The sequence below is a fragment of the Protomyctophum parallelum genome, assembly GCF_964188405.1.
Source record: "Protomyctophum parallelum genome assembly, chromosome: 21".
Lineage (NCBI taxonomy): Eukaryota > Metazoa > Chordata > Actinopteri > Myctophiformes > Myctophidae > Protomyctophum > Protomyctophum parallelum.
Window position 1 is genome coordinate 8,357,234 of NC_139713.1, and position 72,089 is coordinate 8,429,322.

Below are 72,089 nucleotides of genomic sequence, written 5' to 3' on the forward strand. Positions count from 1 at the left end.
CTTAACATACAAAATAATAGGAAAGCAATATAGCCTTTAATGTCCTACAACTGGACAGGGCGAGGCAGTGACAGTCAGAAAGCCAGTCTGAGAAGACTGGAGAAGACCTGGCAAGCATTACTAGTATGACACAAGAAGTCTCATTCCACTCACATCTCTACAAAGCAATGTGTCTGTGCATCATGGCAGTTTTAACTACTTAATATACTTTGTCATAATGGACAAATTAGCGGAAATAGCTGATCTACAAGCTCCCAAAGCATTCGCAGAAAATAATTAGAAAATGTTTGCGAGGTTGACGAAAATAGGGACACCAGAGTTAATGTGGTTATCTGTCTACAAAAGTAGGCTACCACCAAAAGAACGTGTGTGACTATACTTCTGTAGGCCTACCTTTTCCATATTGATAAAAAAGTGGCCTATTCAATTATCAATCAATATTACTGAACTCTATAATATGGAGTTGTTGTTTTGTTTTAACAATAAACTTTGTGTTTTTAACCAAACATATATCACCTCAGTTACATCACCTTTTATAACGAGGTCACTTAGCATCATCATCATCAGTTCATCACCATTCACCACCTAAAAGTAAAAACAGATGCGTCTCAGTGGGGACCCCCAGGGGACCTTGGGGGTGTTCCAAAGGGGGCCTCACACTCACAGTTACAGGTCTATTAACTCTGAGAGTTATGGCGAGCGTCCTTGAAATGAAACCGTTTGACTGTCTGTGACACTGACACTGTGCCTGTCACAACAACACTACCTCAAACCACGGTCCACCACACACACATCTGCATTTCTGCAACAACCGGAAATGGAAGAAAAACGTCCAAGCCCCCGACGATGATGATGACGCCTGCACTTTGACTCCACCTCATGATGATGCTATTTAGCAACAGATGAACAGCTTTACACTTCCAGGCAGGCAGGCAGCACCACGTTCATTTTTCACTCACTCACTCAGAACGTTTATATGACCAAACCAACCAACACTACCGACCCTCTCTCTCGCTCTCTCTTCTTACATGTGGTGTATGTATGTAATGTAAACAGCTCCAAACATCGAGGAGAGAGAGCACTTTTACTTTTCAACTTGTAATGTTCATCGGGGGACCACCGAGCAGCTATAATCGCCTCGCATGTGACAGTTAGTAGTGGCCAACGACCGCCACGAACACCACCACCCACCCAGCAGCAGCCAGCCAGCCAGGCAGCAGCAGCCAAGCGGCGGCGGGGTCTGCTTGCGCCACTCTCCCGTCAAACGGTGCGTGTTCCTGGCTACTAGGGGGGCTCGTGTTTTGGTGGACGGGGCTGCCTGGTGGACCGTACACCCGCTGGCTGGCTGCGATCGCCGCCGCTAAAAGGCAAAGCAAAGCAAGCATGGATGCGATGTGGATCACTCCCCTGCTGGTCGTTCCGCTGCTGATGTTTAGCAGCAGCACGTTCGTCTTCTACTTCAAGAAGTGCTTTTACGTGGCGTACATGATGTGCCTGGCCCTGGTGGCCATTCCCCTGTGCGTGCTGAAGAGCGGCGGCAGAGACGTTGAAAACATGAGGTAAGAGTTGCTGTTGTTATTATTATATGTATATTTTGTTGCTATAATACACAGGCGTGAGGAAGGAAGGAAGGAAGGAGGAGCTCAGTGTACTGTTACCGTAGCGTTGGGATTCAATTCGTTTTGACCAGTTGTGTGTGCGTATCCGGGCCTGGGGAGAATCGGACGGATACGGAAACTGTATTTTTTTTTTTTTTTTGCATGAAATTATGAATGTGCGTGGACGGGATACACAATTAAATTCAAAGGAGCTTTATTGGCAAGTGTCAAAATATAATAAAAATAGTTGAACATGGAAAGTATACAACTTAGTATATTATACAGTCAGGAGTTGGGAATCTGGGATACACCAACAATGATTCCCAAAGTTGGGTTCCATCCAGGGGGAAGAGAGTTGAGAGTTCCAGGGGGTCCCCAGCTAAATTATAGTTTGGATTCGGAACCAAATGTCTGCAATGGTCTAACTCTGAGACTGTACAAATGGAACCAAATGGACCAGTTCCATTTGTACAGTCTCAGAGTTAAATTAAAATTGATTTGACTATTTAAATGGGGGTACCTGAGATAGAAATGCCATCCAATGGGGGTCCGTATAGACAAATGCATGTCAAACAGGGGGTCCTTGAAATTAAACAATCTCTGCTAGAGCCGTCCCCCCCGTCCCCCCATCTTCTCTTATGGGGGTTCCCTGTCCTGGCATATCTTTTCAAATGGGGGTCCGCGGGGCTAATTAGTGTCATTTTGGGGGTCCTTGACATGAAAAAGTTTGGGAACCCCTGGTCTACCGTTGGGATACACACTGTAGACTAGAGTAGGCGGGTTCTAGCCTCTCTAGCCCGGATGCCACCGGTTGCAACGGGAATGGGAACCAGGCTTTTTTCCCCACACAGTCCTGCCCTATGGTCCTGCCTGGTTAATTAAAGCACAGCCTGTTAGCCACTCGGCTAGCCCGCGAGCCGCGTTATAAAACATTAAACTAATGCACACAACATAACATGCTTCCACTTTTATGCAACGTTGTATAACTTTAAAAAACGTTTACGTGGTGGGTGTAAATGGTACTAGTGTTGGTTGTGGTGGAGCTTTTACAACCAAAGTGCTAAAAAAAACCTTTCCCTTTTGGAATGTAAATGAGCAATGGACGTGCACAGATTGAGTGATGTTTTGTTAAAACTATGATGACAGGAGGTATGCAGAGGCAACACGTTAGAGCTAAAAACCTAACATTTTATTTACCTCGACATCCATGTTGTAATGCTAATGTTAGCAGGCTAACATTCATGACAACATCACTATTGTTTGTATCCAAGGACCAAGTGGCAGTGCCAGGGCTGACTTGTTGTCAGGAGAGGGGCAAAGGGCAAAGTTGCTGCCCAACAAATCTTGTAAATTATAAGATAAGAAAAATAACCCTCAATTAATAGTATGCCACCTGTTTCGAATAATATGCCTACTTGTTTTTCGTGTTAGTTAATTATTTCCAAAAACTCATCTATTTGCAACACTAGATTAAAAAAATAATGGGTTGAATCTAGAGTTGCAACAAAAACCATTGACAGCCCATTCATGATGGGCTGATTGTATTAAACCATGTTAAACTCACCAACATTGCAGCTGTACGGAAAGCTTGAATTATCCTCTGTCTGCAAAGTGTTTGTTTCATAAAGATCCACCTAGACATGTTATGAGCTACTTTCTGCTGAGAAATTCCGTGCAGGCGATAAAGTGTTGGAGTTTGGAAGAGCTCGTTGGAAGACACTCAGTGGTCCTGCGTGCCACCTGTTTCGAATTTGCACATAATGCAGGAAGAAGCAGCACGTTGCTGCCAAACTCCCAACACTCACAATGCACAGAATTTCTTGATGTCTATGTCATGTCTTTAAATTCCTTCTAAACCACCCTACATGGCTTTAGTTGTTTCCCCTGGTGGTTGTAATCTGAGTAAATCTATTAGCTAATAGCTACATAACTTGTCACTTGTTAATGTTATCAATGTAAGCAGCATTATGGTTGGTGATAAAGGCTAATTATACTATTAATGTGTAACGTGTTACCTATCCTTTAAAGGTATATTCAGTGATTTCACTTAATTCAAATATCACTTATTTTTTTGTTTTGTTGTGATAATCCTCCCTACTATAGAGTGTGCTGACCATATAAGGAGTTCCTCCCTGTCCCCAGTTAACCCCTGGGGGTCAAAAAACCTTAGGTTTCGTTTTTGACTCTCTGTTCTGATTGGACGAAAGGCTGGGTCCCACAGCCAAAAACGAAACCTAAGGTTTTTTGAGTGAAATCACTGAATATACCTTTAACCCTCAAATGTGTGAGGCCAACAATATTGCCTCCTGTTGGGATGAAGTAGACCTTTTAAGCAGTTACCATTACTCATAAGAGTGTGCACCCTAGCTGTGCTCAAGCAAGGTCACAGAGTGACAGAAAGATTCCTATATAGTGTCTGAAAAAGTAGAGACACGTCAGAATTCTCCAGGACAGACGACCCCTCTGGCCCTGCGCTTCAATTGTGGCGCCCCCCGACCAACGGACTGATATGATCGAATCTAATTTGTGATGTAACAGGTCGTATTTGCTTTCATCTATGTCAGGGATTTTCAACTGATTATGAACCAGGGACCACCACCCTGACTGAGAATCAACCTGGGGACCACTGTTGTGTTGCCCTTTAACAGCCATTATGTATTATATTGGTTATATGGGCACATTGCCTAATAATGGTGACTCAGTGTATGGGTGGTACACTTTCCCGTACAACTGTGGAAGTTATTGACATCCAACTTTCCAGTAAATGATAACATTGACCTGTCAATATTGTGCAAATAAAGGCACCTTTTCCGTGTAACGTTGACGTGTCATCATACATCACCAGGTCATTTAGTTCACTCTGTTTCGCAACTTTGCATGGTCAGGGACCACATACAATACCGTCACGGACCACCAGTGGTCCACGGACCACCTGTTGAAAACCTCTGATCTATGTCTTTGCTGTTCATATGCATATCACATGACCATTCATTTTGGGATAAGTATCCCGGGCAATAAAATATCCCAGATCTTATGATTCCGTACAGCCTGCTTATTGGACCATCGGATAACTCTCTCACGGTATTAATGCATCACTCCTTAAAAAAACACTTAAACCCGCCTACTTAGTTGACTAGGGTCCGCCAGGGGTCTAAACTAGGGCCCCTCCTTGTACACCACATCTCTTTGCCAAAAATAGCAGGTCTGTGAGCTTGTAGATCGACTGTTTTCACAGGTACCAGGGTCCATGCGTTGGTTATGCACTAGCTTATGTTCTTAATGTTTAAAGGAAGTTTGTTATGTCAAACCTGACCCACTACCTTACTGGGTCAACTGCCCAGGCCAGGATATAGAGATGTTACGACTTCAGTCTCAGTATCCACTTCCACTTTGCGTCAGAGGAACTCTGTGTTGTGGCTTTTCAGACTGTTGGACATGGAGTAACTGCATTTAATTGGGTCGAAGAGGTCAGATCATGTGTTCCTTTTTTTCTTTAATAATTTTTATCCCACGATTTTGTAACCCATTTTTCACCCCTGTGTCAATTATCTAATGTGATCCTGGGCACTATACACCCTCCGCCAACCTAGTCCCCATATATGGGGGACATGGGGAGAGCAACGGACTTGAACTCATGCTTCCTTCATGCCTGAGTGTCCAAGTTGCTCCTTTACACCTGACAGGGGGGAGTTTCCCTGGTTGGACGTAGCACGTGGAAAGAACACGTTATTCCAACCAGTTCCTTTCCCCTCCATCAGGCTGGCCAGGGGGAGGATCATGTGTTCCTCTGTTGTTTTTACATTTTTGGTGTAGATGTTGGAGGCTTGGAGCCCACCCCAGTACAACCCTAGTAATCAATGCCCAGTTCTCCTGGACATTGTTGGCTCTGTCAGTAACAACAGCGGCCTGGTTGGCTGCCCCCCAGTGCCCTTAGAATAACTGTTTCACAGTCATGTTGGCCGGTGTGGCGGTGTCATGTTGCACCCAACGCACCGTTCTGTTAGTTCAAAGGTTATCTGGAACCCATTCACTGTGACTAATGAAGGACAGGGAGAGAATGGAGTTGTAGACACAAGCATGCGGTCGGTTCATTTCCAACTTTATTCCAGACACTCCAGGCATAGGGTGCAAAAGACAGAAAGTCTTCACACTTCACAGATTCATTAAGGACACAGCAGCCTGTCGCAGACATAATTGCCTTCTTATGGGGAACAGAAAGCCTTCATTCCAGGTTTCTGCCTACTTTTTTGGGAACCTAGACCAAGCGGGGAAGTAAGACTGGTGGTCAGTTTAAACGAGGGAAAAAGCGTTGCGCACACACTGGCTGCATAGTAACGTTTAATGGTTTCGAACCACTTACAGACCTTCCTCAAAACCAGCAAAACGGTTATGGTGGTGGTTAGGTAACATTGGCCAGATCAGTCCATTACACCACATGTAACATTAGTTATTTTACATGATAAATCGATCTTGCAACATATTGAAAAGTAGACACTTGTTGTTGGTGTCGCACAGTACCAAAGTATCTCAGTCTCTGGTTTCGTCCAATGTGATAGATTGCTAATCATAACTAAAGATTGAAAAATCACTCTCAGTGGATTCACATCACAACTGCATGACAACAGACCTGACCTGACCTGACCGTTATGCTAGTGTGTCGGTGATAAAGAGTTGTGATCATTTGACAACTTAAGTCCTAGTTTGTTGTGCGCTGAATTGTGTACTATGCCTCCTTTTGTGTCCATATCATCCATAACATCCTATAATTGTGATTATCTGAAATAATTGCGATTAGGCGGTTATGTAATAATTGTGACAGGCCTAATGGGGTGTTCACAAAAGCCTGGATAGATGATAAATGGACCCTTTTTTAAGTGAAATATCCCTTTAAGCCAATTTGAATGTGTAACGTTTGAACAGCAAGGTTATCTTGTGATCCTAAAATAGATCAAAGGGAGTGTGTTAAATGGATTTGACATAACGGTGCACAGTTAATATGGCCACTTCATTCCTCTTTACAAATCTTAACGATAAATTGCTTCAGCCCTGCTAGAGCCATTGTAGTTGCATCACTAAAGAGGCCTTTCGTACAACACTAAGCCTAGATGTTTTATCACACTTTCTTGACGGATAATGGGTGAAGTTTGCAGCCTGGCTTGAAATGTCTTGTGAATGAATTGTTCTTTATGTCAATGAGGTGTAAATTGCAGGCTATTGTCCATGTGTTTGTGTGTCACAGTGCCATATTGTCCATGTGTTCATGTGCCACAGTAATGGCAGTAATGTGTGAGGATAAAGCTGAATTGGAGTCATGAGACAGGGAGACAATCCGAAACAGGCTAAGTGGAAAAAGTCTCACATGTCTGTCATTAGTTTAAAACACTGAAAGCTTTAAGTTACAGTTACATCTGCCTTGAAAAAAAAAAAAAAACGGCCATCTAACTGCATCTACTTACATTTAGTTTGACTCCCGACGTTATACACACCGATACATATTGTGAAAAAAGCGTTGTGAGCTTGTAGATCGGCTATTTTCACATTGTTTGCCTCTTTCTTAGATGATGTTTATAGTATATGATTACTTTTGATGCAGTAATGGTCTCTTTTCATTTCATTATTTATTTATAAAAGTAATTTGCTGTCATCTGTGGGGACCACCCTGGGGGTCCAGACCCACAGGTTGAGAACCACTGATCTAGGTTTACCATTTTCCAAGCATGATTTAAATGTAGTCCTGAAGCGTGACGAGAGAGTACATAAAAAAAAAACATTTAAATATTTTAGTCATTTGGAATACCGGACGGAAGACGTTTTCCAGCAGCCAGGGATCCGAACGCTCCAAGCTGAACACCACTTATCGGATATGGCTGGATGCAGGAAACTGATGGCTGCATACATTTATGAAAATATTTCCGAAAGTTTGTAGCCTAATAATGTGACTCTCTGCTGTATACCATATTGTGAGAAACTAAACTAGCAGCAGCTTTTCTTCCCCCTTCGGGCTTAACCCATTTTGTGCGGGAACCCCTTTTGGTGTTTTAAGCATTATGTTATAATTTAGCTATTGAAAAATAGCAGATCTACAAGCTCCTTGACATGTTATACAGTATCACATCTCAACAATCATAAAAAAAAAAAGATAGCTCATATCAATCACTGTTTTAAGTGTTTTTTTTACTTTAGCCCCTCTTAACGTTTTTGGAATTACGTCATGTGTCTATGAACTTTGTTTTAGAGCACTTTTTGCCTGGTAAACAAAACAATAAACATTTATAACCAGGCAAAAAGTGCTCTAAAACAAAATTTAATTTGTTTAGAGCACTAAACAAATGAATAAATAGGGGATTTAGGATGGATGGATAGGTGGATAGAAGATAGATATACTACAGTTAATATATGTGTGTCTCACACACACACACACACACACACACACACACATTGTTGTTTCTTTTTGCATTCCCTGGGTTCGGTGATAGCCACTTTCAATGTAACAGGATTCCCATTGTCATGAAATTCCTGGAAATATTTTCAATTTTAGAAAGAATATAGCCTATATCATTTTCTAGTCCTGGAAAAGGTTTGGAATTTGTCAAGGGTTGTGGAAAAATAGTTATGCATTGTTTTGGCTATTGATATTTGGAAATTCATTGGTAAAAATGTGTGTGACACGAGTGAGACATTTACTGTGGGAAACCGTGTAAATTAGGTGTAAGGTGTTGTGATACCATGGGCTGCCAGGAAGGATTCATTGTGCCTTGGCATACTGCAGTGTAGTAAGATAGATAGATAGATAGATACCGGTAGGTAGACAGATAGATAGAAGTCTCTGGAACTCCATTCTGAGTTAACCCATTTAGGTTTAGGCCTGACGTTGAAATTTAAAAAGAATGTATTTTTCAAATGTATTTTTTTCTGAAAGACCTCATGTTTTTATATCAGTGGTTCTCAATATTTCATAAGGACCCCAATAGTTATATGTAATATGCCACCGACCCCCATCTGAAAATATGTTGTTCCATGGACCCCCTCAGAAGCAAAGATTTGAGTTAAAAACATTGGCTCTGAAAGAATATATTCAAAGCTTTGCACTTTTCACGATTTTTTCAAAAAAATTGCAGATCTACTATGAACTTGTAGATCTGCTATTTTTCAGTAGCTAAAGCATAACAACACCAAAAAGGGTTCCCGCCCAAAATGGGTTAACTAAACGTTGCTCTTTTGACGATGGTGGTGGAGAAAGCACTGTGTATGACATGTTGGCCCTAAGGAGGGATGGGACAATATGAAAATTACATGTCACGATTATTGTGACAAAAATAAATTGTGGTTAATGATATTATCGCAATAATCTAAATGCTTAACAACTTTTGTTAACCACTTGAACCACCAGCATTCATATTCTGTTGGGAACGTTCACCTAAAATAGCAGATCTACAAACTTGTAGATGGGATATCTTTGGTAAATACATCTGTGTAGAGAGAAAATAAGCAAGACCTGTATGGAGGGTTTAAGTGGTACTGAATTTGCAGCTCAACAAAACCGATGACAATCTAACGATAAATAAAAATGTCTGAGATAAGCTTATTGTGATCTTTTTTATACCACGATAAACTGTTATCGTCCCATCCCATCCCTACATTTGACCATAACACTTTTTTTCTCTGTTGACCAGTGCCTATGATTTAATCAGAACAAGTGTGTGTCCAGTGGAAACCTCGTATGAATCTGATCTCAGGTCAGAATGGGTTAAGTGCATTCGTCTTTGTAATGAAGGGTTTTTGCACGGCAGGCAACCCTACTATAACGTCCCTCTCTGTAGTTGTCAACGGCCTGTTCTTGCTGACACAGACTAATAATAATAATTATTATTATGTCCTGCATTGTCACTCTGTCACCTGGGGAAGATTTACTCTTCTGTTTTGCCTTGTTGCATTATGCATACAGCGCTAAAGCTGGAGCATCACATTTGACATTACCGTCATCAAAGGCTTTTGAGTCAATTTATTTTCCAAGTCTATTCATCTGATGTCTTTCCCATTTCCCATTTAGTCGATGTTCCTACTGAAACACCAGTGTGACTGTGACTGAAACTCCGGTCATTTGTGGCACAATGTGACACGCTGCGAGTTTGTTTATCTGCCATTTTTGAGAGCCACTGTTTCTAATCTAAATCTTAATGAGTTTTCTGAAAAAAGTATGTTGCTATGTGCAGTCTAAAATGACACACCGATGCCTTCCCAGATCGTGCGTGCGTGCGTGTGTGTGTGTGTGTGCGCGTGCGTGCGTTCTTTCGTGCGTGCGTGTGTAAGTAAAAATATTGTTTTTCATTATGGCATGAAGCAAGCAGCCAGTGCAGCCAAAGCGTGTACCAAATACCAGTGTGCGAGAGAATGCAGGCCAGAGCAAGTTGATGTCGTTGAAAGCAAGCCAAGAACTATGTCCTGTGATGGATTGCACACTGTGACTCTAGCCCACGCTAGAGTAAGTAGAGTAGCTTGCGAAACGGTCATTGGAAATACCTAAATAAATACCGTAGTAAAGTAATGTGTTAAACAGAAGTGTTTAGAAGTGTGTTTTTTGTTTTACTCCGTCTAACGGCCAATGAAGTAAAGTCAATGCTCTGTCTGCAGTTCTTCCTCTGTCCTAATTCCGTGGTGAAAGGTACATAAACATTAGATACATGTTAGAGCCGGTCATAGGGGCTTGTTTGAATCAATCCAGTTATTTTACATGACAAAAACTGAATTACATTGCAATGTTGTTGTTGATTTTTGCATTTCCTGGGTTCGGTGATAGCCACTTTCAATGGAACAGGATTCCCATTGTCATGAAATTCCTGGAAATATTTTCAATTTAGAAAGAATGTAGCCCATATCACTGTCTAGTCTAGTCCTTGAAAAGGTTTGGAATTTCTTCAAGGGTTGTGGAAAAATAGTTATGCATTGTTTTGGCTATTGATATTTGGAAATTCATTGGTAAAAATGTGTGCATGTTTTATAAGTAAGTAAGCCCTAAGGGGGGTGGGTACCTGGGAACTTCTTCTGACTATACCAGGCAGCCTCTCAACCATTCAGCTGTGATGCTTGTCAGAGGCTAGCAGCAACAATATTACACTTGACTTTTACCTCCATGAGGGACGGATTTTCTTTCATTTTTAAGTCAAATCTTTGCTTTTGGAACAAAATATTTGTAGAATCGGCCTCTGGTTTTAACGGGTTAAACTAAAGCCTAACTAACTAACATACGTTCCCGAATGAATTCCTGCATTCCAATCAGGACATTTTGGGAGAGATGCCAGCTGCTGAGCTCATGTAAGCAGATTCAGCGCAGAGCACAGACCCAGCAGCGTGTGGACTGAATTCATTAAACCTTAAACAATGCCCTACACATTCTTGTGCTGATCATGCTAGTTAGGACATTAGCATTCCGTTTTCTGTGCATTAGCCCAGTGTCTGGGAATCCAAGCAATTAAACTGACTATAAGAACGGTGAGTTGTTTTTGCCCTGGAGCCACCTGCCAAGCTGGCACAACAACCCAGTCTAATCAATGATGTTATTTTTAGGTGTACTGCTGTTTTCCATTATGCACAAAATGCACTGGGATTAAATCAATTTGAATAACTAGAATTAGTAGGGCTTAACTAGAAAGGGCTATAACAATAATTTGTCAATAATTCATGTCCTCTTCAGTGAATGAATAAACTCCTCAGGTATATGTCACGTATATATTTGCACAAATTTGTCCTTTGTCCTTCAAAAAGAAAAACAATACAGCCCCTCATGCATTAGGGGCCGTATTGTTTTTCTCCTCATGCATTAGATTTGAAGGACCCTCTAATGAGGGTCCTTCTATTCTAATGCATGAGGAGTCTGCGTTTTTTCTTTCACTTTTTTCATTATTTTTTATATATATATTATTTTTAAGACCTTTTTGAAAGCGGCAGCTCGCGCGTCTTGTAGATCGGCTGTTTTCAAATAGCCGTAGCCTAGTAGTTTTTTTGGGGGGGCTTGTTTTCATACACCTGTTTGCTTATTTCTCTCGCAAAATCTGGTAACACTGGTTCATTGTCATCGACAATAATAATATATATTTCCTGTCATCTTGTCCCACTCCGCCGACCCTAGTCTTCAACGAATGACAGATTGCTTGTGACTTCTGTCAATAGTTGTCAGTATCATGATACTTTTTCGAAAGGAAAAGCACGCACAACTCCAGCTATCTCAGTCTCTTGGAACATTTTACCGGGTGCACGGTCAGGAAACACTTTAGAAGAAGGAGAATACCAGCACTCACAGAGTAGTCCTTTAAGGCACTTTATTGTCTCATCTTTACATGGGAAGGTATGCTGCAAGCAGCAACACAACGGACGCGTTTCGGCCAGGGGCCTTCGTCAGTGTTGTAAATGCTGTAAACAAAGCAGCGCGTCCGTTGTGTTGCTGCTTGCACCATACCTTCCCATGTAAAGATGAGACAATAAAGTGCCTTAAAGGACTACTCTGTGAGTGCTGGTATTCTCCTTCTTCTAAACCATTGTTATGGTACCATGTTAGTGGTCTCCGAACTTTGGTTGAAAACCACTTTTATACAGCTTAATTAAGATTGTCAACCAAAGTGTTTTTTCCCCCTCCTCCAACTGAAAAGAGTTAAAAAAAAAAAAGAAGTAAACTGTGCGACCTGATACGTAACATTTGTGAACACGCATCACAGAATAGGCGCTTATTGCCTCGTCACGCTGCTGGTGTTTACAGCATAGCATAAATACGCGGCGCTCCCTTTGAAAACAATTAAAAACATAAGCTGCACTCTTAAATAAAAAAAAACGAATAAAAGTCGACAAAGCCCCTTATCCTATCCTTATCCTCACTTTCTGGCAGAAAGCTTATCTCCATATTTATCTCCAACTGGTCCAGAACGCTGCTGCTGCCCGTATCATCACCAGAACCCCTGTCATCAGTCACATCACCCCTGTTTTACACCAACTCCACTGGCTAGAAGAAGAAGAAGAAATGCGTTCTGGTAAATCAAGTTAACCAAGGGTAACTGGACTAAGCATCAGATACTTGTTTACAGCCAGGCCCACATGGAGCATTTCATGGTAGTGGTTCAATGCCTTGTCCAAGGGCACTTCAACGGTGGTAATTTTAACGTGTCGGACCGTGTCGAACTGGCGACCTTCCGATATCTAGCCCGCTCCGCAATCCACTCGGCCACCGCTGCCACAAACACCGCATTGACTATAAGATCCTCCTTCATACATCCAAGGCCTTTCATAACCTCGCCCCCGCATACCTGTCTGACCTTGTTCACATTCCCACCCGGTCTCTTAGGTCTGCCTCCTCCATCAATCTGAATGTCCTTCCAGCCCGTCTGTCCACCCATGGGGTCAAGAGCTTTCAGCCGCTCGTCTGCCCCTCCCCTCTGGAACTCCCTCCCCCCTGATATTAGAAACATGGACTCGGTCACCATTATTCAAAACCCACCTGTTTATCTGCTGCTAACCTCGGAAACACAGACATTTTTATTTCTGCTGCAAGCCGTAGTAGCTGTACTATTATTTTAGCTTTTTAACTGTTTTTTATTAACCGTTTTTAACTTGTTGTACGTCGCCGTACTTGAGTGCCCTGAAAGGCGCCTTATAAATAAAATGTATTGTTATTAATACTACTTTTGATTCATGATTATCTGGCTAATGCAAGGTTTTATTTTTACAGTCTAGCTTTGTATTTTAATGAAAGCAAGCATCAATGCCCTATCTTCTAGTTCTGACCCTGTGAATTTAATGCAGTGTTGGTGCAGTGTAGATGATGAAAGGATAAATCTGTAGTGAGGGAACCGTTCCGAAATGATATAATCATTGTGTGCACTGCACGCCCCCTCCTACAATCTGTGTTGGATCAAGTTCAGAATGACATTTTGCACAGTATAATTAGTTTGTGCAAAAATATTTACACAGAGCAGGTCAAACTCGCATGTTTGTGTACTTCTGGCATCCCTCTCGGGTCATGTATTGATTTGGCAAATTGGGATGTCGAGACGGCTTAATGAGTTGACTGAATCTTGGGGTTTTGCTGTAGCCTATGTTTGTAGGCCTGTCTGTCACAATTATCAGTACATAATTGCCTAATCGCAATTAGTTGAGATAATCGCAATTATTTCTCCATAATCGTCAATCGTTTCCATGTTGAGAAATGTCCATAAATTTTTTATTTTTTTTATTAGCAGAAATAATTTATCTACAAGCTTACAACAGCTTACAACACATGCTTACAACACGTGTTGTGTGTAAGCCTGTAGATCAACTATTTCCGCTATTTTGTATAATAAATATTAAATGTGTCAGGGGTTTCTTTGTATATTTAAGTTCTTTGTCAATTTGTGATTTATGTAGCCTAAAAGGCAAACGGAAATACAAATTGTAACGTTCCAATGTTCAATGCAAAAGAAACCCACAATTAAATCAGTAATCACATTAATTTGACAATTAATCGTCCACTTAAATTTGCAATTGTGACAGCCCTATATGTATGCAGTGTGTCAGAATCAGCCTGCTTATTATAGAGTCAGACAGATGGAGTCATATAGATGTCAGACAGATGGTAACACTCGGTTTGATAGGACGCATTGAAGCGTTTTGCTTCAATGCGTGCGTCTAGCCTAGATTTAGCGCTCTGGTTTTTTCTTGTGCTCAGAATTTGTATCTGTGTCCCATTTTGAAATATATTTGAATATTTCTTTAGTTATGACCTTGGTTCATTCACTGGATGTTCCGGCATTGCAGCACGGGTTGTAGTGTACTGTTGTATTGCACGGAAAACCAGGGTTGGACAACTTTGACGATGGAGAGGGCCACTATTGTTCCACACTCACTAGTATAGAGGGCCACATTGTATATTACTGTTGTAGCAAATATAGCCAATCTACAAGCTCTTTTGCTATTTGAATTGAAATCCTGAATTTCTTTTTGCTATTTTTGAATCCTAAAAAGTATATACCGGTATATATATTTTTTTCAAATGCCTTTAATTATAGTTATGTAAACTAAATAGTAAATACAAATACATTGGACATAAAAAAAAAAGACTAACATTTACCCCTGTGTCAATTATCTAATGTGATCCTGGGCTCTACACACCCTCCGCCAACCTGGGGAGAGCAACGGACTTAACTCATGCTTCCTTCATGCTTGAGTGTCCAAGTTTCTCCTTTACACCTGACAGGGGGGAGTTTCCCTGGTTGGACGTAGCGTGGAAGGAACACGTTATTCCAACCAGTTCCATCAGGGGTGCCTGATGGAGGGGGATTTTAATACTGATGCATTTTAATACTATTCCTTAAACTACTACTTTAGACTGACGTAATTTAAGCAGGTCATGTTTGCATGTTTGGAATTGTAACGGCTGAAATCAATAATACAGCGGTATTCTGATGATGAACCTGAGGGCCACATTAAGCTTAAGGTGGGGGCCACATGTGGCCCCCGGGGCCTCCAGTGGCCCATACATGCATGTATTGCGCGATAGAACCATACGTTAATCTGTACGTCGTTAATTAATGAGCCTTCTCCTCCCTCAGGATAATCCGCGGCCTGGTTCGTCACGTGAAGTACTTCCTGGGTCTTCGCTTTGATGTCAGTGGATGGGAGCACCTGCAGACGGAAGGACCCTACGTCATCGTCTCCAACCACCAGAGCTCCCTGGATGTTCTAGGTGGGTAGTATTTTAGACAGACTTATAGCTCGTTACGTAGACGGCACTAGAATTGCATTTTATGTAGTCATAGCACTTTATAGTACACATGTATATTGTATAATATATAATATAGTATAGTATGTATAGTTGACACATAGATACTCTACTGTTACGTTCTTAGTTTATACATGATTCATGATAACTACTTTTTATATATGTGATGTATGACATGCTTTTGTTTTAGCTTAAATGTAAGTTGCTCTGGATCAAGAGCGTCTGCTAAATGCCTAAATTGTAATTGTTGGGTTTCATTGATCCGTCATTGTAACAACACTACTAGTAAAAAAATGTGTCATTTTTGTCACAGTATTAAGAAATGAATAAATAATACTGTATTGTGCCGAATATAAGATGACTCTGATTAGAAGACGACCCCCATTTTTTCAAGACTCATTTGTAGAAAAAGAACATTGAATGTCAAATAGTCTAGTCCCCGATTATAATATGACCCGTGTTTTTAGGATATTTCCATTGGAAAATAGGGTAATAGATTAAACTTCTAGTGCGCTTTTCTGTTGCTATATCAGTGGTTCTCAAACTTCTTTCACGTCAAGGACCACCCAAAATGACACTTTATTTGGCCGGCAACACCCACCTTAAACAGATTTCAGTTAAAAACGTCCGATTGACGTCCGGGCAACTAGGCTACAATTCCGATCGAGTCTCGATCCTGACGGCCTTTGCTGTGTATCGCTCCCCATCTCTCTCTCTCCCCATTTTCCTGTCTGCATAACACCATAAAGCGTGTGTGGCATGGCAGTCACTACTGAGTGATGTGGTCTGGCCGAAGCCCAGAGGAGAGCGACACAGAGGGAGAGACACTTCATGTAATTACTGGGCCTGGAGGAAACTCAGCGGTAGGCTGATCTGGGTTACCATACCAACTCCTGCACAGTGGCACACACAGCCAATTATATCGGCTGATCTTAGCACACACAGCCAATTATATCGGCTGATCTTAACCCATTTTGGGCGGGAACCCCTTTTGGTGTTTTAAAAGCATTATGTTAATCTTTAGCTATTGAAAAATCGTGAAAATGTGCCTCAAATCTTTGAATATATATTATGACAGAGTGAACATTTTAACTCAAATCTTTGCTTCTGGGGAACAACATATTTTCAGATGGGGGGGGGGGGGGGGAGGCATATTACATATAATTTTTGACATGAAATATTGAGCACCACTGATAGAGAAACATAAGGTTTTTCAGAAAACTGTCAGGATTTTGAAGAACTTTTTTAAATTTCGACGTCAGGCCTAAATAGATGGCCTGTTTGGAACAAATGGTACGCGATAATGATGATCATGGAGGGTGTTTATCTCCGTGCGCTTCACAGCATGGCTTTGTGTCCTTGAGAAAGACACTAACTAACGAACTAACTAACGACTGCTGCCGATGAACAGCTCGGTGCCTTGTGTGCTTGTCTCCGCCATCCGTGTGCGTAAATGATGGGTTAATTGTGTCCACCTGCAGGCCGAAGGCATGTGGAGAGAGTATGTTGGTCTCCACCAGGCCGAAGGCATGGGGAGAGAGTATGTTTGTCTCCACCAGGCCGAAGGCATGGGCAGAGAGTATGTTTGTCTCCACCAGGCCGAAGGCATGGGCAGAGTGTATGTTTGTCTCCACCAGGCCGAAGGCATGGGGAGAGACTATGTTGGTCTCCTCTCCACCAGGCCGAAGGCATGTGGAGAGAGTATGTTGGTCTCCACCAGGCCGAAGGCATGGGGAGAGAGTATGTTTGTCTCCACCAGGCCGAAGGCATGTGGAGAGAGTATGTTTGTCTCCACCAGGCCGAAGGCATGGGGAGAGAGTATGTTTGTCTCCACCAGGCCGAAGGCATGTGGAGAGAGTATGTTGGTCTCCACCAGGCCGAAGGCATGGGGAGAGAGTATGTTTGTCTCCATCAGGCCGAAGGCATGGGGAGAGAGTATGTTTGTCTCCACCAGGCCGAAGGCATGGGGAGAGAGTATGTTTGTCTCCATCAGGCCGAAGGCATGGGGAGAGAGTATGTTTGTCTCCACCAGGCCGAAGGCATGGGGAGAGAGTATGTTGGTCTCCATCAGGCCGAAGGCATGGGGAGAGAGTATGTTTGTCTCCACCTGGCCGAAGGCATGGGGAGAGTGTATGTTGGTCTCCACCAGGCCGAAGGCATGGGGAGAGTGTATGTTGGTCTCCACCAGGCCGAAGGCATGGGGAGAGACTATGTTTGTCTCCACCAGGCCGAAGGCATGGGGAGAGAGTATGTTGGTCTCACTCTCCACCAGGCCGAAGGCATGGGGAGAGAGTATGTTTGTCTCCATCAGGCCGAAGGCATGTGGAGAGAGTATGTTGGTCTCCACCAGGCCGAAGGCATGTGGAGAGAGTATGTTGGTCTCCACCAGGCCGAAGGCATGGGGATAGAGTATGTTGGTCTCCACCAGGCCGAAGGCATGGGGATAGAGTATGTTGGTCTCCACCAGGCCGAAGGCATGGGGAGAGAGTATGTTTGTCTCCATCAGGCCGAAGGCATGTGGAGAGAGTATGTTGGTCTCCACCAGGCCGAAGGCATGTGGAGAGAGTATGTTGGTCTCCACCAGGCCGAAGGCATGGGGATAGAGTATGTTGGTCTCCACCAGGCCGAAGGCATGGGGATAGAGTATGTTGGTCTCCACCAGGCCGAAGGCATGGGGAGAGAGTATGTTTGTCTCCACCAGGCCGAAGGCATGGGGAGAGAGTATGTTGGTCTCCACCAGGCCGAAGGCATGGGCAGAGAGTATGTTGGTCTCCATCAGGCCGAAGGCATGGGGAGAGAGTCTGTTTGTCTCCACCAGGCCGAAGGCATGGGGAGAGAGTATGTTTGTCTCCACCAGGCCGAAGGCATGGGGAGAGAGTATGTTTGTCTCCACCAGGCCGACGGCATGGGGAGAGAGTATGTTGGTCTCCACCAGGCCAAAGGCATGGGGAGAGAGTATGTTGGTCTCCACCAGGCCGAAGGCATGGGGAGAGAGTGTTTGTCTCCACCAGGCCGAAGGCATGGGGAGAGAGTAGGGCTGGGTGCAATAACCGCAATACCGCCATACCGCCGGTATGTAACGCATACCGCGGTATCGGGTTCATTACCGCGGTTAAAAAAAAAAATGAAATGAAAAGTGTATCATAATAAACAGTGACGCTCAGTCAGTCTAATCATGCCAGCAACACAACAACACCAGAGGGAGTTCAAAAAACCATGTGCAACCCAGATTCGGCACAAACAAGGATTGATTGATTGATTGATTGATTGATTAAAATATTTATTAACAGTTTGCAGAATTACACTACATTTCAAGCACAACTCAATACAAAGACTGTTAACTGTGAGTGGACACTTGTTTACAAGAGGGTCCACCTAAATTCATTTCACTCCTATGCCACAAAAATGTGGAACGCCCTACCAACTGTCATTAAGATGTAAATTCCTTGACTCCACCCACCCCTTTCCCCCCTCACACACAAGAGTATGTTTGTCTCCACCAGGTCGAAGGCATGGGGAGAAAGTATGTTTTGCACTCCGTCCGTGTGTGCGTCCATCCGTCCATCCATCCATCTGTGTACAGCTAATCTCCGGCACTGTTAACCCGGTCGATTTTGCACACACACTCCCTGGATGCCAACGATGAACCTCTGCCACAAACTTTCCAGAACGGCCTGTTATCGCGCCACCAGGAGACCGTTTTTTTAAATATTACTCCTCCAGATTCTGTCCAAAAATCCCGCAAATCGTTACACACTCTCTATAGTCATGTGTTCAAGACGGATCTGTCCGATATTTCATATTCCATTCTAATTGGCTAACATTTGGCTTTCAAAGTTTGCAGGATTGGCCCGTTTGGAACAAAAAGCCTCAAATCATGAACGGAGCGTGCCATTTACGTGAAATCTTTCACAGACTTTCCTACTAGGCTGAGGAATATATCCCACCCTTTTCACATTGGCCTGTTATAGTGCCACCAACAGGTGGAACACATTTTTGGAACAAAATGCCTCAAATCATCTAATTGCCATCCAAGGCGTAAGAAGCAATGCCCTTTTCACATTGGCCTATTATAGCGCCACCAGGAGGCCACAACCTGACCTGGCCTGGTGGAGACCTGTGCCCCGAGGGGCACTTTTTCTAGTTAATGTTAGGTTTGAGAAAATGTTAACAGTTTGTCATTTGCCCTACTGTTTTTTTTATATAAGCGTCACGATCATATCCATGTTGAAAACATTCAAACATGTAAAACAATTGTGAAAATGGCAGATCTACAAGCTCAAAACGTGTCACGGTGCGACAGGTTTAGATTAGTTATTTCCACTAATGTTTATAAAGTTATTAAATGTGTCAGTTAGTTTGTCATTTCAGCCCTGCGCAACTTTTGTTTACTAAGCCCGGAAACGGAACAGATTCTTCTGCTGCCAGGTGCATCGACTGTAAAAATGCACAACAGGACACGAGAGACAGATGTCTGTGTCTCATCTGTTATTTCCGATGACACACACACACACACACACACACACACACACACAGTGAGGTGTGGGTGGCACATCCTGTCAGTCTGCAGTCTTTCTGAGGCCCTGATACTGCTGTGTGTGAGAACCTATGTTTCTATGTCAGTGGTACTTGACTCAATCACTCAACGACCCCCAGAGTTATCTGTAATTGGCCGCGGACCCCATCTGAAAATATGTTGTTCCAGGGACCCCCCAGATTTGAGTTAAAAACTTTTGCAGTGAAAGAACATATATTCAAAGATTTGTGCCACATTTTCACGATTTGTCCGACACTGTAACATAATGCTTAAAACACCAAAAGGGGTTCCGTGCTGAATGATCTTGTATTTCATATTGTGACCTTACATATTATATGTATATGTACATACATACACCTGCATACCATATCATAAATAAATAAAAACTAAACTGTTTTTTTTTTCTATTAGTTTTTTTCCTGTATTCCTACAGAGACTTATTGCTTTGTTTTTGTTTGTCATATATATTATTTGTAGTTGGTGAGGGTAGGCAAAATAAGCTAATTAGCTTCAGCCTACACCTTTTTTGGTCATAGAAATGTATCTTTATATATATACTGTTTCATTATGTACATGAACTGAAGACCAAAATAAAACGGTGAAAGTGAACGGGTTGCAGCACTATGTAGTTTGGGGTATCCGTAGCCGCTTTGGACACAAATAACTTGGCAGCCAACGTCTTTGTCAACGTCAAGGGTCATTTAAAAGTTGACATGACATTGTGACAAGTTAAAGTACACCTTTTGATTCTAACCTCGGAATACAATACAGCTTGTAAAAAACAAAACAAAAAAAAGAGGTGAAGCCGTTTTTTTTTCTTTTTTAAAGACATTTTTTTGCGGCTTACGCCTTTTATTGATTTTTGAAGGGACAGACAGTAGGCTGACAGGAAACGGGAGAGAGATGGGGGGATGACATGCAGTAAAGGCCGTGTCGGGTCCGGGAGTCGAACCCGCGGCACACCGCGACTGGATCACCAGTCCGGTGCCCAGACCGTTACGCTACGGCCTGGGCCAGGTGAAGCCGTTTTAACATAACAATTCAGCACTACAGTACTGTATGTTTCAAGTTTAATTTCAATTGTCTAATGTGGGGTTCTTCAACGTTTTTCAGGCCAAAAAGGACCCCCTAGCTGAGGGAGAGATGAAGCCGGAACCCCCACTACATGTATAAAAATGTGTTGCAGATTAAACTTTTTCATAGATTAATAGAGCGCTTCATAGACTTGTTTGCGTTGTGTTGGATTCATCTTGACGTGTGGCCTTTCGGAGAGTTATCTAGTAAGAGAGTGGCGACACTAGCGTTGACTCCCATTGTAACAATGGAATGCGGAAGTGCTCATTCTATCCCAATGGGATAGTTCCAATACATAAAAAAAATAGGAATAAAAAAAAAATTAAACAAGCAGTGGACAAAGTACTCACATTTCCATTTCTTTATTCGCACACACCAAAAAGGAACGCTTACGTGTTTCGGCTATGCAGCCTTCATCAAAGCAAGATTAAACACTGATGAAGGCTGCATAGCCGAAACACGTAAGCGTTCCTTTTTGGTGTGTGCGAATAAAGAAATGGAAATGTGAGTATTTTGTCCACCGCTTGTTTAATTTTTTTGAATTTTTCTAATTCCTATTTTTTTTTATGTATACTGGATTTGGGTTTGGCACTTGCTGATGCGCAACCTCTTTTTCTCATTTGGGATAGTTCCAATGTTTGGAACTATAGCCCATATGCGGCGAGACCAAAGAATATAGTTTCTTCTCTGTGTCAACATCAGCCAGCTGCACATCACCAGACCTCCCGAGTCCCGATGACATTGATAAGACTGTGTGGAGATAAGAGTGGCATGGCCAAAGTTCATCTGGGAGGGTCGGCTGGTACATTACACTATAGCTACATTCAGTCATTCATTCATGTGTTCATTCATGTGTTCATGAACGTGCTGGTAATGTTTTGTTTTTAAGGATTGCACCATGCCACTTTATTTATTTATAGTTGTGCGTGGTGTTGGTAACTTTTAACTTGTCCATATGAATTGCACGTCATCATACATACTGGGGCTCTTTTTAAATGTTTGTCCATGTTTGGTTTTAGTTTTTAGCTTGTGTTTTTAAATAGGCTCTATGTTTTATGTTGCACTGCCAATAACTGAGGGGAAACGATATTTCATGTTCTTTTGTATGCAAGTACATAGGAAAATGACAAATAAAATGATTCTGATTCTGATGTGTGACACTGGCAAACCATTGGGAAATGTTTAACCTCTTTCCTACTTGCATTGTTTCTGTGTCCACTAGGGAATATATTCAAAAGCAATGTTATTATATTGAGACGGGGAAAAAGGTTTTATAGAATCACTGCTTGATGGATGATGTGTTGTGTTTGGTCAGGCTTGATGGAGATGCTTCCGGACCGCTGTACCATGATCGCCAAGAAGGAGCTGATCTACGCTGGCACCGTGGGCATCATCTGCTGGCTGGGAGGCATCGTCTTCATCAACCGCAAGAAGACCAACGACGCCAAGACTGTCATGGCCGGAGCCGCCAAAACCATGCTGGACGACCAGGTAAACCTGCCATGAATCATGATGATCGGGCAGAACGTTTTTGTATATTCTTTGTAAATCAATGCCCTATACTTGATCTCTGTGACTACAGCGTCAAACACAAAGTATCAAAAGTAGCAGATCTGGAAGCTCGATATGCGGCGAAACAAAACGTTAATGTCAAACTTTGAAACGAGCTGAAGTGGTTAATGTCTAACGTCAATCTATTTCCTCTTTTGGCCGTTTCAGGACATACTGTATGTAGATTCGCATCTTGATTCATGATTCATGATTTTAATCTGTTTGTATTCACATAGATTTTATGATTAATCAATCGGACCGATTCATTAATCGGTTCGATTGTCTTTACAGATAAACAAGCTTGAACAGATCTACAAGCTAAGGTATTAAAGTTAAATCTGACTTGCCTAAGCCTGCAGTGCAGACACCCTGTTACGTGTATTTTTTCAGAATGGACAATGTTTTATTTATTTTTTAACACAGAATGAGATCATATCGACATTGTTAATATCGGTAATCGGCCATAACGGCATTTAATTTTATTGGATATCGATATCGGACAAAATGTCTCATCGGCACTTCCCTAATCAAGAGTAGTCAAACTACTGGTATACTATATAAACTGGTGAAACATTGGCCAAATTGCAAATAATAAAATAAATAACTGATCTACAAAAAAAAGGCTAATCTACCAGAGACGTTGATCGGCTCTTTCCACAATAGTTAATCTGTGGAACCGAATGCCTCAGCACAAATAATGATTATTTTGGGGTGTAGCAGCTTGAAAAGGTTGAGACCCACTGGTGCACAGAACCCCCTGAAAAATGACATGCTGGCCTGGGCCGTCGGTGTGGTGGTGGTCCGGGTGGTCCGGCCACCTGGGCTGCGAATCCCGAACCCGACCACCTTTGATGCATGTCACTCCCTCTCCCTTTCCTGCCTGTCTAAATTTGGACCAAATTGTGCTCCACAGATCCGGCTCTGGGTCTTTCCAGAGGGAACCCGCAACCAGAGAGGAGACCTGCTGCCGTTCAAGAAGGGGGCGTTCCACCTGGCGGTGCAGGCACAAGTTGGTTAACTCGGCTTTAATCCCTCTTTATTGCACCCTGTGTTTGTGTGCGCACGCGCCTGCGTGTGCATGTTTTATTTGTGGCCGCAAGTAGTTCTCTCCTCCTTGGCATTTAGTTTTTTAATCCACCAAAGGAACGGTCTGAGAACAAAGAGGTGAATTCTCTTATTGGGCATGCCAGTGAGACATGTCGTCTATTAACACATTATACACATGCCACAAAAGGTCGCTGACCCTGTGGGTTTGTTCAAGGGCCCTTATGCTTTTCTTTGTGGTTTGAAAACTGCACAACACAGGCCAAAATGACCACTCTAGTAGAGTGGTCAATTTTCCCTGTGTTGTGCAGTTTTTAGACACACGAGGGAGCTAGCAACAATACACCTAAAAGACTAAGCAGTTTATGAAGTAACAATATGTTCTCCACTGATGCTAAAGTCTATAGAGGTCTGGGTTGAATTGATAGCATCGGTACGGTGAGACCATTAATGGAAAGATGAGGCCATTATTCCCCGCTCCCGCTGCACATGACCCTCTGGAGTTGTTCTCTTCTTTGACCCTGAGGGAGCCAACATCACATACAACTGATTTCATGACGGGTTATCTTTGCAGGCTCTGCCATTATAATCAGGAAAGGCAGGGTTTTTGTGGCATAAAAGAGAGCCTTTTTTTTAACCACATGAACTCTATCGACTGTATTCTTGGAATGTCATGCTAGTGGGGAAAAAAACCCACAAAAGTAGGTATTTGCATGACCCTTTTTTTTTAGAGAGAGAGAGAGAGATTTGGTGTGGGGGTATAATTGTATGGGGGGCTAAGTGTAGAGCCATGTGGAGCTCCAGTTAACAATATTATATATAGGGTTTAAGACAGGAGTTTATGGAAAAACTACAGGTACTGGATCATAGTCTTTTCATATTAAAAGTGTTTTGACTTGTTTATGTATATTTGGGTGGTCTTCTTTAATAGTTTAACTTGTAGCATCCATTTAAGATCATGCAAGTGGTATGAATTAAAGGAATGGAGTAAAAAAAAAAGTCATTCTTCAATCAAACCGTGGCTCTAAAACACAAGGAGGTCTCCCCTAGGCAGAAGCAGTGGTTATTTGTTTGGCATCAGCGAGGAACCACAAAAATGAAGTACCTGCTGCTCCCTATTAGCACAAATCCTAGAGTTCTATTAGAACTGTGGTATATACTGACATAAGACACTTAACTTGAATTATATTCTCCGTTTTGGTGTTTTCCTATTTTCGAGGCTACATTATTTCAGCCTCATAACTTGTCCCAACATGTCCCTGTGGCCAGCATAGCCCTGCCTGTCCGTTGTGTATTGAGTGGAAACGGGACAGCCCCCAGTGGGCGCCACGTTTGGCTCCACCGGTCCCGATGAAGGGCCACTCGGGGCCCCTGTCTCTCTATTAGGAACATTACGGGTCCTTATTCTGCTGTGTCCTCACTTGAACCGGAAGTGTTAGTCGCCGGCCCGCCGTTTTCCCATACGCACATTTTTAGTTTTTTTCAGGCGCAAGTTTGTTCTCGACTGTTTTGTGCACATTTTGTGCTCGCAGAAAGCAGCTGATCAGCAGCCTGTACCAACAGAATGTCATAAGGGGAAAGTAAAATGTTGACCCATTATTTTCCATTCTATCATAGTTGGTAGGTGGACTATAACTGTTTTTGGAACACCGAGCTCCACCTTTGGACATTCGGTGATTATTCGAATGAGCACGAATACGCGGCGATGTGATGCTGATATTGTGCCTATACAATATATTTCTATTCTATTCACGTGCACGAGCGAAGTGTCCATCCATGACCTTTGAGAACAGCTACATTCAGAACGACCGCCGGGATCATTTGTTTATTTTTTGGAAAACAGTCGCGATATGACAATGGTTTATGGGAATTCAGAATGAAGAAAAAAAACGGGTAGGATTTGTAAATTACGTCAGACTTCGTTGCTCTAATTAACCCATTTTGACCTGAGATCAGATTCTAAAAATGTCTTCAACATCCTGACAGTTTTCTGAAAAAGCTATGTTTCTATGTCAGTCGTTCTTCGATTTTTCAAAAACAGCAGACCTACAAGCTCGTAGCGCGCCACTCGGTGGCGCGCTATGAGCTTGTAGATCTGCTGTTTTTCAATAGCTAAAGCATAACGTAATGCTAACACCAAAAGGGGCTCCCGCCCCAAAATGGGTTAATATCACGTTTCATGTTTGATTTCATAATTCCTGTAAATTCACTCTATTTCAGTTTTTTCTTATTTTTGTGTTAACCGTTTCTTTCCATGTGCTTCCGCCTCCCAGGTACCCATCATACCTATCGTGTTCTCGTCGTACAGCAGCTTCTACCTACGGAAAGAAAAGCAGTTTAAATCAGGTACTTGGAATCAGCTCTCATCATTTATAAGCTATTCCTAAATCAGTATAGGTATTCTAAAGTGGATAGTTATTGCTTGATTCTTAAAAATACATACTCTTCTAGATTAAACAAAACCTAGGACTGCATGTGTCGATATCACTCCGCCAACATCAAGTTTACTATAGTTTTGAAATTAGTTTTGCACGAAAAACACTAAATTCAATGGACTGTTTTAGTTTTTCGTGCAAAACTATAATGCTTGCAATGGATTCAGAATCATGAACCCGCTAGTGTGATCCGTCACATGCTACTTAAAGCGTACCCTAACTTTCAGCAGCTGTCACAAGGTTTCCCAAAGGGTGATAGTAGTCACCTTTATGAACACATGTGTGAAGAAAGCTAGTGGTAAGCATTGTTTTTTGCAGAGTTGACAACTAATTAAGACAAGCGCTCATGTTTCCCTGCGTGTGTGCAAGTTTTTTCTGTTCGGTACCTTCCAAGCATTTGCACATTTCTTGTCGAAATGATTCTGTGAAGTTGTTCTTAAAAAAATAAAAACAACAAAAAACTATTGATTAACTACCAGTATAGGCTAAGTGATATTATTTTAGCAATAAGACAAGAGACCGTGGTTTACCTGGTTTTTAGAACGGCCAAGAGGGTCGGAAGCACTCGGTGGCGCGCTATGAGCTTGCACCAAAAGGGCTTCCCACCCAAAATGGGTTAATGTGCAAACTGATTTTGTTTCCCCCTCAACAGGAACCATCGGGGTGAGGGTTCTTCCAAAGATCGACACGAAGGGTATGACGTCGGAGGACGTGGCGTCCCTCTCCGACAAAGCCTTCGAGGTGATGCGCGCCAACTTCCTGGAGGTCTCCAACCTCTCCGTGCCCAACAACGCCGTGCCCCAGAGCAACGGCCCCACCACGTGCCATTGAACAATAACCACCGACCTCGCTCCCATGTTCTCCTCAACCCCATCCCACCCCCTCACACGTCACACACACACACACACACACTCTCTCTCTCTCCCCGCCCCCGTTTGTTCCGATCAACCTGGCCAGGAAACAACATGACACCCACAAGGTTCTTATCATGTCATGCTATTCTCAACTTTGGTGGTTCTAATTTGAGAGCCCTGGTTCCCCCAAATCTGCCTCTATACAGCGTGGGTCCGTTTTGTCTCCGGGACGCGTCCCGATCCGCACCGTGTCCCGAAGCGGGATCCTCCTCCTCCTCGGCTTCGAACGACACGGCAGTGAGCGGAGTGACGGACGGCCCGATTCCGACAGTACGGACGCGCGTTCATCAATGCATGCCTTTTGGGGGGAGGGGGGGGGGGGGGTAGTTCTGCGTCTTCCGTTGTCTTGGTTGGTTCGTTTGATGTCTGGCTTTAATCCGCTTTAAGCCCCTATTTGAAAAATAACGGAAGTAGCCGATCTACAATACACATCAAGAGCTTGTAGATCTGCTATTTGTGCTATTTTGTTTTCGAATTTTTTTGTTGAGAAAACTTAAATACAAAATAGGGACACCAGATTGAAAGTTGGTCAAAGGCCGTCTTTATATTTGTCTTACTTGGACACTCATCATGTATATTCGTTTTGCCTTAAGTTTTCCTTTCCTTTTTTTATTGTCCTTTTTTATGTTTGTGAACCGTGGGTGTTTTTTTCCCCTTCTGTTCTGCTTCTAATGAATCGTGAATCTTTGGTTATTTCCTGTGTTCCTCTGATGTTATCCTCGTATCTGGAGATCCGACGGTAATTCCGAAGGAGCATTACTAGTCCAACATGCGGGAACAGCGGTCGGACTAGCACTCGGAACATGCGCTGCTCCCGTGCTTGCGGTTTATGGTCAGGTTAGGGTTTGAGGTATAGGTTGTCGATCTAATGACTGTCGATCTAAAGCCTGTATACCCCCTTATCTCATGTATTCCAAATAAGAATGCCCCTCCTTTCCTTTCTCTCTCTTTCTGCAATCCAGTCTCTTGCCTAGTTATTTTGTGAAAGACAAGAGGAGCTGGCTCTCCAGGAGAAGTGTGAAGGCTTGGAGTTGAGAGGTTGACCAGGTGACCAGGTTGAGAGGTTGACCAGGTGACCAGGTTGAGAGGTTGACCAGGTGACCAGGTTGAGAGGTTGACCAGGTGAACCAGGGATGACTTTACATGTATGTCTCCGTGAAGTCAGCTGTATCCATATTTTGGGCTTTTCAACTCACTGACCAATAACTCAATGACATTTACAGTATGTGACGCCAAAATACGCAAAAGGATTTAAGGTAACCTCAACAACGCAGATCTTTACTGAATTAGTTTGACTGATGAATATTCAACGTGCATTGTTGTCGTTGTACATACATTCTTTCATTTGCTTTGTCTTATATACTTTCTAAACGGAAGAGAAATAATCTTGCATGGTAAATTGAAAAAGTGTCTTCTTGCTGTGTTCTCTATATTTGTTTTTTCTTTGTGCGCTATATTTATTTCTTCATCCAACGGACTTGATTTGATGTTTAAAAAAAAAGAACTACGTGGTTTGGTTACACATTTCGCACCTCAGAAGCAGCTCCATGTGAAACTTCTCAAGACGTGTCAAAGGTGATTTCATAAAGTGCAATGTCCACCGTTCCGTGTTCCAAAGTGCGAGCTACAGTACCTGTTGTGCCATGTCATGTCAAAGTGTTATTTTTTGCCTCTTTTTTATTTTTTTTGGGGGGGGGGGGATCTTCATATAAGCCACTATTACGTACCGTATGCCGCGATGGGTCAGTTATGTCCGGTTTACACATGGTTGCGCGCCGTGTATCATCGTTGTGGACTCGTTGCAGATCGGCTGTTTTACGGTTCAAGACGTAAAAGATTTATAAATCGCCTTTTAGGTTTACAGTTTTCATTGATAAACATGCGAGTTTTTTTTTTTTGCGCTTTGAAGACGTGGGTGGTAGCAAGACGAGCAATTATGTGTATTAAGCCCAAACCACACCGCTGCAACTTCTTGCAACAAAACAAACCACACCAATGCAACTCCTTGCAACATGCCATTGGGAATAATGGTTGCAAGTAGTCGCAAGGAGTTTCATGTTTAAAGGCGTTTCATGGAGACCCTCTGGTCGAGTCTGCATGGTGTGTTCAGGGCTTTAGATCGCAAACAATCCGGCTGGTTTGTTTTCTTCCGTTTACGATGAACCTGAAAAGTATCTGATTACTAATTCAGTACAGTAGCTTATCAGAGGCATCGTAAATACTCAAATGTTATTTTGTTAAATTGCGTTAAATGAGAAGGGAATTATATTACAGAACAGCTTTACTTTAGAACAAATACATTTAAATGTAAATGTAAATTTATTTCCAGTCGTGGCATTTGCTATATTCTTATTTTAACATTATTTTAGGTTAATAACTGACTCATTCTGGAGGCTGTGTCCCTATATTTGAGTTGGGTTTTCATGTCACTTTGGACTGTTAGTCTATTACACTTATGAGAGGATTTATATTTTGTAATATGTATCGACAATGACATTTAACCTGGTATGAGTGAAAATGTATTCGTGAAAAATGCAGCATCTGTTTAATTTGCCTCTGGGATGTTTTATTTCGCTCGCTGCCTTTATATTTAAGTTTGCAAAGATGCATTGGTTTGCAGCCCCCCCCCCCCCCCCCCAGCACCATCTTAAGAATGTATTTCAACATTCAGGATATTTGTGTACTAATGGGATAAAAACTATTTTATTGTATTCCTGTGGGATGTTGTCTTGCATACAGCTGATATCAAGTATAGGAAATGTATTTATATTCAAAACATTTAGATGTAAAAATTCACCCCTAGATTGATGTGCACAGAAACAGAGGCCTGTATACTGCTCTTCATAGAGTGTTTTTATTTATCGCTGCTGTGCTCCTCGGGGCGTCAGTGAAGGTTGGGACCCATTTGTGGGTCGCAAGTAAATATCCCTTTATTTTGTTTGTTTTCCTACATTTATTTTTAATATATTATTTCAAAAGATTTGCAAGACCCCACCCCACCCACCCCCAAATCTAACTTTTAACCCCATTCTGACCTGAGATCAGATTTAAAAAAAATATCTTCTACATCCTGACAGTTTTCTGAAAAAGCTATGTTTCGATGTCGGTGGTTCTTCGATTTTTGAAAAATAGCAGACCTACAAGCTCGTAGCGCGCCGCTCTATGAGCTTGTAGATCTGCTATTTTTCAATAGCTAAAGCATAGCATAATGCTAACACCAAAAGGGGTTTTCCCGCCCAAAATGGGTGTTAAGAAGTAGTGAAAATGGCTGATCTTCAAGCTCACAAGTTTGTTCATCCGGGTATGTCCCGGGGAGACATAACATTTATTTATCCGTTGTGTCCCGGGGAGATATAACATTTATTTTTATTTTGGGTCTCTCTCGAGCTAAAACGTTCGGATACCACACTGCTCCTACCGGGTTTATTTTTTGTTCCAAGCCAGCACACCAACCGTGTATTGGAGGGATATGCCTCAGTTAATAGCAAATAATCAACTTCTGTGATGTTTCTCTTTTCTTTAACATATTTATATGTATATTCTACATAAACTGCTTTTTCTTTTTTTATTGTTCCACGAGATTTGAATGTTCACCATTGTTGCTACCAAGTTGGTTTCTTCCAAAATGTAAACCGTCAACATTTCTTTGCAGTTGTTGTACCCGCTTTTCTTTTATCTCTCTATCTCTCTCTCTCTCTCTCTCGTTTTCTTTTTACATTTTTAAGTTATTTTGTAAAATACAATTTCCTGGTTTGTAAGCTTTGTCTCATGAACAGAAAATGACTGATGGCTAACGGGCTCGGCAACAACCTTGCTGGTTGATCTGACCGTTGACTAAATTATATTTAAAAGATATTGGAGAGGGGAGAAAAAAAAAAAGATTCAAAAGTGTTCACATTCTAAATAAAGCACTTTTCATGTTGAGTTTAGATGGTGTATTTGTATAAAAAAAAATGTGATTTTCACCAAAGCTATTAAAACACCTTAAACCCAATATGTCGTTGACCGGAGGAGTTCCACAGGGTTCTATCCTTTTTTATTTTCCCTGTATAGTATTTTTGCTTGTTTAATAATGGCTACTAATAGAGTCACATCTACACAGGTTTTACATGCATTACACACACACACACACACGATACAATATCGATTAGCACATTTTATTCGAAAATTTTACAAAAACACAAAAGTACAAAGGCTATTGGACAAAGTGAGAAGTACATAAAAAGTAATCATAACTTAAATAGATAAATACGGATGTTCATGTCTGCCCTGCCCCTGGACATGTGGGGGGGGGCAGACAACAGCTGCACTGATCTCAAACATTCATGGAAACAGGATAGAGAAACAAACATGTCCAGTTCCACTCTAAGGCCTGTTTTACATACACATCATCATCGTACAAATGAAGCATGGACCAAATCTTGTGATGAGAAGTTATGGACTGTAGTCTCTCGAGGCAAGACTGTTGACTCACGAAAGATGGTGCTGTTTTTTCCTTTGTTTTTTTGCCAATGGGTTCCCTAGCTATAGCGTCCCTATTCTCAGAGGAACATTAGTGGAAAATGGCAGATCTACAAGCTCACAACGATGGCTATATTCAATATAGAAGGGGGGGGGGGGGGGGAGAGCAAACCACTTACAGAGGCAAAAGTCAAGTTCACATTTAGTTTAGTTTACTATTGAGGGTTTAAGTGGTTAATGTCTGAAATAAAGCAAATTACTTTTCTGCTTTAAAAGGTACTGGGTGGCCAAAGTGGCAAGAGTGAGTTTTATCTCTTCATATTGTATCTTTACATCATAATGAGACAAACGTTTTTGCTATCCAGCCTTGTCAGTGTGTGTAATTCACACAGACTGACGGAGGCTGGATAGCGGAAACGTTTGTCTATGAAATCGATGAAAATATACATATTTGTATACAATGTAGTGGGGGGGGGGGGTCCCTGGGGGTGGGGGGGGGGTCCCTGCTTTATCTCTCTCAGCTAACGGGTCCTTGGCCTGAAAAACATCGAAGACCCCTGCTTGGGTGGTTTGATTCATATTATGTGTGCTGGGGAGGATACCCCTACTGTACCGAGGATACTGTTACAAAATGGCTGCCACGTACGCCACGTGGCCGAACGTGGTCAATTCTCCCAAAAAGCTAAACCGGTCAAACATCCCATGAAGAGCAAACAATCTACTAGTCATGACGTCATGGAGTTGTGTGAAGAGCCCTCAAGTTTCAGCCGTGTCCAGGTTTCTAATTTTCATGACAGCCACCTACAGTAGAAAGAGGAGAAGATAATGTATTTATTATTATTATTATTATTATTATGTAGTAAGTATACAAACATACATAGGGGAGACTGGGGTCAAAAGTAACCTTTTAACATACAGTAACTACAGCTTTTTCTGTGAGTGCTTTTCCTAGGATAGACAAACCGCTTTAATAGGGAGACAAAATAATTGAAGTGTATCTAGGGGGGCGGCGGTGGCTCAGGGGTAGAGTGGCTGGAGGTTGCCAGTTCGAACCCGGGCTCCCCCAGAGTTACTGTCAAAGTGTCCTTGAGCAAGACACTGAACCCCTAATTGCTCCCGATGTGCTAGTTGGTGCCTTGCATGGTTTCAGCTGCCATCGGTGTATGAATGTGTGTGTGAATGGGTGAATGTAATGCACAATCTCTGTAAAGCGCCTTGGATAAAGGCGCTATATAAATGCACCATTTACCATTTATCTACTGTATATCTATCAACATTAATGTATAGAGAAAGCAATGGGAAGAAAGGGAGCGGCATGGCTACATATCTACTGACTGTAAAGCAAGAACATACAGTAGAATGAAATGAGCGTAAAATGAAACCAAATGTACCCTAGAATAATAATACGCTTTCATTTACCAAAAATAATAGACCAGAATATAAAGTTAGAATACAAGAGGTTTTGGGTCCACTAATATGACTTATCTTGTCTTTTAGATGTTGAAGACCTGGATGACTGGATGTCAAAAGAGCAACATTTTGTGCGTGTGTCTGACGGTGCGCGGAGACCTTTTCTTTGTTTTTCAAAGATACCCTTTTTATAATTTAATCAGACCAGTGTGTACTGTCCAGTGGAAACCTCGTATGAATCTGATCTCAGGTCAGAATGGGGATAAGAGGCGCCTAAACTACTAAACTCACAGGTGCCGAGGCGCTCCTCCAGGAAGCCGATCTGCTCGCTGAGCGAGTCGATGCGGTCCAGCTGCTGGAAGGAGTGGGACAGGAAGGTGGTCTTCTCGGACAGACCCTCGTCCAGCGACAGTGAGAACAGGCTGTTGAAGGGCGCCAGCACCAGCTGCAGCTTCTGTGGGCAGAGATACAGTATGAGATACAGTATGAACCAACGGCACTCTTATGTCTATACTCCACTGTCTACATATCAGAGGCAAATATTACTACTTTTACTTCATTACAATTATTTGACAACTTTATAGTCACCAGTTTTACTATGTAGATTTTTGAGCGGTGGGCACACCGTCTCCAACATGTAGCTTTGTGTGTCCCTATGTCTGTTTAGGGTACCAACAGGTGAGAAAGTGGCGCTGTTGAGCTTCACACAAGTGCACGATGGGAAGCTGAGTTTTTACACCAGTCCTTTTCAGCACAAGTGTATGTCTGTACAGGAGTTCAGTACAGTATAACAATTACAGTATAGTTCCACCGCTCACTTCACACAGGTGTGATTTTACTATTAGTAGGACAAAACACACTAACCAACAGTTCGACCCTATATAACATTTCGGCCATTTGAAAATCGCATATCTACATGCTCACAAGGCTTGTGAGCATGTAGATATGCTATTATTAGCATATCTACATGCTCACAAGCCTTGTGGGCATGTTTAGATCGGCTACTTTCAAAAGATTTATTTTCTTTTTTACTTGTGAAAACTTGTGAAATGGGACATTCATTCTACATAACGAGTACTTTTACTTTTGATGCCAGATATACCTTTGTACTTTTACTCAAGTCAATTTAGAATTTCCGTTACTACTTGAAACATAGTATTTTTATTTTTTTTACGGTAAGTACTTTTTCCACCACTGTAAATGAAATGAAACCCCTTCATCCAATCCCTCACTGCTGTATTTACTTTTCCTTCCCACTGGGTCCAAGAGCAAAGAGGAATGATTCTAAAGAAAGACACTAAGTATTTCTTTTAAGGGCTACTGCGTGGGAACAAAGTATTGGTCCTCCTTTTCTCTTTTTTTTGCCCCCCAAATTGTTTATATTTGGAGGCCCCCTGAAGAGAAGATTTGTTCAACAATTATTCAAAATCTTCTTTTCGAGAATAAAATTAATAATAATAAAGCACATGTACAAGCTTGCCAGCGTGGCACGAGCTTGTAGATCTGCTCTGTATGAATATCCAATAAAATGTTTAACCCATTTAGGACTGAGGCCGATTCAAAAAAAAAAAAAGTATCTACTGACATAGAAACATATATACGTTTTCACTCAGAAAACCGTCATGAATTTAGAAGGAATTTGTAGAATCCTGTGCCAGGTATCAAGGGCTCAATGGGTATTAACCGCGTAGATTCATTTCATTCCACTGTGCACGTACAGTACTGTATGCATGCATGTACAGTACTACTATGCATGCGTGTGAAGAACATAATAAGCAGGTATTATTATACCTGCTCCAGCAGCTCCACTCTGTTGCGTAGGCTCTGGACCTCTTCTGTCACGTTCTCCACCAGGCCAAGTGTCCCATCTGCACACAACATATGGAGATGGAAGCATATAGATATTAACATACACTATTATGTTCATTGATTTTAGAACTTCTTCAGCCAGTGGTCCGGGGACCTATACCAGTGCTATAGCTACTACTAGCGTCCCTCAACAAAAAGAAAAAACACAAAACATCAGAATATGGAGATAAGAGTTTCCTGCCGACATCAACAATGTGCATATTATTATTATTAAACCACAGTCCATCATTTTGTATGAGTTTCTATTGCCCAGGAACCCAATCCGCACTGTGAAGTCATCAGTTTTCGTTTAACTCTGAGAGTGTACAAATGGAATGTACATTCTCCCGAGTTCCAGACCCGTGTAGTCGTAGCGGTCCATTTCAGGTTCCCAACTATCAATCGTTTAGCCGGGGACCCCCTGGACACCGCCTCAAGGACCCCCTCTGGGGCTCCCCGGACGGACGGACCTGATTTAGAAGAGTGCATGCAGGGGGAAAGGTGGTGATGGGACCGTAGATCAAATGATGTGGTTTAATCCCCTTCATTCGGAGCCAAAGTTCATACGTTTAAAAGCATCCTGATTCCTGCCACATCATCAATCCTTCCACGATGATTCATGGCCACACTTGAGGTGCACCGAAGTACAACCCGAGCAGAGACACACGGACCAGAACCCGACCAGACACACGGACCAGAACCCGAGCAGAGACACACGGACCAGAACCCGACCAGAGACACACGGACCAGAACCCCAGCAGAGACACACAGACCAGAATCCGACCAGAGACACACGGACCAGAACCCGACCAGAGACACACGGACCAGAACCCCAGCAGAGACACACGGACCAGAACCCGAGCAGAGACACACGGACCAGAACCCGACCAGAGACACACGGACCAGAACCCGACCAGAGACACACGGACCAGAACCCCAGCAGAGACACACAGACCAGAACCCGAGCAGAGACACACAGACCAGAACCCGAGCAGAGACACACAGACCAGAACCCGAGCAGAGACACACAGACCAGAACCCGAGCAGAGACACACAGACCAGAACCCGAGCAGACACACGGACCAGAACCCGACCAGACACACGGACCAGAACCCGAGCAGAGACACGGACCAGAACCCGAGCAGAGACACACGGACCAGAACCCCAGCAGAGACACACGGACCAGAACCCGAGCAGAGACAAACGGACCAGAACCCGACCAGACACACGGACCAGAACCCGACCAGAGACACACGGACCAGAACCCGACCAGACACACGGACCAGAACCCGAGCAGAGACACGGACCAGAACCCGAGCAGAGACACACGGACCAGAACCCGAGCAGAGACACACGGACCAGAACCCGAGCAGAGACACACGGACCAGAACCCGAGCAGAGACACACGGACCAGAACCCGACCAGAGACACACGGACCAGAACCCGAGCAGAGACACGGACCAGAACCCAGCAGAGACACACGGACCAGAACCCGAGCACAGACAAACGGACCAGAACCCGAGCAGAGACACACGGACCAGAACCCGAGCAGAGACACACGGACCAGAACCCGAGCAGAGACACACAGACCAGAACCCGAGCAGAGACACACGGACCAGAACCCGAGCAGAGACACACAGACCAGAACCCGAGCAGAGACACACGGACCAGAACCCGAGCAGAGACACACGGACCAGAACCCGAGCAGAGACACACAGACCAGAACCCGAGCAGAGACACACAGACCAGAACCCGAGCAGAGACACACGGACCAGAACCCAGCACAGACACACGGACCAGAACCCGAGCAGAGACACACAGACCAGAACCCCAGCAGAGACACACGGACCAGAACCCGACCAGAGACACACGGACCAGAACCCGAGCAGAGACACACGGACCAGAACCCGACCAGAGACACACGGACCAGAACCCGAGCAGAGACACACGGACCAGAGGGTGGCGATGACAAGACGCGCGCACGCACGCACGCACGCACGCACGCACGCACGCACGCACGCACGCACGCACGCACGCTAAATAGAGAAACAGCTCCATCATCCTTTCTCACCCTGTATCACTTTCCAGGGGACAGAGGTGGGACATGTGGGGTCCGTGATCCCGACATGTCACCGACAAGTGTCTGCTTCCACCCCGAAGGGAGGGGGGGGGGGGGGGGGGGCAGCGGTCAGATCAGAATTGGAATAAGGAGACCCTCCCCAGGTCCTCGGCCCGCCGGCCCCCCCGAGTTGAGTCGGACCGAGAGAAACGGCTGAATCTCTCCCAGATGTGGGCCATTACTGAGACAAGAGTGAGTTGAATAACAGGGTGAGGTGGAGGGGAGGGGAGGGGGGGTGACCCCCAGCAGACAAGGTTGATGGAGCTGGAATGAGAACTCGAGTCGTGGCCAAGAGCTGAAGAGAGAGAGAGAGAGAGAGAGAGAGAGAGAGAGAGAGAGAGAGAGAGAGAGAGAGCGAGAGAGAGAGCGCGCACAGAAGAGAGAAGAAACTAAATTCTCTTTATACTTTGTTGCATGACATTATCGCGTGGCTGGAAAAGAGACGATCTACAAGCTCAAAGCGTGTCGTGAGCTTGCAGATCGGCTCTTTTTTGGCACGCAAAGCCATTCAAATCAGGCTTAAAGGTGAGTCAGTTACTACTAGGGAATTTAGATTCTGTCAAAATCCCATCCTTCAGAACGGCTTCAGTGCTGAGCGAGTCTTTGTCTTTGTAATCACTAGCAACACCCCACATGCATATAAACAATTAAAGCTGCTATAAGCAATAATATGTCACATTTTAATTTAATGGGTAAAACGCTCCCCCGCAAAACATTGTAGTCTGATGTGAAAGCTCTGTTGCTGTCTCCTTGCATTCCTGCATGTGAGAAGCTGCTCACTGATAACTCAGGCCAAAACAAAACTCTAGAGTTCACTTTAGCCACGTTGAGTTTTGTAATATAGCGTTGCTGTGTCGGGGCAGAAAACTCTTATCTCTGTATTTTAACTTTTTGTGGGTTTTTTCGTAAAAAAAAACCTTGATCATACTAGTGTCAGTGTGTCACACAAAAGCAATCAAAAGTAGCATCAAAACATGGCGTGACGGCGGTACGTTTTGAGCTTGTAGATCAGCTACTTTGGGACATATGAGGTTTGCACACCCGACAGAGACGAAATGTTCCTTCTCTCTCTCTCTCTGTGTGTGTGTGTGTGTGTGTGTGTGTGTGTGTGTGTGTGTGTGTGTGTGTGTGTCTCTCTGTGCTGATTAAGCAATAGTTCTACACACAGCGATGTGCCTCATCAATCCATTTCCAGTGCACTCTGCAGGGGGTCGAACAACCTCAGTCTGGCTATAAACAGATTCATCTGTAAATCTGGTATTTAAAACCTTTTCCTTTTGAGCTGAAAGGAACGGATACCGAGTGTCGAGGAACCATAAGTGGAGACAGGGGACAAGAAATGCATGTACACGTACAGTATGGGCCAATATCGCCTTTTTATATTGAACATCCTTACTAGTAATTCTTTCATCTCATTCCACACATAATAGGAACGCCATCGCCCCCCAAGCGTCTTCCGCCAGGAGCGTTGTAAAGCTTCATTTGCCTGTAATCCTCCGAGGTGCACATACAGTATATATACTGTATATATAGGGCTGACATTATGCGGTGGGAATGAAAGAGATTTTCCCTGGGTTTTAACTACAACGTAGTTTGCTTGTTGCTAGGACACAGTAAACACTCGTAGTGCGGGAATGAGATAAATGCTTTGGGAAAGGAGAGAGTGTGGGAGTGGGAGAGAGAGGAGTATCCTGGGTCGCTATGGTCAATAAAAGGAGGCTCTGCACTAAACAGTGCTTCATTTGATCTGTTTTTAACTTTGAGAGGGAGAATCTTCTTACATGTGTAGCCTATGCACTCTCAGAATGAACGTGGGATACGTGTTAAATAGCTCAATATCCAAATGACAATGACTGCTAATAGAGCAGTGGTTCTCAAACTTCTTTGTGCCAATTAAGGACCCCCAAATGTACGATATGTTTGGCCATATTGGGGGTCCAATAAGGCCAAACATATAATAGTACATTTGGGGGTCCTTGAAAAGGTTTTGTGCCAGCAGGAACCCCAAGAAGAGAAGATTTGTGTTTAAAAAAAACACAATTATTCAAGAGTTTCCAAAAATGTATAAATGGATAAAGTGAGTAAAATGATTGTGATGCTGTATTAACAGCTGGGGGACCCCCTGAAGCCCCTGAAGGACCCCTGGGGGTCCCCAGACCCAACCTTGTGAACCAGTGCTATAGAGTGTTCCATAACAGCGGTTATCTCTCCTAATGGTACCACAGAGCATGGGATTGTGGACAAAATCTTATCCAACCATAACAAAATATTCAAAAGAGGATACATTTCATCAAATGGTGGTCCGTACAGTACAGTACAGTACAGTACAGTACAGTACAGTACAGTACGTGGCTCAAATGCAGAATAAATAATGGGCCTTGAAATGAAAAGGGTTGAAAACCACTGTGTGCTACATAAATAAAGTTTGATTTGATTTGATTAGATCAGTATCGAGAACTGAAGTGAAGTGATGAAACACACTTGAAACTGTAAAACTGTACAATTGAAGCTGCTACGTAATACATGTGGCGTTTGTTCTCTCTCATATTCATTCCGGATATTAATATCCAGAAACTGTATTCTATTTTCCGTTTTTTTAAATTAAAGAGCTTGGGAGAAACAGGGACAGATCGCGACCCCTGTTATACCGAACAAACACTCTTTAGCAATGATTGCTGTCAGAATATAGAAGCTTTGACTGGAGAAAAAAAAAGAAAAAGGGGTTAGTTAAACACCCAGGAGTTTTCCAGCGTGGTACAGTACAGTACAGTACAGTCAGTCGGTGGGATGTTTGCTTTGCTCACAACTGTATATTTACATTGCATCAGCCTCTGTTAGCTCAGACGTTATCAGAGGGTTCCATGGGACCTGCATGGGATATGCATGCATGTACAGTAAGGCCTCAACTAACTGCTGTTTGTCTGGAGTCTGGACCACGTCACACACTCTGCATGTACAGTAGGAGCCAGGTCCTACTGTACTGTACATGCAGAGCTGTGATGTGGTCCAGACTCCAGACAACAGCAGAGGTTGAGGTCCTGTTGTCTGGACCAGTGGTTCTCAAAGTGGGGTCCACGGAGTTCCAGGGGGTCCCCCTGCTAAATGATAGTTTGGAACCAAATGGACCCATATGGGTCTTTAACTCTGAGCATGTACAAATGGAACCAAATGGACCCATATGGGTCTTTAACTCTGAGCATGTACAAATGGAACCAAATGGACCCTAACGGGTCATTTGTACACTCTCAGAGTTAAATTACCATAGGTTTTAATAATTTGGGGGCTCAGAGATAGAAATGCCGTTAAATGGGGGTCCGTAGACGAATGCATGTCAAACTGGGGGGTCGTTGAACTTAAAATGGTTGAGAATCACTGCTAGAGCCGTAAAAATGGCTTCTCTAATGGGGGTCCGTGGGCTAATTAGTGTCAATGTGGGGGTCCTTGACATGAAGGAGTGGTCTGGAGTCTGGCCCACATCACAGCGGCCCACAGTCAGCACCTTTACTCCAGTCCTGTACTTACTGTAAGTACCGTGGCGGAAATTAGCTGCTAGCTTTATTGCGCTTTTATCCGTTTGCCAATAAAGAAGTAACATGGCACGGTACTTTTCCCTGCCACTTCCTTTATACTTCTAGGCTCTGCCACGTCTCAGAGGCAAATGTTGTACTTTTTTGTTGCAATTGGATTTAGATGATTAATAATAATAATGAATCAAATTATGAATAGAAAATGTTCGAAAAGAGCTGATCTACGAGCTCACAACGCGTCGCAATGTGAAGCGGTGTGAGCTTGTAGATCGACTGTTTTTCGAATAGCCGAATATGCAGTGGGACAAATTAAGGACTGAAATGGGACATTGTGCATCGTGAGTACTTTGACTTTTACAACTTTAAAGGAGGACTTCGCCCCTTTTTCAACCATCTTCATATAATTATATGAAGGGAGGTTTAAAATGGGTGAAGACGTCCTTTAAGTAGTTTGATGCTATAATACGTTTGCACTTTGACAACAGGCAAAATGTTTGAACGCAGGACTTTTAATTGTAACAAACTTGATCTACAAGCTCGCTATGAGCTTGTACATCTGCTATTTCTTTTTTTTAAATGTGGCATATGATGTGGCACAAATCTTTGAATATATATTCTTTCACAGTTAACGTTTTTAAACTCAAATATTTGCTTCTGGGGAGGTCCCCGCCGGAACAACATATTTTCAGATGAAGGGTCCACAGCCAAATACAGATAATTCTGTGGGGGACCTTGACATGAAAATGTTTGAGCACGACCACTGATAACGTTTTTCAGAAAACGGTCAGTATTTGGAAGACATTTTGTAGGATCAGGTCCTCAGTTCTAAATGGGTTAATACAGTAGGTAAAATGTCCGAGTACTTAATTCCTCCTGTTGTCTGGACCATGTCACATGGAGTCTGCAGTCGGCACCAGTCGCAGTGCATTATTACTCACGGTACGAGTTGAGAGTGGCATAGCGCGTACCAAAAGTAATAATGGACCGCGAAGCTGGCTATGTTCCCATCTTCTGAAAGGCCGGGCTGCAATAATACACACACACACACACACACACACACACACACACACACACACACACACACACACACACACACACACACACACACACACTACACACTGTATGCACCAGGATTCAATTTGTAAAAGAAAACAGAGGGAGGTGGGGGCATTTTCTTAACCACTTATAAGTTATAAGGCCCTATGTATACTTTCGTCGTGCAACAAAGTACCGTACATTTGAAATATTAAAAAAGAAAAAGAAAATACTAATTTGCCACAAGCCCAAGATAAGGAGGCCAGAAGGGTTAATGTGGTTAAGATACATTTTTAATTAAATTGATGAACTGTGATCCAACATAAATATCAAACACATCATTCATCCCAGGAAGTTAATGCATGTATTTAATTCAGTCTGACCGGGACAGGGATAAAAAGTTATCCCCATGGCAGCCAAAAAAAAGAAGATGAAATGAGTAGGGGGGGGGGGAGGGGGTCCCCGCCCCGGCACAAAACCTTTTCAAAAGATGGGGTGGGGGGGGTGGGGGTCCGTGGCCAAATACACATTCATCTGGGGGTCCTTGACATGAAAAAGGTTCGAAAAAACCTACTGTATTAGGTTATTTTTGAGGGGCGCGAGCCCCTCCCATATCCAGCTTTTTGTGTATGTTCACCAACTTTGTCCTATACACAAACATTGACAATGAATGGAGAATTTGACGTCATATAGTGTCTGAGCAAATAGACATAGTGTCTATTTTACGTCATGAGAAGAGTCCCCCCTCACTTCCACACAGGTGTGAAGTGAAGTGAAGTTTTACCTGAACCACTGGGGTGGGGTCTGAGTTCGTGGATGGTTATCTGGCTGTTCTGGGTGGTGGTGGTGGTGGTGGGGGTGGGGGGAGGATGATGATGATGATGATGACGAGGGGGCGCGGCGGGGACGTTGGGGTGCAGTCTGTGACAGGAGCGTCCGTCCTCTGCCAGCGTGAAGCCCTCCGTACACACACACCTGGAGCAGGGAGGATTTGGACTTTAGTTTTAGCCATTGTCTTTTTGACCCATTCTGACCTGAGATCAGATTCTGAAAATGTCTTCTACATCCTGACAGTTTTCTGAAAAAGCTATGTTTCTGTGTCAGTGGTTCTTCGGTTTTTTTCAAAAATAGCAGACCTATCAATAGCTAAAGCATAACATAATGCTAACACCAAAAGGGGTTCCCGGTTCCCGCCCCAAAATGGGTTAAGTCACCTGAGATGTGTTAGTGTTAGTCTGGTGAAGTCAACTAAATCTCATGCGATTTTAATCCGACTAAATCTACAGTTGATTTTGTCGAGACCAAAGAAGCATTTTGCCGGGGCCTTGATGGCGTCGTAATGCCTGATTGTACACTTGATCGCATGCTGAAAAGAATAGCCGATCTACAAGCACACAATGCTCAACGTTGTGAGCTTGTAGATGTGCTATTTTCAGAACGCCCAAGCAAACACCCGAAACCAAAAATAAAATGATCTCTTCTCTTCTCCACTATAGTCCCTCCCTAACATTTTAGTCAAATTGTCAGTATATTTATCATGGCACATTTTGTACTTTGTTTTCGTCAGTGAAAAAGGGTTTTATATGAGTGGCCTCAGTCAGCACTGACCTGTAGCTGCCTGCCGTGTTGACACAGCGCTGGGGACAGGGCTGCTGCTCACTGCACTCATCCATGTCTGGAACAAACACCACAGCGAGCGTTAAGACACATTGTTAAGGCTGCAACCACAGTAGTCCATAATAAAGAACAATTGATTAAAGTATACGATTTATTCGATCATGAAAAATCTATAGGATTTTTTTCATGTTGATTCAGTGATGTACAGTATATAGTATATACTAAAAAAGAAATACGGCACAAACGATTCGATTAATCGATAAAACAATTGAATCGCTCAGTTCTAATGAACATCACAGGAGGACATACAATACAATCTAGTGGTCCTGTGATTGATCTGGATTAGTTTCACAAACCGACACAGCTGCAGTAAATACAGATTGAGCAGGGGGGAAAAGGGACATTTCACTTGAAACATGTTCAACTAGGGAATGAAAGTGAAATATCCCTTTAAGGTGCTAAACTAACAGTACTCAGGAAGCCCTCTAACTCTGAACATGTACAGATTAAATGTAAGTTACCCAAATGTGTTCACTAACACTAACACTGACTGACAATTTTACTGTGCTGCTCAAACATGTCTGTGCGTCTGTGCGTGTGTGTGTGTGTGTGTGTGTGTGTGTGTGCGTGCGTGCATGTCTCAGTCACAGCCTTTGCATGTCTAGGTGTTGTATTTCTGTTATATTCCTGTTGTTTTGGTTCTATGTCCTTGTCTTAATCCCCAGCTGTATCCCATGTGTAATCAGCCCTCATGTGTATATTAGTCTTGTAACCCCAGTCAGTCTTGTAACCCCAGTCAAAATTCTGACTGGCTGTCCTGCATATTTGGGTTCTCACCACGTGCGTGCGTGCGTGCGTGCGTGCGTGCGTGTGTACCTGTTTGGCAGTGCTGTCCTGTCCAGCCCAGTGGACATGCACAGTGGTTGGGTCGTAAACAGGTTCCTCCATTGGCACAGGACTGGCCACACACTGCTGTGAGAGAGTGAGTGTTTCAAGTTTAACACCTCCACATCAACACAGAAATAATTATGTTAAAGAGGATATTGCTTCTCAAACTTTTTCATTTCAAGGGTCCCCGTAGGTCTGAGAGTCTATGTCCATTTGGTTTCATTTGTACACTCTCAGAGTTTCTGTTCTGTTCTTTGGCTATATAGAAGTGTCTATTTGTACGTCTTTTGATGACTTGAACAAGGTGGAACCTCTTGTAAAAAAATTGCTTTATTGGGTCGTCCACTCACAGTTAACAGTCTTTGTATTGAGTTGTGCTTGAAATATACTGTAATTCTGCAAACTGTTAATAAATATTTCAATCAATCAATCAAAAAACAGCCCTGTAATGGTCCATTTGGTTTAATTTGTACACTCAGAGTTACAGCCCTGTAACGGTCCATTTAGAACCCCGTCAATTTGAACTCTCAAGAGTTAAAGATCTGGTCCATTTGGTTACCAACTCAACATCATTTAAGCTGGGGACCACCTGAAACCCCTTCTTCAAGGACCACTGGTTGAAAACCACTGCTCTGATCTGACACTATACATTGCAAATCCATAACACATTTGAATGAATAAAACTTTATTTTAGAGTACGTCGTCAACCACATGAGCCCATCCCTGTTCTGGGCATGTCATGAAACTATAGCCTAACATTTGGTGAAAATAGCTGATGCTGCAAGCTCACACCGTGATACTTTGTGAGCTTGTAGATCGTCTATTTTCAGTAAAATGGCAAAAAAAAAACTAAGCATAAGGCGGGGAACAGGTACAACCCCCTCGCGATACCCTGGACAACAAAATATAGGGTTTCACTTGTTAACTTGTTAACCCATTTTGACCTGAGATCAGATTCTAAAAATGTCTAATACATCCTGACAGTTTTCTGAAAAAGCTATGTCAGTCGTTCGATTTTTTCCAAAAATAGCAGACCTACAGATCTGCTATTTTTCAATAGCTAAAGCATAACATAATGCTAACACCAAATGGGGTTCCCGCCCAGAAATGGGTTTAATACAATATAACTAGTGGTTGGACTTTGAAGATGGTCTCCCTACTTGGGTAGGACACCTAGTGGTTGACAAGTAGTACTGCGTATAGTGGGTGATTGCCTCTTGGATGACCGCTAGACATTTGATATCACGTGTGAGACGTAGAGACAAATCCCGCGGCCGGCGGGCAAGACATAAAAATGACGGATTGCGAGTTTTAAGTTTTATCTACGTGATCCAACCCTGAACCGAAACCCGGTCATACATACTGTACCGGAACCAGGAAACATACTGTAACCCTGAACCGAAACCCGGTCATACATACTTCTAACAACATAGTCCTTCAGACTTACCTTGATTACAGTTGTGGGAGTGAAACCGACGCCACCCCGGGCAGCACTCTGGGTGGGAGTGGGAGTTCGGCACTGCCTTGCTCACCTGCCGCGATGCCACCTTATACACGGTCCTGTTCAAAACGGGGGGGGGGGGGAACAAAGGGTTTTAGGGTTTACCAGTCATTCATTATATTGTCATCACCATTGCGTGTGGTTTAAGGCCACGCTAGTCATTTCCATGTCATATCGGACCACAAGAATGCTAATGAGAGAATGGAAATGCACATGGATATGGAGCCGCATGTGTGCATGTGTGCCACTGCCAAAGCCCGGGCCAAGAAGGAGCAGGGTGACGTGCGGAGGGAGCGCTCGCTTTGCGTCACATTAAAACCTAACTCTGTCACACTGCGGCCTGCCAACTTGGACTGCATGTGCGCTCGCCGCTCGGTGCAGGCCAGGGCAGGCACTCAACTGCTGTCAGTGAGCCTGCCTCGTTTTGAGATGATGAGATGAGATGAGATTTATTGTACAAGTACAGTACAGTACAGCGAAAGGTATTTTCGCATCTCACCAACTTTAGCTATTGAAAAATAGCAGATCTACAAGCCACTCGGTGGCGCGCTACGAGCTTGTACGGTCTGCTATTTTTGAAAAATCGAAGAACGACTGACATAGAAACATAGCTTTTTCAGAAAACTGTCGGGATGTAGAAGAACATTTTTAGAATCTGATCTCAGGTCAAAATGGGTTAATGCAGTACGTAAATGCAGTAAGAGCAGTAGACATTAAATAAATAAATAAGTTGATTCAAAAACATAAACCTTATACTTTGATGTGGGTCTGTATACTTGGTTACTGTCGAAGTGTCTTTGAGCAAGACACTGAACCCCAAACTACTCCTGAGTTTCCTCCACCAGTGGTGTGTGTGTGAATGTATTGTATAATGCACATTGTAAAGTGCTTTGGAGAAAGGAACTATACAAATGCACCATTTACCATAATATATATTGTTGTAAAACCCTGCGCATAATACGGCCTGCAGACGTGGAGTGAACCAAAACAAGCACTCCCCCAAAAGCTTTGGCTTGGCAGTGACGGACAGCTGAAGCACTGACCTCTGGACCACAGACCGCTGACATCCGAGTGTTTGAGAGAGATGAGGAGAGGATGGAGTGGCCCGAAGGACGACAGGGAATGAGTGAGTTTATGATGCAAGGCCCAAATCTACATTCAGAGCTTTTGCTGGTGGCGGAAATGTCACTGATAGATATATTCTGGACGGGAACCCCTTTTGGTGTTATACTTTAGCTATTGAAAAATACCAGATCTATAAGCTCATAGCGTGGCACAGAGTGCCGCACTACGAGCTTGTAGATCTGCTCTTTTTGAAAAAAACTTGAAAATGTGCCGCAAATCTTTGAATATATATTCTTTCAGACGAGCGAACGTTTTTAGCTCAATGTTTCTGGGGCGTCCCTGGAACAACATATTTTCAGATGGGGGTTCGCGGCCAAATGCAGATCATTCTGGGGGTCCTTGACATGAAACAGGTTGACATAGAAACAAGTTTTTCAGAAAACTGTCAGGATTTAGAAGATTCTTTTTTAATAATCTGCCTCGGGTCTTTAATTGGCACGGGCTAAGCTACAGAATGAATGAGGTGTGTATGAAGGTAAAAGAAAGACAGACATCGAGGGGGGAAAAGACTTGGGATTTGCCCGACTAAAATGGACCAAACAAAGCTTTAAATGTTAACTCGGAGCAGCCTGCCATATCTGGGCACGTCATGATAGAAGAACATTCAGAAATAAATGGACGACAAATTCAGAAAAAGGCTTAAAAGCAAATAAATGGTTAAAGTTGTGCAATTTCATACAGTTGTTAGAGTGTGTCTCAGAGCAAAAGAATGGAGAAAGTGTGAGTGAGTGTAGAAGAGTGTAGACAGATCAGGGGTCCTTGAGGGAGTTCCAGGGGGTCCCTATAGCTAGATGATAGTTTAGAACCAAATGGACCCTTATGGGTCTGTAACTCTTGAGTGTACAAATGGAATTTGGTTCCATTTGTACACTCTCACAGTTAAATGATTTTACAATATAAATTGGGGTCTCAGCGATAGAAATGCCATTAAATGGGGGTCCGCGTAGCCTAATTCATGTCGGGGGGGGGGGGGGTCCTTGAAATTAAACGGGTTGAGAGTCAGCCGTAAAAATCTTCTCTTATGTGGGGTGGGGGTCCCTGGCATATCTCTTCAAATGGGGGTACGCGGGCTAATCGGTGTCAATTTGGGGGTCCTTGACATGTTTGAGAACCACTGGTGTAGAGAGGAGGGGAAGGCTGGGACAAAGAGACGAAGGGAGAGAATGCGGGGAGTGTGGACGAGAGCGAGAGAGAGAGAGAGAGAGGGAGAGAGACAGAGAGAGAGAGAGAGAGAGACAGAGAAAGAGAGAGAGAGAGAGAGAGAGAGAGAGAGAGAGCGAGAGAGCGAGAGAAAGAGAGAGAGACAGAGAGAGAGAGAGAGAGAGGGCAGAGATTGAGAGTGCGTAAAGCATGGAGGAAGAGGTTGTCCAAGATAAACAACGCTGCGGTCTCTGTGGGCAGGCGGTTCATTTCCCGTAGTTACACAGAGCACTTAGATATTTAGAGTCCCACCAAATATGTGATGCGATGCCCTGACCCAGTTCAGTATTTACATGTGTGTGTGTGTGTGTACTGTACTGTAGCCTACTGTATACCGTTGCGAGAGAAAAGAAAAGACAAACACACTGTAACTATGACTATGATATGAATATCCACTCTCTGTCCAAATACTTTTCTTTTCCCGATTCAAATTAGAAAATGGCGAAAGTAGCAGATCTACAAGCTCGACAAGCGTGTCGTGTTGCCCCGTGCTTAAGAGCTTGCAGATCTGCTATTTTTGATGTTTTTCTGTGACGTAGTGTGATCAAGTAGGGCGTTACTTTACACACACAAAAACAAATACCGGTAAATAAATAAAATAGGTAAAATATGGAGACACAACGATATACCTGTATCGTTTTTATATTATATTTACAGTATATTGTTTTGGCACAACATTATAGTTACTGAAGTTCTAGAGCTTGGTATGGGGCGGCCCTTTTTTTACTCTTTCAACTAATAGCGATCTTCTGATCTTAATGATAGCGCTCATATCAGTTATCAGTACGGTCATGTTGAGACTGTGTGACATGATGTCTTCGGGTGGAGCCGTCGGTTATGGTCGACATGTCACAGAATGTATACATGGCATTTCTCAGAGCTGGGAGAAGTGTCCTGTTTGCACAACCTTGTACTGTAGGTTTTTTCCACACAAACACATTGTGGCAAATAAAAAAAGATAGCAAAAATAGCAGATCGACAAGCTCTCGCGTAGCGTTTCGAGCTTGTCGATTTGCTACTTTTTATACTTTTGTGTGACGCATGTAGTGTGATGACTGTGATCAAGTAGGGTGTTAGTTGTAGGGTATTCATTTACGGGAAGAAAGAACAAAGAATTTGAATGTGGAGATGAGAGGTTTCTGCCAGACAACGGCGAAATATAACAAAAGAAAATGACACAGAGGCGTTCCCACCTTGAAAGGTATAACAACAACGTATAGGTGCAACCGTCCTAAATGGGTTCATATCTGAGGCTGATTCTACAATTGTCTTTTAAACGCTGTAACAGTTTTCTGTTTCTGTTTTCTGGTGCTCAAACTATTTTGTGGATGTCAAGGACTTCTAAAATTATATGTATTTGGCCGCCGAGACCGCAATCTCAAAATATTTTCTTCTAGGGACAGCCAGAAGCAAATATAATTAGTTGAAAATGTTTGCTTTAGAATATATATTCATGTTCAAAGATTTAACACACATTTTCAAGATTTTTTCAAATTGTATATCTGCTATTTTTGAATAGCCAAAGTATAAAAGAATGCTCTAAAACGACACAGATGCTTTCCAGGTCTTATATACGGTCCCTCGCAAATAAACAAATAAATTAAACGAAATGTGTTTGTTTAAAAAAAAGAAGTATAACCCTGTGTGTCAGTCAGTGCGCTCCAGTGTGTGCGGTGAGTCTTACTTGTACGTGCTGCAGAGGCGATGGCCCTGACACAGTGTGATATACGGCTTGTGCACCGGCTGTATGTACGACTCTGTTGTCGTGACAACGCGCTGACGCACCTCATGGCCGCACACTCTCCTCCTGCGTGGAGGGGAAGAGAACAAGGAAAACATCATCAGGTGGACTGGACTGGTTCTCAAAGTGTGGTCCGGGGGAACCACCAGGGGTCGTCGGGTGGGTCCAAAATGAGCCAAATGAGTTAAAAAATAAAAAATAAAAACATATTTTCTATCAATTACACACCCCATGAAGCCTTTGAGGTTTTTTTTTTGTTTTTGTCGCATTCTTAAAAGGATCCCTGACAAATATGCCTTAAAACATTATTCTTGCCCTCTTTAACTAAAATGAAAAAAATAAAAACACCTTCAATATTTTTCATAATTTGTTTCATAAATAAATAATCTTTCACTAAAATAGAAACTGCTCCCGTCGCAAGTTAATGATGTCATACAGTATGTCCATGTGTGGTCCAGCCCTATGGAATATATGGAATGCACGTGCTAATAAAAAGTATGTAAAATGTTGCTTTGATGCTCATATTATCCTTAGGAAGTATTACATTGTTTTTATTAACATATGCATTCCATACATTCCATAGGGCACACATGGACATATGACACCATCAACTTGCGACAGGAGCAGCTCCTATTGAGTGAAAGTTTCTTTATTTATGAAAGAAATTAAATATTTAAGGTGTTTTTATTTTTGTATTTTAGTTATAGAGGGCAAGTATAATTTTTTAAGGCATATTTGTCTCATTAGCCAGGGATCCTTTTAATAATTTGATGACCATTACGAGACTCAATGGGCTCTATATATACAGTATATGCACACACACCATTTTGGAAAGAACTTGGGGCCCCTTCCCTATAGCTTCCTTCACAGGTGTTACCGCTGACACTAATGAAGGCTAGCTGTTCCATCCTGAGTCAGGGTGCTGCTATTGTGTGCGTTATTGGCTCACTGGAAACACTCCGCTACACCAGTGGGTCTCAAAGTGTCCTTGAGTGGGTTCCAAATAGCCCCGTACGTACGTGCATGTGTAACTCTGAGAGTGTACAAATGGAACCTTAATACGGGTCCATTTGGTTCCATTTGTACACTCTTAAGAGTTATGGGGGTCCTTGAAATTAAAAAAAGGTTTGAGAACCACTGCACACTAAATGGAACAGAGCCTTAATTAGTACCATCGGTAACACCAAGTAGGGAAGCAGCTCGGAAGTAGGAGGAGTTATTCTGTGTGCATAGAGAGAGCCCATTGGGTCTCGATCCTGCTGACCAGCCACCCCGGTCATCCAATTATTCGCTCCGGAATGCAACAAAAATAAACAGATCTCCGTAAATTCAAGGCTTTGTGGGGTATGGACTTGATAGAAAATAAGTCATTTCTGGGTGAACCACTCCTTTAATACAGCATCAAAGTCAGTTTAACTATATTATATATATGCATCAGCTATTGAAATTAGCCGATCTACAAGCTCACAGCGTGTTGTGATAGGATGCGTTGTGAGCTTGTAGATTTAAAATATAATGAAAAATGTTCAAACACAAATGTTATCTGGGGGTTAATTTGGGGCATCCTTGACACGAAACCCACTAGCTTCAGCTAACCAAACTATTAGCCTTGGGCTTCCTAGAGACTGAACAGCAAAATGAGCTGTGACAGTTTCTGGAATATAAAATGCATCTTAACGGATTTACCAAAGAATGCCGAGGACAAATTGCTTTGCTCTGCTTCACCAATATTACACAAACAAACTACAGATTTGAAGATTTACATTTCTGTGTGCCTCTGAAAGTTGATATGTTAATTACTTTAGTTTGGCCTATGATCAGTTCTGAATGCATCTCAATACATAAACCGTCGTATACGCTGGTCGTGCAAAGAATATATATCAAACATAGCTGATCTACAAGGACACAGACTCACAATAACTGAGTTATTTGAATGTGTACTGTGTAGGACCTCAATGGAAACAAGTCCACTGGACCTTTTTGTGTCTGTGACAGACAAACTGTATGACTGTACTCGTGCCGTTTGCATTTCTGTCCAATAAAATGTTCAATCAATCAAGGAAAACACTGAGTTTGATCTGCTAAAATTCTTCTTACAATTCTTGAAAAATCTTGACAATGTTTGACCTGAATGTTCCACCTATAATGCCAAGCCCAAAATAGCGACACCAGATTGAAAGTGGTTACAAGTTGATCTTTGGCCCTTAATTGTCATTTCTCTATGACCTCCTCTAAGGTTTTCAGTTTATTTTGGAGTTTGTGGGAGAGCTTTTGAAAAGGTAAATGAGTAGTTTATGACCCAGAGGGTTGGTTTGAGGTCAGGGACATGGCAGAGAGAGATGTGTAACGTTATCTGAGTGTTCCACATACTTTTACTAAGGGTGAGGATGTCAGGTCAAGCATTTATAGGGTGTTGCAAACAAATCAGCCTAATTTAGGCTTGAACTAAAGATGTTTAACTACGGATTGAGCCACGTAGGACCAAGTCAATGTGTCTAAGTCAATCAAAATCATTCAATCTAGTTGTCGGGCGTACCCAAACTTCTCCATGTCAAGTCTAATTTTATTCTCTATTGTAAAATAAAGAATAAAATTAATTACAGTAATTAAAAAATATATATTATAACACCTATTGTTTTGCGATGTTGTAGATTAGCTATCAAATTGTTTTGACAACAACGAGATGCCAAAAATAGGGACGCTGGCTGGGTTGAGAGTGGTCAACCTAGCACAATAATCTTGCGCACACAATTGCTATACAATAATCGTAATCATAATGATCACAATAAATAATATGTATTTAATAGTTTCCCTCTCTTTTCCAATGAAACCCACTGCTGTATAGGTGACAGGTGATAAAGTAAAAAATAGAGTAGTTACCCATGGTGACCAGACGAGTGAGGAGACGCCATCGTCACATGAAGGATGAAGACAGTGGAGGAGAGGAGCAGTGTTTGGTACATGTCTTCTCCGTCCTTCCCACTCTCTCTCTCTCTCTCTCTGCCAGTTGGACGGGAGGAGACACAAAGGAGGACAGACGAGGGGACGTCTTTGGCCGAGGTCTTCAGACGAGGAGGGGACGTCTGTGGTCTTCAGATGAGGATGATGTGTTAGGACTTCTTCTTCCTCCTCCAGGGGTGATGACTCCACCTACCTGAGACAGAGACAGATCAATGGTCAGTTTTGATTGATTGATTGATTGATTGTTGTTTTTATTGACAAGAACGCAGACCTACAGCAAAAACTAAAAGCTGAAATCTAAATGGGTACTGCAAGTGGAACCGTTAGTAGAGAAAGTGACACGTCCAATCGTCACACATTTCACTGCACTTTAATTAATACACATGCAAAAAAAACCTCTTGAATTTTGACATTGTTGCGTTGTGGATCTTCAGCTATTTTCGCTGCACGACACCATCGTAAAACGAAATATATGAAAAGAAAAACATGCTGGGCCTAAATTAAGAAAGGACAAAAAAAATGGATGCCACTCATCTTCCAAAATATTTCACTTCAACATTCTCGTCCTTGTAAACAACGTATCATCTCCAGTCTGGCTCAGTTCCTATTGCTTTGAAGGCAGACCACTGGAGAGAAGAGCTCTGCTCTGGCCAATCCTAACAGAAACTCAGACCCCATGCGTGGCCTGGCACTATGTATGATCTGTGTGCAGCCAAACACTGTCTTCTGGGGAGCTCCACTGAACTATAAACATAGTGTATATAATATACGGTATATACAGTAGCAGTATAGAAGAGTAGTTTTGTTTTCTCTTTTTATTCAAAAACAGTAGCTAATCTACAAGCTCAAGTCACAATTTATGCTCTTGTAGCGTGGCACTTTTTATTTAAAACCTTTTTATGGTCACTGGAAGACAGTAAACTGCCCACAGACTGAGTAGAAAAAAAATCGTGCCATTTTATCATGATTATTATATATACGAAGATAGGTATACGAAGATAGGTTGAAAAGTGGTGAAGTGGTCCTTTAATAATAATATTTAGTTGGAATTTATAAATCGTCAGTCATTTTAATGTGATCAACACTGTTACATGTAGGCATGGACATTAATTGACATTGATGATGCAGGGTGGTGAAAGTACCGTCTGATTTATGACTGGCAGTAAAAACGCTTTACGCCATATTATTTGCACGTCATGCTCTGTTTTAAGAGCACTTACTTTGATATCGCTGTTGTGTGTGTGTGTGTGTGTGTGTGTGTGTGTGTGTGTGTGTGTGTGTGTGTGTGTGTGTGTGTGTGTGTGTGTGTGTTAATGATGGGAGGGAGTTACAAGTTTATCTCTGGAGGTTAGATTACCGCTCTCCCAGTCTGGTGGGAACCCTTTTGTTTTTATTGAAAATCTGTCTTAACCTCACTTTGTGCCGCACTATAAGCTTATGGCTCTGCCAATTAAAAAACATTGTGAACAATTTTGTGCACATCTTTGAATATAGGCTATTATAATATAATATTATGTATTTTTTTTAACTCCAATCTTTGCTCTGGGGATCCCTGGAACAAAATATAAGACCAGTCCCAGTGGTTTCAATCACAAGTCGGCGTTAATGAAACTACATTTGATTTTGGTTTTCCTTTTTAGCCACATTAACACAGTTGGAATGTTAAAGGTTTTTATTCCAACAGATAGTCTTAGTTTTAGTGTCATTAAATCGTTGCGATTACATTGCAAAAATGTCTGTATTTACAGTTTATTTGCGCATTTTGGGGGTGTGAACATTCCTGCACGTATTCGATTATTTTGAGATGGGGGTTGGGGGCCAAATACATATAATTTTGGGGGTCCTTGACATGAAAAGGTTTGAGAACCACTGACATAGAAACCTACGTTTTTCAGAAGACTGATTTAGAAGAGGTTTGTAGTAACGTAATGGGCCTCAGGACAGGACAGGTCTCAATGGGTTAAGAGAATTCTATTCCCCAAACATGGCATTGTTTGCCCCCGGTATGGCCCTCCCCGCTGGCTGCTGGGTGTCTGCCCGCCTGGCCTAGAGTGCGGCTGGTTGTTCAGGAAGTGGCTTTGTGGTATCAGCCCGGTTTTAGTGGTTTTCATGCTGAACTTGTGACCCACCTTCAACACCCACCCACCCACCCACCCACAGAGGCCCCCGTACAGAAATAGGCACACATGCACTATAGCCTACGTAAGCATTGTAAGCTCATACTGAGGAGGAAGGAGTTCACAGGACTATGTTACTACTGAGGACAAAGTACAAACCAAACTAAATGAAAAGGCTCGAAGTGAATTATACTTATTTGTGCGACACCGGTGCTGAAAATAGCTGATCTACAAGCTCACATCATTGCACAACGAGTCTCGATCGCGCTGTATGTTGGCTATTTTCCAGCATGCAGAGAAGTAAATCTTAACACGTACTTGCAGACTGTGTGGACAGTGAAAGTACAGTAACGAAGGAAGGAGCAATACAACAAGACAAGGACCGTGTGTTTGCAATTTACAGTTCCCTCCTCCTCTATTTCATAGGCTATATTATGATTTAAATGTCATGTGGGATCAAACAAGCCCTGAACTTCCGTCCTGTATAAGACAGCTCTCTGAAAATATGAGTCTGACAAACTAAATGAAGAGTGGTGTTGGAGTCAAACTTGAAGCTGCTCTTCATATGACACTATATAGTATTGGTTCAGCGGGGACTCGCCTGCCTGGTGTGATAGTAAAGGTCAGGAGAGAGAGAGAGGGGGGGGGGGGGGGGGGAGGGAGAGAGAGAGAGAGGGAGAGGGAGAGGGAGACAGACAGAGAGAGAGGTCTGCAAGAGGATTCAATTGATGCTATAAGCCCTGGGTTGACAGTCTGCATGCTCCTCTGATTCGCTGCTGCTGGCTCAACGCCTGGAGATTGGACATGCACTGCTATAGCCTGCATTCATTCACAAATCACCGTGCAGCCAGACTCACTGGACTGTGTGTGACTGACTGTGTGTGTGTGTGTGTGTGTGTGTGTGTGTGTGTGTGTGTGTGTGTGTGTGTGTGTGTGTGTGTGTGTGTGTGTGTGTGTGTGTGTGTGTGTGTGTGTGTGTGTGTGTGTGTGTTTCAGAGAGAGAGAGAGAGAGATACAGAGATAGAGAGAGAGAGAAAGAAAGAAAGAAAGAGAGACAGATAGTAGAGCGTGTGTGTGTGTGTGTGTGTGTGTGTGTGCGTGTGCGTGTGCGCGCGCGCGCAGTGCAACTGCGTCTTGGTTTGAAAATAGACACACGACAATACAAAAAGCCACACACTAAACTCTGACCATAAAGTGCAATCACATCAAATAGCTTTGCATGTGGTGTAGAACTGTTCCTCTGTCCAATTGTCTATATGGCTATGATTTCAGACTCGAGGCATGCATTGATTATACAATACTTAACAATTGTAACTGATGGAAAATGTTGTCATCAAAAGAGTGCACATGGTGCTATATATTAATATAATGAATATCCAAAGCAGACTTTTTATGACATTCTGCACGGATCTTGGACTAGTTAAATATTGTGTCAGAGAGAGAGAGAGAGAGAGAGAGAGAGAGAGAGAGAGGGGGGGGGGGGGCGTTTGTAATTCTCTAATTGGCTATTATATCAGCATACTGTAGTTAGCGCCGTGCGTCCTAACACGGAAAGAAAAGATCAATGGAGTCTCCAAACACAGCCTATAATCCTATAGGCTACTACTATGGCCAACGGGTGGCGCTGTTTAACTGGACACTGTGGACAGATAATGTCTAGCAAACACGTTTTCATACAGTAGCAATTCACACGCAATCTACCCCCCCCCCCCACCCCCCAGCTCCATCTCTCCATCTTTCTCTGTCCCCATCATCTCTCTCTCTCTCTCTCTCTCTCTCTCTCTCTCTCTCTCTCTCTCTTGCGAATGAGTTCACAAATTAGGCAAAATACACATTTTCATAAAAAGTTACAATACAGACGGATTAGACATCAGTATAATAATAAGCAGTATAGCCTATACCCTATATGCTACACCGGTCAATGCTCTGAGTCTGCAGGGCAATCGGCAAATCAATGAACTTATAAACGAATCGCACAACTTACAACAACAAAGATTAATTCCACTGGAAAAAGTGCTTGGACAAAGTAATTCCCGCTATATTCCACAGACTCCGCGTGTAATAATAATTCCCCTCTATCTGCTGCTTGCTCTGTTGTTGTTATGGTCATCAAACTCAGTTGTTGTTCGTTCCACCACGGAATCCACGCGCAGCGCAGCTCAGTCTCAGCCTATCCCACCCAGATCTATCGGACTGTCACCAGAGCGCAGCGCACAGCGCACGCATGGGGGGTAAGGTGGAACAGCTGGAGCGTGGATGGGATGGGGGTGGAATGGATGGGGTGGATGGGGTTTTTAGGGTGGGTGTCCTGCATCTGAGAGGCTAGATCAGATGGGGCCGGGGACACTCCCGTGACGTCACTGCATGAGTTAGGCCAGTGGTTTTCCCCAAATTATTGTTATTTAATTTTCATTTTTTGGGGGGAAAAGGTAGTTTGGGAACCCAATTGGGGCTCCCTTTTCGTCACCGCTAAACCCCTTATCCCTAAACGTTTTTTTCAACTAGCCAATTTACATTGACACGTTGTGAGCTTGTAGACTGGCCATTTTAACTATTCAAAAATGTTTAGCAAAATAGTTTTTTTTAAAAGAGGCAAAGAAGTTTAGGGATAAGGGCTTTAGCGCAGTGACAAAAATGGAGCCCAATATGTCTATAGGACTTTATTTAACCACTTTAGGCCTGGCAAAGACACATTTTTAAATGTTCAAAAGATTACGAAAATAGCAGGTCTATGTGCATTGCATTGTGAGCTTGTAGAATTGTAGGGGATTCCAAATAATGAACCCTTACTCTGAGTGTGCTATGGCAAATGAAGATGGACAATAGAAAATACATCACTATTTGTTTTACAACAAAGTATAGCCTGCATGCAGGTTTTAACGTTTAATGGGTATGATTATGAGGGACATTCCAAACGTATAAAATAGACCTATATACAAACCAGGATCACAGCCAGCTTCTGGAAACATCTGCTCACTCAAATAATTAAAAACACTAGTCAGCCTAACCCTAAAGCAAGCTATGTAGCCTTCTAAATACATGGGTTTGTCCAGAAGTAGAAATGATGTCCTAAGGGAGTTCAGCCCTCAACGCTAAACCAGTGATGGAAAGTACCAGATAGGCCTAAATACATTTACTTAAAAGCACAACTTTTACTTTACTTTAGTATTTAAAATGTCATGCATAGGCCTACTTCCTCTGAATATACTCCACTTCACCTGGCAAATATATAACAAATAGTACCTATACGTTTGACTCTTTACTGCAATTATTTGAGTTAATAGTTAGGTAGATTTATATTAGTAAAAACATCCATTAACTGATTGCCTATATTGTGATGTATTATTATGGGTTAAATGAGTAATTAAAAGCAAGCCCACCTTTATCAGCTGCAACATATTGATGGCTATTTTTACTCAAGCACATTTTGTATTTATTTCCACATTGTGGTATTGATTTACTCTGATTGATTGGTTGACTAAAGCCATATATGGACATCATTTTCTGTATGTGTGTGTGTGGTTGTTATCTCTCAATATAGCCTATATAAATTAAACTATATACATTTTAGAGCCGATCAAGGCCAACAAAGCATTGACCAACAAACATGACCAATCTGATCACGGACATCTTTACAGATATACGTGTGTTTTTTAATGTTACTTTAATTGACCCTCAAGGCCAAACCATGGCGTTGCGCATGCTTCCTCTGTTTGTTTACACTATACCAAAATAAAAGATAAAACAGGCAGCATTACACAGTATAGGCTATCCAGAACAAATTGTCTCAAAGTGTCAAAGTGTCTCCTCGCTGCACACAAACAAACGTATACAAAGTTCATAGCCCTAGTTTTGAACATTTCTGAAAAGCCCATGTTTGGGGAAACAGGCGAATATAGTATATACCGTAAGCTACTATAGTCTAATAGAGAAAGGCTTTGTGTCCATGTGGACATCAGGGGATTTTCACATTTTGTGGGAGAAATATAAGCAAGCAGGTCTATGAAAACACGCCTTGAAGAAGCCGTATGAGCACTTTAAACCTATATGCAGCGGCTATTTGAATATAGTCTATAGTGAGCTTGTAGAATCTTGAAATTAAATGTGGAATATTTGGACGATGTTTTTTAAACATTTTGAACAACACAAATCTGGTATACGGGACTGCCTGGCACAACATATTTTCACATGGGGATTAGGGAGGGACGAATATATTTAATTTGGGGGTCCATGACATGAACATGTTAGAGATCCACATGGTTTAAAACAAAACCAATTTTGGGCGGGAACCCCTTTTGGTGTTAGCATTATGTTATGCTTTAGCTATTGAAAAATAGCAGATCTACAAGCTCATAGCGCGCCACCGAGTGGCGCACTACGAGCTTGTATGTCTGCTATTTTTTGAAAAATCAAAGAACCACTTGACATAGAAACATAGCTTTTTCAGAAAACTGTCAGGATGTAGAAGACATTTTTATAGAATCTGATCTCAGGTCAAAAGGGGTTAAATGACCCACCACAACCACTACCAATTTACAAGCAAACATTACAAAGAAGCCCAAAAAGGCGCTTATAATAAGCCGACAGTCATGGCAACACTGATAAAGACGTTCAAAGTAACATTCTTACCCCCCGAGTATGCAGTCATCAGGTAGGTGGGTGTCTGCTCTGGGCGCGGGTCGGCCCGGAGGGTCAGAGGCCTTCTGCAGTGCCGGCCCGGTGGACTGGCTCGGATTGACTCTTCCACCGCATACATTTTCTCTTTTTAAAAGCTCCGTCATCCCACGGGTTTTTTATTATTAGTATTCTAAAAAACCCTCTCAAGACGTGCTTAATTGTCGGTGCTCCCCGTGAACCGGCCGCGGAGAAATGAGGTGTATTTGGGCGTCATTCGCTTGCTTTTTATGCAGCGTTTCCTGTGGAACGCAGGAATTGGACGGACAATCCCCAAACCGGACTTCCTGTGAGTGTTTCGCTGCTGATAAAATCCTTCTCCTGCACAAACACTCCCCATCCTGCTCAAACCGCTTTGTGAGGCTCGTTTTCAAGCACCTCTCTGTCCTCTCTGGTCTGGCATTAGGCATCTTTAAAGCTGCCATCAATGCAGGAAACTGATTTCAGCCACTTTTTAAAACCCTATATGGCCTATACTTGGTCCACTGTATAGTCCCACAGGGCTCTATACTGGATCCTCTAGTATTTCATTCACTCCATACCGAATCCCTTTGCCGAAGATAGCCGAGCTCTCACGATGAAGAACTTCTATTTTTGCCAAATGTTCAGCCTCAGAATGGGGACAAGATATGGCTTTGTGTAGGTTGGTACAGTATGTTAAAACAATGTATCTGTATATGGTGGTATATGTCAATACATTATAACCTGTACATCTGTATAGCGTATGTCAGTACAATATAAATGTACGGTAGAGTATGTTAATAATAATATACAATATACATCTGTATGTTAGAGTATCTTAATAGCATATAACTAGTACATCTGTATGGAAGAGTACAGTATGTTATGTAGCCTACATCTACAGTAGTTGGTCTCTCTACTAACTCCCTACTACTTTAGTCCCTATTTAGATCTTGGGACATTATGACGTTTTCGGATCCAGCGGATTTAAGGGGCATGGACCTTTTCATGTTGTCAACCACTGGTTGATCATGGCCTATGGCCTTATGTACAGAGCACAGTACAATGTTTTATGTTCATTTACTCTGAGTATGCAAATGGGCCCCTTAATCTCTGGATAACTTCACTAAACATTTTAGTAATATACCCTGTGCATATAAAATGTCGTTCAGAACAGTTAAAACGTGCCAGATAATCAACAACAAAAAAAGAGCCCAGTTGATTAGACCATTACAATCTGGTTTAGATCTGTGTGAAGTTCTGTCTGAACGCAACAAGACAAGATTCTGCTGAGAATTTAGTTTTTATGTTCTCTCTCGTTTTGTTTCTCCCGTGTTTTACCAGAGGTGTGACACTCTGCAGCTGACAGTGACTTCTCTAAAATCACTGTCTGTTTCTCTTTCAAATCATATCCTGCCTTTATCTGGCTAAACGCGTGGGCCCTCGGCTATCAACAAAATAGCAACTGGGAGACAAGTTTGACAAAATGCAGTCATGTTATGGGGCTGCAATGTTTCTATTCGGCATGAAATTTGCTCTAGCTAAGTTTATTGTACGTCCCAGACCACCTGAGACGTGTGGTGTGTAATGAGTTCTTATCACTGAGGACTCGGTGCACATTGTCACCATTATGAAATTATACTTGACCGTTAATTGACACTCAAATAATTTACGATGAACGATCGACATTTCTGTTTGGCATTTAGGCTTCGTTGAAGGTTCACAGGGCAACAAGGCTATGGTACAAACCAGAACCTCCAGTTTGTGAGCAGTGGCCGAGCATTGTGGAGGAGATATTTGTAATGGAGAAACTAACTCATACATTGAGACTACAATTAAGAGGAACTATTCATTGAAAAATGGGAGAAATGGACTGAATATAGAAATCAACAGAACGACACCGATGTTAACAATGATGGACATTCATAAATGGACTGGAATACGTTGTTTATTAATGATGTATGTTAACCCTTGCACTGTGACTGTCATTTTATGTTTACCAGCAAATAAAAATTAAGTTTAAAAAAAAAAGAAAAAAGTTCACAGGGCAGATAACAAAAACACAATGACAACTACTACTACTAATAATAATAATACATTTTATTTATAAGGCGCCTTTCGGGGCACTCAAGGTCGCCGTACAGATTAAAAGCAGTACACGAACACAGTTAAAAGCAGGAAAAATAAAACTAGGGCACAGCTTGCAGCAGAAGACACAGAGGTCACACAGTCATAGGCCTGCCTAAACAGGTGGGTTTTGAGGTGAGTTTGAAATATGGTGATAGAGTCCATGTTTCTGATGTCAGGGAGTGACTGACATCTACAGTAGATGTCAGTCATTTTATACAATGAAATGACTGACATATTTAACAACTTAATACTAGCTGATCTACAAGGTCATAATGCATCACATAGCAATGCGTTTTGAGCTTGTAGATCTGCTATTTCGACCATATTAGAAAATGCTTGAACATTTTTAACATGGAAATTATTTTCACTATTATGTTAAAAAATAAAATTGTGGTTATCTCAAATAATTGCAATCAGACGATTATGTAAGAATTGTGACGGGCCTGTGTGTGCATTCATCGTGCATGTGAAGTTGTCAATGTGTTACTCTGTAACACATATCTCTGTAAGACCCACGTGACATATTATGTGAGCTCTGCTTCTGTTTATTGTGTGAATTAAATCATGCAAGAGAGAAGGGAAAGGGTAACACGATAGCCGAGTTGTCATGGCCAGGGTGCATAGTACGACGTATAGCCTCTAACGTCTGACAGGGACTCCCCGGTTTGATTCCTGGTCAGCCAGGCTAGACCATATGCTGCATGTCAGTCTCCTATGCTGTCTCTGTCCCTGTTTGTTAGTGGTTGGAGTGAAATCTAATATAATTTATACACATACTCTCATTTTGATAGCGAATGTTTATGCAAAGTTGAGTTGCCGTCCCTGTCCTTTTAACCAGAGATAAAGAATCGCATGCAGAGATGGATTAAGAGTCACAGAGGCCTCTGGGCCAATTATCTTTTAGGGGTGGCTGGTTGTCAAGGTCCCCTGGCTGGGTACTGGTCCCCTGACTGGTCCCCTGGCTGGGTCCCCTGGTTGGGTACTGGTCTCCCTCCTGGTACCTCCCCCTGGGTACTGGTCCCCTGGCTGGGTCCCCTGGCTGGGTCCCCTGGTTGGGTACTGGTCCCTCCTGGTACCTCCCCCTGGGTACTGGTCCCCTGGCTGGGTCCCCTGGTTGGGTACTGGTCTCCCTCCTGGTACCTCCCCCTGGGTACTGGTCCCCTGGCTGGGTCCCCTGGCTGGGTCCCCTGGTTGGGTACTGGTCTCCCTCCTGGTACCTCCCCCTGGGTACTGGTCCCCTGGCTGGGTCCCCTGGCTGGGTCCCCTGGCTGGGTACTGGTCCCCTGACTGGTCCCCTGGTTGGGTCCTCTGACTGGTCCCCTGGTTGGGTCCTCTGACTGGTCCCCTGGTTGGGTCCTCTGACTGGTCCCCTGGTTGGGTCCTCTGACTGGTCCCCTGGCTGGGTACTGGTCCCCTGACTGGTCCCCTGGTTGGGTCCTCTGACTGGTCCCCTGGTTGGGTCCTCTGACTGGTCCCCTGGTTGGGTCCTCTGACTGGTCCCCTGGCTGGGTACTGGTCCCCTGACTGGTCCCCTGGTTGGGTCCTCTGACTGGTCCCCTGGTTGGGTCCTCTGGCTGGGTCCCCTGGCTGGGTACTGGTCCCCTGACTGGTCCCCTGGTTGGGTCCTCTGGCTGGGTCCCCTGGCTGGGTACTGGTCCCCTAGTTGGGTCCTCTGGCTGGGTCCCCTGGCTGGGTACTGGTCCCCTGACTGGTCCCCTGGTTGGGTCCTCTGGCTGGGTCCCCTGGCTGGGTCCCCTGGCTGGGTACTGGTCCCCTGGCTGGGTCCCCTGGCTGGGTACTGGTCCCTCCTGGTACCTCCCCCTGGGTCAAGGTCCCCTGGCTGGGTACTGGCTCTACTGGCCCGGTTGATAATCTGTCCATTCATGCATGCATGCCGCACCGTTGTTCATTTGTCTTGTATGTTGCCCAACCTCATGCTTGCACGCACGCACGCACGCACACACACACACACACACACACACACACACACACACACACACACACACACACACACACACACACACACACACACACACACACACACACACACACACTTGAACTTCTCTTTATGTTTGTAACCTCTAATGTGCAAGAGAAGAGAGTTTCAGAGTGCTTTGTCCGTGTCTGTATTATATTGCTCGCGTTCAGTTAAGGACCTATTGAATTAATGTACGCCACGACGACCCTCCTCCCTGCACACAAAAGAACTCTTTTCACTTTGATAACAAATATTGTTGTACGTGCTGGAATGCCCATATCGAGGACCGCCTCGATATGGGGTCGCAGGTGACTATACACAGCTCAACACACACCTGCTACCTCCAAGGACAAAGCTAGTAATGACACGTGTGTGTGTGTGTACGTGTGAGAGCGACGCCTGAATGTCGTAATGCGTGCCCTGCTACAGCTTGTGATCTTGGAGATCTGCTATTTGTGGCATACCATGGAGCATACATTGTGTGAGTGCAAGAGAGAGAGAGAGAGAGAGAGAGAGAGAGTGCACGTGTGTTCATGCATGCATGGGTGTGTGCTGCAGACGGAGGGGAATGATATCCTTTTTTTTTACTTTTTTTTAAGAGAACCTCTCTCTTCATTCCTTGAAATCAAGACTTGGCCGACATGCAACGTTTTGTTGTCGTTGAGTTCCAGATTTGGCCCAGAAAAGATGCAACACGGTGGCGGGGGGCAGGGCGGGATGGGGGGGGGGGGGTGAATGAAGCATTGCAATACTTCCTCTTAAAGAGGAAACAGGAAAAGGCTGAGCGACTGAGATTCTGGAGTCTGCTCCTTTGGAACAATAGAAATCCCACTTGGACAGGAAGCGGACATGCGTCAAAGGGGGCCTGACAGATTTCGCCAAAGGGCAGAAGCAATGACCCTGAATGGGGCATGGAGCATGAACAGAAGGCGCAGCTATAGGCAGCCATGCCCCGCCATACCGCCAACCCCACGGTTTATTTTGCACGTCATCGTATATGACGGTGTCGTGCGACAAAAATAGCAGATCTACAAGCTCACCACATTGTTGAGTCTGTGAGCTTTTATATCTGCTATTTTGGGCGCTCTACACCGGCATACAACAAAGTATATGAGCTGGCTTAAAGATACAGTTTTTTTTGTTGTTTGTTTTTTTGGTTAAAGTGAAGATGTTTGTGTTAAAATGCTCTATATTCAGTTTTTCAGTAATGATTGCTATGGAGTGTTTGTTCAGTAACAGGAGTCTCCCCTTCCCTCCAGCTCTTTAATGAAAAGAAAATACATTTTCAGGTCACCAATTGTATCCAATCAGGAGAAAGAACCCATTTATCAGCTTCAATTTTATAGTGTTCCAGTTCAAAATGTGACCTGCTGCTGCTCGCTGTTTTTGTTTCATCACTTACTTCCAATTTCACTTGTTACTTGCGCAAGCAGAGCGCGCAAGTAATGTGATCGGCCTGGTCCATTTGTCGTGACAGCCGTTCCGCCATTTCAGGACCCCCCCAGAAAAACATCAAATCTGTGCCCGTATTGCTGGACCAATGATGACGAAATGACCATATTTCTTACGTCATCATTTAGAGCTAGTCATACATGTATTTCTTACGTCATCATTTAGAGCTAGTCATACACATACGTGTATGACTAGCTCTAAATGATGACGTAAGAAATATGGTCATTTCGTCATCATTGGTCCAGCAATACGGGCACAGATTTGATGTTTTTCTGGGGGGGTCCTGAAATGGCGGAACGGCTGTCACGGTTTTTGGACCAAAGTGACCACAGAATACCGCTAATCAACTTACAACTACACACTTTATACAGTATAGAGTATAGAGTATATATGTATACATATATAGTATATGCCTATATACTATATATATACTATATATATTTCTTACGTCATCATTTAGAGCTAGTCATACGTATACTATATACATAATCAATAAAAAATTATTTACCAAATTGTGCCTGATCTGCTGGGACCAGAGTACGTGGTGTGTATGTAAGAAATATGGTCATTTCGTCATCATTGGTCCAGCAATACGGGCACAGATTTGATGTATGACTAGCTCTAAATGATGACGTAAGAAATACGTGTATGACTAGCTCTAAATGATGACGTAAGAAATATGGTCATTTCGTCATCATTGATCCAGCAATACGGACACAGATTTGATGTTTTTCTGCGTAAGCCTCAAATGTGTGTGTATGTGTATGACTAGCTCTAAATGATGACGTAAGAAATACGTGTATGACTAGCTCTAAATGATGACGTAAGAAATATGGTCATTTCGTCATCATTGGTCCAGCAATACGGGCACAGATTTGATGTTTTTCTGGGGGGGTCCTGAAATGGCGGAACGGCTGTCACGGTTTTTGGACCAAAGTGATCACAGAATACCGCTAATCAACTTACAACTACACACTTTATACAGTATACTATATATATACTATATATATTTCTTACGTCATCATTTAGAGCTAGTCATACGTATACTATATACATAATCAATAAAAAAATAATTTACCAAATTGTGCCTGATCTGCTGGGACTAGAGTACGTGGTGTGTATGTAAGAAATATGGTCATTTCGTCATCATTGGTCCAGCAATATGGGTACAGATTTGATGTATGACTAGCTCTAAATGATGACGTAAGAAATACGTGTATGACTAGCTCTAAATGATGACGTAAGAAATATGGTCATTTCGTCATCATTGATCCAGCAATACGGGCACAGATTTGATGTTTTTCTGCGGATGAGGAAAAGATATAGAGAAAAAGATATAGGTGGGGGAGTTATGTTTGCTATAAAAGAAGATATTTCCATTGAAGAAATTCCAACTGAAAGCAGGATATTAGAGAAAGTAGAACATATATGTATACATGTAAAAGAAAAAAATCTATATATCATTCTTATGTACAGATCACCTAAAACAGAGCTTTCAAAATTAAACACATTTCTCGAATACATGGTACAGTATATATCATCTCCGACTTCTGCAATTTTGATAATAGGAGATTTCAATGAAGACCATAATACTAAGATAGAAAGAAGTATAAAGACCTACATGTCAAAATTAGGCTTTAAACAATTAAATACAAATCCAACTACAGATTACGGAAATATTTTAGATCATGTATATTTTAACAAATGTGAAAGTATTATTATAGAAATTGAAGTTAGAGACACATATTACTCTGACCATGATTTAGTATTAATATCACTATAGTCTAACATGAAATAGATTTAAAATTAAAATTAAAATTTTAATTCAGTTTATATACTTTTTTTTATAGGCGTTTACATACATAAATTAGATAGGTAGTAAATAGTTACACCTAATAATTACACATTTCAAATGTTCCTTCACAGAGATATTGAGATTCCACCGTTTACAGAAAAAGTATACTGTATAACATATTTTAATTCAGTTTATATACCTTTTTTTTCAACACATATAAGTGATTTATTTTTCTCTGAAAAAAAAAGGGATCCAGAATATATCTACAACGATAAAACAGTATTTCTTATATAGATAGAAACTAGAATCATACTTAATACTAAATGTTTACATGTATAGTAGGTAGCAAATAATTACATCTAAACATTAATCATTTCAAACATTCCTTCACAGAGATACTGAGATTTGGCAGTTTACAGCGGGCGAAAACATTACATGCGCGCTCTGCTTGCGCACTAGTTGGCCATTTATGGCCTACTAGTGTGCAACAAGCAAGTATGCACTCGACAGAGTGCAGTTCTAGTTCATTCTGTGTCCTGTATGAGTTTTCTATTTGAAATTGTAACTTATTGTCTGTTTATTAAAGAGCTGGATAGACAAGGAGACGGCTGTTACTGAACAAACCCTCTATATCAGGGGTGGAGAGGGCCACTATAGTTCCACACTCACTCCAGAGGGCCACTATAGTTCCACACTCACTCCAGAGGGCCACTATAGTTCCACACTCACTCCAGAGGGCCACTATATTTCCACACTCACTCCAGAGGGCCACTATAGTTCCACACTCACTCCAGAGGGCCACTATAGTTCCACACTCACTCCAGAGGGCCACTATATTTCCACACTCACTCCAGAGGGCCACTATATTTCCACACTCACTCCAGAGGGCCACATTGCATATACTGTCGTGACAAAAATAAAATCTACAGCTATTTTTTACTATATTTGAATTGAAATCCAGATTTTTATTTTTGCTATTTGTGAACTGGAATCCTTTATTTAATTTCAAATCTATTTCGTTATAGTTATGTTAACTTCATGAACTATACAAATACATTGTTCTATAATTAGCTGAAGTCAGTTCTGATATTAACCTGAGGGCCGCAGTAAGTGATGGTGGGGGCCGCATGTAGCCCCCGGGCCGTGTATGCTCTCAACGAGTACTATCAGAATATAAAGCTATTTAACACCTATCCTAATCAAAGCATATCACCGATACACCTGCGTGAATGTTCAAATGAAGAATACCGTAGTGAATAACATTACATTCAGAAGGATACGTAAAGATGGAGAATATTGCAGAAAATCAGGAATTTAAAACACATCAAAATGTATGTGGAAAGGAGAGGACGTCCCATAGAGTAAATATTGGTGTTGCTTACAAGCGTATTGGAAACTGGAGTTTCTCTAGTCTACCACATACTGCTTGTTTATTGTCTGGACACACAATGGTCTTTAGTGTGTATGTCATGCGGTTTAGTTTGGTTTCCCACCTTAGCCTGTATGAGTGTGCATGTTCGTGTATGCATTGTGCGTGTGTGTGTGCGTGTGCGTGTGCGTGTGTGTGTGTGTGTGTGTGTGTGTGTGTGTGTGTGTGTGTGTGTGTGTGTGTGTGTGTGTGTGTGTGTGTGTGTGTGTGTGTGTGTGTGTGTGTGTGTGTGTGTGTGTGTGTGTGTGTGTGTGTGTGTGTGCGTGCGTGCGTAGGGTGTGTTGTGGCCATGATACAGAGGTTGATTCTGACTGTGAGACAGTCCAAGATAGAGTGCTGATATGTGGTCTTATTTTAGGACACAGTCAAATCCTCCAGCGTTAATGTAACTCCTCAGGGTTCATTTTTAACCACCTATAATCACATGAGCCCTGCAGCCGTCCCTGTTCTGGCTGAGCAGTTCAGATCTGTACAAGATCCCCTCACTCTCTGGCTGGGAGTGGGTGGAGTTAGATTATAGTGGCTGTGGCTCAGGAGGTAGAGCAGGTCGTCCAATGATCCCTGGGTCGGCAGTTCGAATCCCGGCTCCTCCTCCTGTCCACATGTCGAAGTGTCCTTGGGCAAGACACTGAACCCTATACATTGCCTCCAATTAGTCGGTCGGTGTGAGCCTTGCCACCATTGTGTGTGAATGTGGGAAGTGAGGACGCTGGCGTCGACTGTTCGCCGCTTCACCTCCCAATGTATGAATGTATGAATGAATGAACCATTGTAAAGCGCTTTGAGCACTTGGAAAAGCGCTATAAAAATGCAATTCATTATTATTATTATTAGAGTTACGACGACTCCGTTCACTTCGATGGGGCCTGTCCAATGCATAGCATAGGCTTCTATTGGCAAAGTGCTATAGGCGAAGAGTAGCCTCTGTCCCAGGCTTACTCATCTGTGAAGAGAAAAGCCTGGTCACATGATGTTCCGTGTCGGGCCGGAACATCCGTCAGATGTATTTCCCCCGGATACGATATTTTTTGCGACCAATCACAACACTTGTTTCATTCACGGAGATGTAAACAGATTTGTAAAACGTCCATGTCATTTCCTTGAGCGGTACTTCAGCCCAAATCCCGCAACTGCCGCCCCCAAAAAAATGATACTGTCTACAAGCAGCGTAGGACCGGAAGTTGGCAGAATGCACTGGACAGCCCAGCTTTAATGATGATCTTAAATCCCTTTATCTTAGATCGTTTTTTTTGTAATAGTACAAAATAAAAAGTACAGAGGCTTTAGTTATTGTCACTGTACAATACTTTATAACAGTTGTCATGTTGCACACATGCCTAAAATTGCTTATATTTGCACCGCCCTCGGTGAAAACAATGTATTTAAAACTCCATCTTGCCGCTGTCCAGGCTGCATGAACAGCACTCGAGCGCTCCGTTTTCTGCCCCCTCAATGTCGTAACTCTGTCTTACTCTATGGCTCTGGTTGTAATCATTTCATGTAGTTGTGGGTGGAGCCTGGCGTTAGTCTAATCTGGTATGCCTGTCGCCTGAGGTAGGCCTATATAGACCGATTCACAGAGGGGTGCCCTGGGCGCGGCCATTACTGAGGTGTAATACATGGAGCAGGTGCTCTGTAGACCAGGTGTAGCTAATCAGTGCTGCTGCACTTAATGGTACACCTCAGTAATGGCCGCACCCAGGAAACCCTCTGTGAATCGGTCTATAGGCCCAGGTAGAACTCTCAGAGCAAACATTTTGGTATGAACGCTGAAGGGTGAAGAGGTAGAACCCCATGTCTGTGTCCACCTTGATGCATTATTACGTAAGTTACACCTCCGTTCATTAAACTGTATGTTACTTGCTTATCTTGTGCCAAGATCCTGCAATGTTATTTTATGTAATGAAAGAAATAGGCCTGCAGAAATTGATTTGATGACTGAAGCAATGTTAAGCCCCATCTTTCATAATAATCAACCATTCATTACTTAAGTGAACATCTCTGTATGATTGCATTCGCTGCCCATTTTAACATAATACATGTAACTTCCTCTGTTCTGGTGAATTTGGGGAGTTTTATACCAAATCAATGAGAAATGACAATGCAGGAGTCTGCTAGCTAGGAGAAGAGATCCAGGAGACTCCTGCAGGATCCAGGGGGATTGGCAGCCCTGGGTCAAAATGTCAGTTTGGATCCAGTGCTGTGTTGTAGCTTCTTCTGGCTGTTTGGTGTGTCGACAGAAATGGAATGTGAAGGCACAAACATAGACAGCAGAACTGGCTGTGTTTACCACTCTCTGGAGCTTTTAGATATGTGATACTTTAATATACTTGTTGTGTGTCAGTGTCTGCATGCACACACTGCACACTGGAGTAGACGTTGCTTTAGTGTGTGGCGTTGTTGTTTGATGGTAATCTTCTGTAGAGTTTATAGACTTACTAGTTACTATAGTTATTAGTAGGCTACATGTACTCAAGTAGGCTACTGTACTTACAATTATGAGGCATTTTATTTCAATACTTTTGTTTCTAGTCCACTATATCTCTGAGACAAATATTGTGCTTTTACTCTTAACTAAACACACTAACCACTTCAGCCCTATATTTCGGCCATTTGAAAATGGCAGATCTACCGTACAAACTCACAATGTGTGAATATGGGACATTTTTGGTACTTTAAGTACCGTACATGATGCCGATACGTTATCTACGTTGCAGTATTGATACTTTTACTTCTTCTGCCATTGGGAACTATAATGCGTTTGACTGTTTGCATTCCATCGCCGTAATGTCTGTATAGCCTACTCCATTGTTGTTTCCGTAGTTTTCGTGTCATGTACAGCCCAAAGAGAACATTAGTAGCCACATTATCGTCTTAAAATGACTCAATCGCAGTATGGGTTAGCGCCCCAGCCTGTGTCCTCCATGAGGAGGAAGCCCAACAAACCTCGGTGAGGCCTTTAGGAGGGGCATTATAATCCACCACTCCTGAATGGAGTGCCTGGTGCTGGGAGTCTGGTGCAACGCACAGGTCCTGGGCCTGGTGAGAGCAGGAGTAGACCTGGTGAGACGTAGGAGGGGCCTGGACAGGAGTCAACCCACAGAGCCTAGTCCTTCCATGCGCCAGAATCTGGTACTTGCTCATTCCCTGATGGACTGATCGAGGGTAGCTAGTGGGACGTAAGTCGGGATTTGATCAACCCCGGCTGGGTCGCCTGAGCGAGGGGTATGATCTGTTGGACCCGTAACCCTTTTGACCTCAGGATACATCACTGAGGATACGTCCGAGGTGCATCCATGCGATGTATTTTTACTTATAGTTAATCAACAGAACAGATGGCGATGTTGTGTTACGGTATAAAACGTCTGGCTAGAAAGACCGGTATAAGAAATTTGTTTCCGCTGGGGCTTCATTAGGTAGGTATAGGAACTAGGTACCAAAAATCTGTCTTTAACCGCCCGACCCTCTCTAGTTGATTACATCAGGAATCCTACAATGGGCAGAAAAGGGACTGACGGACACAACGATTTGTGCTGTATTTCTAGACAACCGAGAGTGCATCAACACATTTATTGGGTCAAGCGGATAAATGTCAGTCCTAAATCATATAATCACAACATTCTACCTATCCAACATTCTTAGATTTAACTACAACTGTCCTTTAGTTTTTGTAATAAAGAAAGCAGTGGATTGACGTGATGCTACACTGATCTCTGGTCTGTATGTATTCCATGCTGACCAGACAAAGAGGATATCCTACTGCCAAGGCCTTTACTCACCCCCCAACCCAGTCACCCCACTGTACACACACACACACACACACACACACACACACACACACACACACACACACACACACACACACACACACACACACACACACACACACACACACACACACACACACACACCTACGCAGTAAAATCAGTGTTCATTTAACTCTGTGTACAAATTGAACCAAATGAACCCGCAAACTCTAATGGGTTAAAAATGGATAAAGTAACACTGAGGATTTTACTGTGTACCAGTACAATAACTACCTAATCACTTGGAGGCCTTGTGGAAATCCAAACAATAGCTGTTCCGCACATAAACGGACTTCAAGGATTCTTTTAATAACAAATCCTGCAGGGTGTTGAAATCTTACAAAAGCGTGTTGAAAAATGAGTTAATGTTTTTAAACGACAAACGGCACGCATAGGATTTTCAGACCATTGAACAAA

At 42.8% G+C, this 72,089-nt stretch overlaps 2 protein-coding genes across 5 annotated transcripts; one reads left to right on the forward strand and one right to left on the reverse strand.

The window, feature by feature from the left end:
- Positions 1-944: 944 nt before the first annotated feature.
- On the forward strand, positions 945-27,237 carry agpat2 (1-acylglycerol-3-phosphate O-acyltransferase 2 (lysophosphatidic acid acyltransferase, beta)). The gene is made up of 6 exons (XM_083793487.1): positions 945-1,559; positions 15,173-15,306; positions 22,269-22,444; positions 23,418-23,513; positions 25,822-25,894; positions 26,636-27,237. The coding sequence occupies exons 1-6, from the start codon at positions 1,384-1,386 to the stop codon at positions 26,812-26,814; spliced, it is 834 nt and encodes a 277-aa protein (XP_083649613.1). The 5' UTR covers positions 945-1,383; the 3' UTR covers positions 26,815-27,237.
- Positions 27,238-31,035: 3,798 nt separating this feature from the next.
- On the reverse strand, positions 31,036-59,298 carry egfl7 (EGF-like-domain, multiple 7). Of its 4 annotated transcripts, none has more exons than XM_083792945.1 (10): positions 59,077-59,298; positions 52,250-52,523; positions 49,313-49,435; positions 45,250-45,362; positions 43,791-43,883; positions 42,906-42,972; positions 42,082-42,272; positions 34,560-34,636; positions 33,060-33,222; positions 31,036-32,159 (listed from the first exon to the last, which is right to left on the reverse strand). In XM_083792945.1, exons 2-10 carry the CDS (start codon positions 52,330-52,332, stop codon positions 32,140-32,142), a joined length of 930 nt encoding a protein of 309 aa, XP_083649071.1. In that variant the 5' UTR covers positions 52,333-52,523; positions 59,077-59,298; the 3' UTR covers positions 31,036-32,139. The 4 variants fall into 4 exon arrangements, with proteins under 4 accessions (XP_083649071.1, XP_083649068.1, XP_083649070.1 ...); XM_083792942.1 differs by having other exon boundaries at positions 43,791-43,886; XM_083792944.1 differs by lacking the exon at positions 59,077-59,298 and adding an exon at positions 56,432-56,710 and having other exon boundaries at positions 43,791-43,886.
- Positions 59,299-72,089: the final 12,791 nt, after the last annotated feature.

Excerpts from the sequence above, each read along its gene's own strand:
- agpat2 (XM_083793487.1), top strand. The coding sequence starts at position 1,384 with ATGGATGCGATGTGGATCACTCCCCTGCTGGTCGTTCCGCTGCTGATG. Across the intron at positions 1,560-15,172 it reads AGAGACGTTGAAAACATGAG|GATAATCCGCGGCCTGGTTC; the intron begins GTAAGAGTTGCT and ends CTCCTCCCTCAG. Across the intron at positions 23,514-25,821 it reads ACCTGGCGGTGCAGGCACAA|GTACCCATCATACCTATCGT; the intron begins GTTGGTTAACTC and ends TCCGCCTCCCAG.
- egfl7 (XM_083792942.1), bottom strand. The coding sequence starts at position 52,332 with ATGTACCAAACACTGCTCCTCTCCTCCACTGTCTTCATCCTTCATGTG. Across the intron at positions 33,223-34,559 it reads GAGTGGAGCTGCTGGAGCAG|AAGCTGCAGCTGGTGCTGGC; the intron begins GTATAATAATAC and ends CTCTGCCCACAG. Across the intron at positions 32,160-33,059 it reads GGAGGAGCGCCTCGGCACCT|GTGGCTGTCATGAAAATTAG; the intron begins GTGAGTTTAGTA and ends TTTCTACTGTAG.